Raw genomic sequence first — 72,089 nt, 5'->3', positions numbered from 1 at the left:
ACAGATTTTGATCACACAAAAATTCAACTTGGTCAAAATCACTTGAGGTTAGATCTTCTAGTGCACACACACCCCCAAAAATATTTAGGATGCTAGAGCGACATAGATCATATTTTTCAAAAGGGGCATCGCAACACTTCATAATAAGTGTATGAAAGGATTGAAAGTTATGCCTTTGGAGCTAGATTCTTCATCTGACGTCTTCATTATGGGCACGTTAGTATTTGTGCTTCGTGAACCCTTTATATTCTGCACTCGCCAGCATTCCCTTGACGATACATCTGGACATGCATTACTAACGCTTTCTGCATAAGATGTCTGTTTAGCATTCAGCTGAGGTTGGCCTATATCTTTTAAAGCTTCAGTCGGGTGTGAATGTGGTACAGCTTCAGTTATACGCTGTGGTAAATACGCCTCACCAGCTGTTTTTATTGCTATTATTCGATCTTCACACCCTTGATCTCGCGATGGCACAGGGATGTTATTCTTTGCTAAGTTCATTGTTGTTGATTGTACTTGCTTGACCAAATTAGAGTCAGTTGTTATTTCTTTTTGGGCCTCTATAGCACTGTTTATATTGTGTTCTATAGGTTCAGCTAGATCGTTCAACGGTGAGTGAATTACAGGTAAAGATTGAGAAATGTGATCTGAAGTAATCGCCGGGCCCATTTGTTTGGCCACTACTGAACTATCACCACCAGGAGCTTTAGTGTCTGATGCAGGCTTGCCTACTTTAGTAATGTCCGTCCCAATGAGCTGTTACATCTTGAGAGCTCATTGTATTGATCATTCTGTTCCTCACCACATCATTTGTTTTATGTGCAGCTGATCTTGCTTTTCTTGCTTGAGGTTTTTTCCGATTTTTATTACGTGCTTGCTGAGAGAAGACATCAAAATCTTCAACACTTGCCGTCAGGCATGCATTGTCAGAGTGCGAGTTTCAGCCTGACCACATTCTACTGGCCGTATTACCTTTGAGAACTTTGCTAAAACTGATGTCATAGCAGATGCTGAACACGTGTTTATCTTCCGCAAACATTATTCAATGATAGCCAGTCTCTCCAACGTATTCTTATTCGCCTTCAAATTCACTGAATCATGGAGCAAATTTCTAATCCATTCCGAAATGTGATCAATTTTTACAGCTTGTGCGGTTATTTTCATATCCAGTCCTTCAAAGAGCTTGAAGAGACTGGCTATGGTTGCATTTACAGCCCCAAGTGTAATCTCAATGAGTGCAAGATTTTCTGATGTGTTGCCAACCTTACCAATTGATAAACAGCGTTCTGGTGTAAGTTGTATGTAAGAATCATCTATAACCTGTCTGTTTGAATCCAATGAGCGTGCTGCATTATAATCAGTCATATCTGTACACCCCCAGAGATCTCTAAATCTCCAATACTGGCATGCAATGAGATATCAGCAGATGGTATCCTCTTTTCAATTTCTTCTACATCTTCTGCACAAGATATAACTTCTTCTTCTACTATAGATATAGTCCTTTTACACTGAATGCTTTTAATCGATGTCTGTGGTATTGGTAGAATTGTTTGATCAGAAACCCCCCCTTTGTGTGCTCCAGTTTTAGTGTTTATACCATTCCTGTCCTCACTGAGTTCTTTATTGGAACTAAATTGTGGGGATATCATGTACTCTGATGTTTGTTTGCCCGTCATGGCCTCTGTTTTTTTTTCTCACAAAACGTACATATGTCTCGATTTACTGACAGCGTCCGAATGACTGGTGTCAGCGTTATTGCTTCCCGAAACGTGCAATATGCATGCTTTGTTTTTTCAATGATCTTTTCGGGATACAGAATGGCAACCCTGAGTCGGTTGGCATATTAGTTTTTAAAGAATAAAGATGATAAGACATGATATAATAATATGCCTCTAGACACTCACTGGAATATCTGCCCCTACGAGAGCACGTTATATACAGCCAATACACTCACTATCTGCCAGAGACGTCTAAATAATCAAATACTGAACAATTAGCTTTCACTTCCGTTTGCCATTTCCTGCACTCATGATTAAACCATAAATGAACAGCAAGACCCACAAAATTGCAGTGTCGCTGCGGCGAAGCGACTAAGCGGTACTTGGCTAGGTGTGTGTGCGCTGGGGCGCGTGCACTCACAATAAATAGTCCCACCTCCAAAAGTGGGTGTATTGTTCACCCTATAGTTGCCAGTAAGCCTGGAAACAAACGAAATATGCCGTAAGTAATGCTGTTCAGCAGTGTATCTACTATCAATCCTCAGGATAAATCCAAATTCACCTTCTGGGAAACGTAGTGCATGCATATAAAATCCACGGAACTGGAATCAAGTTGTTCTTCTTTGAAGTAGCAGAGAGTATCGCGGCTAAGCAGTACTTGATGGTACTTAGCTAGGTGCGCGCACGCTCACAATAAATAGTCCCGTCTCCAAAAGGGGGCATATTGTTCACTCTATAGTTGCCAGTAAGCCTTCTGGGAAACGTAGTGCATGCATATAAAATCGACGGAACTGGAATCAAGTAGTCCTTCTTTGAAGTAGTAGAGACTGTCGCGGCTAAGCGGTACTTGACGGTACTTGGCTAGGTGCGCGAAGGGAAAATACAATTACATTCTTGCAGGCCATGAACAGTAAGGATGTGAAATTAACTATCGACTATCGTACTTGGCCTGACAACATTGCAGATAGTGCAAGAGTTAAGACATAGATAAGGAAGGGAGGGAGAGATTGGGAAGGAAATGGAAACAGACAGGCCACTACCGTACTAGGCCTGACAACATTTCTGGTACAGCCGGAGAAAAACAAAAGGTGAGGGAGAGGGGTGCAGAAAGGGAGGGGAGGAACAAAACAAGCGCCTATCGTACTAGGCCTGAGGACATTTCAGATAGGGCTGGAGGGGGTGGGGAGGAAAAAACCAAGTAAGGAAGTGGGGAGGAGACAGACGAGGTTGCTGTCATACTAGGTCCAGGATAGAGTAAGTGCATAGAAGAAAGTAAGGGGAGGAGGTGAGGAGATAGGAAAAGGGAGACAGGGAGTGAGGAGAGAGCAGAGAGTAAGCAGTCAAAATGAGTGGAGAAGCAGGAGGGGAGAGCAAATACAATTGCAGAAGTCAGTAGTAACACATAATGTTGGAAGCCAGGATACAAGATGAAGATTTGAACAGCATGATTCAGGGCCACCATGAGTACAAGATGCAAAGGAAGTCCAGCATGAGAGTTGAGAAAGGGTGACGCACAGTGAATCAATAAAGTCCATAAAAGTCAAATCCAGCATTGGCCACAAGATGGTGATACCCGAATGTATCAGGACGGACTCCTGCAGAAGTAGGCTGGAGGGGCCAGGGGGAGCAGGGTAGAAGAATCAAGCAAAACAGGCAACACCTGTGTGCGGGAAGGGTGGGGGGCACAAGGGAACATCACAAGGGGACATGAGGGAGTGGGGATGGACTGTGGGGACAGAGGGAGTAAACACATGTAGGTGCATGCTTACCTGCTGTCTGAGCAGGTTGTCGGGCACTGGGTCCGAACAGGTCCAAACAGGATTTGCCATTTTCTTTGTCTGCCCTTCGCTTCAGACACCCGTTGTGCACATGTTGTGCTTTGTAGGCCAAACCAAGAAAATTGCACGGAGGAGACGACCAGGCATGCAAGGGCACATGTTGGCGGTTCCCTTTCTGCAATTTACTACTATCGCAAAATTACCCTCACACTAGAAACAATGTGGATCATTTTATTAAAAGTGAAAATTGCATGCAGGGGTCAGCCCAGAGTAAGGCAGTAGAACTGTGTAGGGGCAGTAGAACTGTGACCCCGATGGGAGCAGTGGGGTGGCAGCATGGAGAAACACATGTGTCAGCAGGTTGTATGCCTGGGGCAGGAAAACATCTAAGAAGGTGGGGTGGGTGAAAGATTGTGGCCTGCCAACATTATAATAGGTTCATAACCAGGGGCAGAAGAGTAACAAGAATGCAATAGAACAGTGACCCCGTTCGGAGGTGCGTGGCAGCAGCATCGAGGAACACATGTGTTGGCAGGTTCCAGGCCTGGGGCAGGTAGACAGCCTTTGTTGAGGTTGAACTTCGAGAATACGGTTGCACCATTGAGGAGGTGGACTATGCCTGTTCTTCTCGGAGCCTGGTGTCGCTCTCGTTGTATTGCCATGTTAGGGCGGCGCATGCCTACGCACAAACAAAAGGAGCCCTCATCTGATTTCTTGGGTACTGGTACAATCGTTTTTTGTTGTTGTTGCTGCTTAATAAGGGGGATGCCCACACGGAATAGATGTCCAGTCTCAAACTTCACTTTATTCTAACTGCCTTCTTCCAATATCCCACGTCACTTCCACTCCCTTGGATCCCGCCCCCACCCTAACCCAACCTCGCCATAACGTTGTAGATAAACTGTGAAGTCCTAACATGACATTAACCAGGGGTAGAAGAGTAACAAGAATGCAGTAGAACAGTGACCCTGCATGGAGGAACACATGTGCTGGCAGGTTCCAGGCCTGGGGCAGGTAGACGGCCCAGGAGGTGGGGTGGGGTAAAGATTGTGGCCCGCCAACATTATTACAACCTCTTAACCAGGGGCAGAAGAGTAACAAGAATGCAGTAGAACCGTGACCCAGGTGGGAGTGGCGGTGCAGCAGCATCGAGGAACACATGTGCTGGCAGGTTACAGGCCTGGGGCAGGTAGAGGGCCCAGGAGGTGGGGTGGGGTAAAGATTGTGGCCCGCCAACATTATAACAACCTCTTAACCAGGGGCAGAAGAGTAACAAGAATCTAGTGGAACATTGACCCCGGTGGGAGCGGCGGGGCAGCAGCATCGAGGACCACATGTGTTGGCAGGTTCCAGGCCTGGGCCCGGTCGATGGCCCAGGAGGTGAGGCGGGTCAAAGATTGTAGCCCGCCAACATTATAATAGGTTCATAACCAGGGGAAGAAGAGTAACAAGAATGCAGTAGAACATTGACCCCGGTGGGTGCGGCGGGGCGGCAGCATCGAGGAACACATGTGTTTGTGCGTTGCAGGCAAATAGATGTCCTAAGAGGAGGGGTGTATAAAAGAAGGGGAACTCCCACATTGTTTTCAATTTTGTTCTCCTCAGTGAAAGCAGATTTCAGTTTCAAAGCTACTTCTATGAGAGCTTTGGGAGGTTTGCCGCCAGCAAATTATGGCAATTCTTCAAATAGTGTGGGAGAGGCCACCATTAAAATGTTTCTTTTATTGTCAACCTTCATGTGGCTTTTTATGATGGTGCATTACAGGATCCCACTTTCAGCTTAAAATAGTTCAGGGGTAAAGAAAACTATTGACACAATTATCTCTGTTTAAATGCTTTAAAAAATTCAAGGGTAGGATGGAAAGTCCTGGCTTTAATGAATTTGCTGAATACTTTCTTTATATCTCTCACTCTGTGCGGGCTCCGGGAGATGCTGATATGACAAATCAACTTGCGGGGCACTAGTGGTCCAGGGATGAATACCGGTTTCTAAACCATCAATCATCCCCACACCTCTAGTACACCAGAAGGGATTCAAACAGATTGGAAACACAAGCAAATTATAAACCTCCTTGTCCAATTTTGGTAACATGGACGGAATGGCAGGCTTATCTCCACGAGGTCATGGTTAGTTGGTTAGTTGCAACACAGTGAAAATACAATTATTACCCATTGATAAAAGGGGACTGTCCAGTCAAAGTTGCATTAAAAAATCTGCTTTATTATTCAACAGACAGTTCTAGCACGCTACAAAATACAACCCACCCTGTAAACGAATGCAGAGGACAGAGTGTTCCAATAAGGAAAATGGGTGCACTCTGGATACTGATAGGAGGGTAGTTGATAAAGTATTTAATCGCAATAGTTCAAGGATACGTGGTTTAAGCACAAAGGGAGCAATGGGTTGTAAAATGTCACAAGGGGCCTTTGGAGAAGGACTAGAGGGACAGAACCACAGCGTACCTTGTGCTGTAAAAGTTCTTGGTACTCAACAGTGTAGAGTCCGTTTCAGGACGCTGTGCAGCTTCTGTGACACAGTTGGAGACAGGAGACAGCTGCCGGTATCAGGCAGCAGGCAGTTCGGCAAGCGAGGCTGGACGGACGGCTGCAGGCTGGCCTACACGGCAGCTTAGGATCAGGAATTAATGTCTGAGTACTGGTTGGCGGGTCTGAAGCACTTGTCGAGGTGTTTCGGGCGGCGTGAGTGACTGTGGTTGACAACAGTCAGGGGTGCAGTCAGTCGTAGCTCAAGGGCTTGACTGGCTAAAAAATGTTCTTAAGGCGGATGCTGGTTGATGCTTGTCAGTGCACTCCCCCTACCTTCTTTGCTGGGCTTGTGTTGTCCTTTAAGGCGGACGGCCCAAAGCTGAGGAGAGTGTTGCAGGCAATGTCCTTGTCCTTGGTTTGGTCCATCGACTCTCTGGCAATTCCCACTTCGGAAGATAGCCTGCAGAGCCTAGCAGGGCATGCTGTGTGCTGGCTGGGTACCAGTTCTTGAGTTGCTGGAAGGGTCCTCTGGATTCAGTATCTCCCTCTGTTCCCTGAGAGATGTTTAGGGGAGGGATCTTGCTTCCCTCTTTGGAAATCCAGGCTTTCCTTCACCGGCCAAAGCTATAAGACAGACTGTACCTTCAGCCCAGGTCTAAATTATTTCTTCTTGTTACTGCTTGCAAAGTTTTAAGATGATCTGCCAAAAGACAGCTGAGGACAGTGTTTGCAGGCAACAGCCTTGCCCTTTGTGCAGAGACTCTCTGGCAATTCCAACCAAGGACGTTTGCTGGCAGCACCTATCAGGGCACGCTGGGTGCTGGGTGGTTGCCGGGTCTGGAGTTGCTGGATGGATCCTCTGAGTCTGGTATCTCTCTGTTACCTGGAAGAGGTTTAGGGGAGGGATCTTGCTTCCCTCTTGGAAATCCTGGCCTTCCATCAGACTGTACCTTCAGCCAGGGTCCAAATGAGTCCTTCTTCTTACTCCTTTCGAAGTTGACGAATGATCTCCTAAGCGCAGCCCTCTTTTAAAGTCAAATGGGCCCCAGTGATTGGTGTAGGCTAAGTCTACCTTAATGAAGCAATCCTGGGTCCCCACCAACAATCTTCTGTTATGCGTGAGGTCATAATCAGAGTGCTTTGCAACAGGAAAGGTAATGGGGTGAAAACATGTACTACTAAGTCACACCCATCTTCTGGTCTTTTGTGGAGCAAAGGGTCTCTCTGGTTAATTGAGCTCTCTGTGTTTGCCGAATAAAGGCAGGTCTTTCTCGAAGTTGCGGTGAGAACAGACTTTCTGTCTCCATCAAATCACATACTCCTACCCTGTGAATGGGGCCCCCTTGTGGGGGTTGCCTACTGTAAACACATATACCAGACATGAGAGCTCACTAAGAGGCGGGAGCTGACTTCAGGTTGACACAGATGCATATCAAAGGTGTTGGGGTTTCCTGTTTTTTGTTAGCCCTGTAACCAGGCCTCGGATGGCCCTTCTTAAATTAACTCTCATCAGCATGCGTCGCTGCCACCAACAGGGCCAACAAAGGTAAGGGTCAGATCCATGGAGCCTTTGTTGTTACATTAGGCTGGCCATGGCAGGAGGAAGGTCATGACATCTCCCTTTTGAGATGCCCTGATGTACTCCTGGGTGTCACTTTCCAACTAAATGTGACATGGAGGACTGTGCCTGTAGGTTGTGTCCACCCAGAGTATACAGGTCTATGTGTATGTCGTGTGGTGAGCATAGGAAAATGTGTGCAGATGAGCCCGACACATTTTCTCAGAGATGGATCTACCATAATTCAATTGCAGCTGATTATAACCCCAAAGCATAGCATTTTATTGAACAATACATGTGGACACCTTTGTGTCAGTAAGAAATAGAAAGGGGGTAGACACACAAATCCAAGAGCTAGGCCATTGTTTTGGCCATCAAGGTCCTGCCTGGGCTTTTGAGAAGGACGTCTATGGCCTTGAGGCAGCACAAAGTCCCCCTGAAATCTGGCCACACCCCCAGAGAAGCCAGAAAGCAATACTTGATGAGCACCAGCATGCCGTTTTGCTGAATACCAGCTCTGCAGCGGAAGCAGAGCCAGCTTTTGGTGCCCGAAGAGGCGGCTACTAGAGTGCCAGCGGGAGGCTGCCGGTCTCACTGGGCACAAGCGGGGCGGCTGCCCCACCTGCTTCCACATTGGCTTCGCCACTGTTCAGGAGGAGCCCAAGTGGGGCTATTAGCTTCAAAGAGCCCATCAATTAAAATGAGGAGGTGTGAAAAGTAGTGCAAATATTACACACACATTATATATAATGAATTCCTGCTTACTTTGAGCCAGTGGATCTTTTAAGGCAAAGGACCCCGTGGGAATGGCCGAGAGAGGGCCCTAGGTGGGTGGGTCAAAGGGTGGAGCTTAGTGGATGGAGAATGATCCTTGCCTGTGTGATATGATTCACAATATGGGAATACCGCCCAAAGGAATTACTGTTACTAGCACTTGGTCTGGTGGAATTACCAACGGATTACAAGTGGCGGTGGTGGAGCTAATCCTCAGCATTTTTGGCCGAATTATTGCCGGTGGCAATTCTGCTGATTATTTCCGGAGGATGGTGGGAGGATTTAACTCCAGCATGATTCTGGACATAAATCCCCACTCCAGGGCCAAACTCGTAGTATGGCGGTGCGGGAAAAGTGGTGGTAATTTTGATACTGCCAATTATTTCCTGCACCGCCATACATGTAATGAGCCTATAGTCTTCTTTAAATCACTATATATAGGTGCAGGGGGGAGGTAATAAACATTACCCCTGCTAGTGGCGCAGGGAGTATTAATTCTATTAAAGACGAGGAGGCGAGCATTATGCTTCAACTTCTTTTATTACTACTCCTCATCAGTTTCAACTACTATAACAAAACTCTGAAAAAAATGTCCACATGTGACTTTTCTTTCTTTGAACTACAACTCCCATAGTCGCTGTAGTCCATCTCCACACTTGCTCAGCTATGACCACATCCTGTCCCTGAGCTCCTCCTCCCTTTTCCGTGCTCTGAACTGCCACTTAAACTTCGCAACTCTGTCCCGCCAACAGCGCGAAGACTTCTTCCACTCAAAACTGGAGCGCAGATACTCCTCCGGCTGCCTGCTCGAACCTTGCCGACTAGCCTCCCTTCTCAATTATTCTTCTGCTCCTCTCCTAGGGAAAATACAAAGCAGAATATCAGGGTGGTGTCCATGCATTGTTATCATCTTAACGACACAATAACCAACAGTACATGCTTGGGAGTGAAATTAACGCTCCTAGTCTTCAATAGAATTAATACTCCCTGCACCGCTAGCAAGGGTAGTCTTTATTCTATGACAAGACTGGAGGCGAGCATTATGCCTGTTTAAAGCTTCCCCAACACTGATACTCCTGTCGTAAATTCTCTGGAAGCCATTCATCCAGAATGAGCTCCATACATTCCCAAATCAATACCTGCCGCTTGCATAATTTCTTTGACCCACCTAGCAATGGTGGCAGTTGTAACTGCGTGAAAAGGTTTTATACGCGCTATCAACAATTGGGTGGTACCTGCTGCTCTGTACTCTGCCGTCCTTCTCTCATATTCTTTAATGCACTTCGCTACACACCATTTAGTGTTACATGGAAAATAGGGATAATGGACTGTATTCGTCCCTGTCTGAGTCCTCTTCACTATTGAAAAGGTTACTCCTTCTGGACCAAAGGATCTTCTGTTAATTTCCAGCACCTTGACATCTGACACACGCTTGCATGACACTAAGCATAGCAGCATTGCCAACTTGCCCGACAGCTGCTTCAGGGATAGAGATCTATCTGTCGGCCAGCTCTCTAATAACCTCAGTACTACTGTTACATCCCATACTATGTTATACCTAGGCACCGGGGGAGCTTTATACCTCGCTCCTCTGATAAGCCTCACTACCGCTGGGTGTTCCCCTGCTGGAACTCCCTCAATTGGTAAATGTCCTGCTGATATCGCTGACCTGTACACCCCTATGGTGTGAAATGCTCTCCCATCTTGCAACAATTGAGCTAAGAAATTCAGTATAGCTACTACAGGGGCTGATACGGGATGAAGATTTCTCCCTCTACACCAGCTCGTCCATTTGGCTCAAGCTGCGTCGTAGCTCCTCCTAGTGAATGGAGCCCAGGATTCTGCGATAAGCTCTGTAGGCTGAAACGAAATGCCTGGCAGTGCCCAGCATCTCCTGACATCCTGCAAGCGACGAGCGGGAGCGTCCCTCTCACTCTCAGAGGATGACATGATCCAGCTGGGTCTGTGAGCAATCGGTCTTCTTCGGGGAGAACCCTCAGCAGATCAGTTACTAGCTCCATTAGCATTGGTAACCACACTTGTGATTTCCACAGTGGTGCTACTAAAATTAACTCTGCTCTCTCCCTCCGACACTTCGCTAGAACTCTGCTCAGAACCACAAAGAGGGGAAAAGCGTAGTGTGGGTCGCCTGCCCATTTCTGCAGGAATGCATCCGTCCCTTGAGCTTCCGGTTTCAGCCTCCAGCTGAAGTAGTCGCTCATTTCGGTATTCAGCCGGGACGCAAAGAGGTCCATGTGCACTGGACCCCATCTCGCATTCAGGCTCTGAAATACTGTTGGATCCAGTTTCCAGTCGCTGGAGTCGGTCAGGTACTGAGAGTTCCAGTCGGCTACTACATTCCATTCTCCAGGCAGCTATTCCGCTGTCACCGAAGTCCCTGATTGAAGGCAGAAGTGCCAAAAGTCTTTTGCTAGTTCCGCTAGCAATCTGGACCTCGTTGCTCCTAGGTGATTTATGTAGCGGACTGCCGAGATGTTGTCCATCTTCAGCAGGACGCATGACTTCACCTTCCCTCTCGTAAATGCTTTTATCGCAAATGACCCTGCCAGAAGTTCTAGGCAGTTTATGTGCAGTCAGAGTTCCTCTTCGCTTCACTTCCCTCCTGTTTCTAGCTCTCTGCATCTCGCTCCCCAGTCTGTGGCTGGCATCGGATTCTATTATCAGGTCTGGTCGGTCTCCGAATATGGCATGCCCATTCCAAACATCCATATTCATTAACCACGGTGTCCAGTCAAAGGATCGATTACAAAAGGCTTGAATGCGAAAGGTGAGAGTCAATAGGGTCAAAAACCAAAGGTTCAATTTTTTTTTAACTTATATATTTTTTTTTGTGTTTCCGTGTAGGTAAAAAAAGTGGTTTTTACCACAAAAAGGGGGTTATGGGAACCCCCCCAAAAAAAAATATAAAAAATAAATGAATTTTTTTCCGAACCTTTTGTTTTCGAGACTATTGACTCGAACCTTTTGTCATTCGACCCTTTGCAGTCGATCCTTTGACCTATAACCATTAACCACCATTCCAGTTCTGTGACGGACTCCTGGTCTAACGGCACTAGCTGATGATATTTCAACCCTTGCTGCAAGTGTTTTATTTTCAGCCTCTGTAGCGCTCGATAGTGCAAAGGCCCTGGAAATATGGCCTCTATGGAGGCTGCTAATAACCCCACAATCCTTGCTAGTACTCTGAGAGAGATCCTTTGTTTGCTTAAGCATATTCTGATCTCTCTTTTGATACCCCTTATCTTCCGAGCTGGCAGCTCTAACGTAGCTTTCATGATATTGAGGACAAATACCAGGAAATCTAGCTTCTGCGCTGGCGTGGTGTCTGACTTCTCCACGTTCATGAGAAAACCTAGGGACAACAACAGGTTCTGCACCCAACTTGTCTGGTAAGTCAGTGTGTCCCAGTCTTCCGCCAGGAGTAACAAGTCATCCAGGCATCTAATTAACCTGCTGCTCTTCTCCCAAATCGCTGCCGCTACTGGCTTCATCAATTTGGTGAACGCCCAGGGCGCTGATGCAAGCTCGAATGGCATCGTTTTGAATTGCCAGAGCTGCTTGTTCCAGCTAAAAGCTAGGAACGTCCTGAAATCCTCCTGCATTGCGACTGTCAGGTAGGTATCCTTCAAGCTCGGTCTCGTCAGCCAGTCTCCTTCTCTCAGGGAGTCTCTGAGCTGATGTATACTCTCCATCCTAAAGTGGTGGTAGTATACGATCCATCCGTTTAGCTCTTTCAGATTTATAACCGGGCGCACCTTCTCTTTCCTGTGCACTAAAAACATATTGCTCACAAACCTGGGGGACGCTGTGCACTTCTCTATGGCGTCTTTCTGCGCTAGTTGTGACAGTTCGTAATCCAGGCATTTCTGTTGCACTCGTGCTAAATACTGCTGGTGAGGCCGGCGTACCTGCACTGGCGGTTCTATGAACTCTATTCACAGGCCTCTCACGGTTTTCATTATCCAAGCATCGCTGGAAAGCGTGTGCCAATGTCCCCAAAACATACACTTTCTCACTCCCACGGGAGGATACTCTATCGCTCTCACCTGGTGTAAAACCTTGGCCGTGGCCTGATCCTTTTCCTCCACATCCTCTAAAGCCACATCCTCTGGCTGGGGAGAACATATCCTGTTGTTTACTTTCCCAGTATTGGGCCCTGGGATTAGGGGGTCTTCTTCCTCCTTGCTGTCGACCGGCTACACAACCCCTGAAGCGGCCGGTCCCGGCAAAATCTATGTTCAGGAATATCTTCCGAATGGAGGCTTGTGCCTTCTCCAAGGAAGTTTACGTGCCGACAAAGCAGCCCATTTCTTTCCCAAAGGTTTCTCCAAATAGGAGTCCCTGTACAGCCTCTCCTGCTTCATACAATTTTGAGCAGTAGTCCCCTTCTTCTCTCCGAGGTGATAGCGCAATTGGCGTTGCCTAGGAGGCAGACTGCTCTCTGTGCCCAGCCTGCTAATGCGTCAGGGTCAACTTCTTCCCCTGTATCCTTAGCTCTCTCCACTAGGTCCATGATCTTTGAGAGAAGGCCTGATAAGTCCAAGACTTTCTCTTGGCAGCTCCTCCACGACCTGTCAATCCAAAAAAAGGGTCTTTACTGATCTTGGACACAAATGTCAACATTTTCCGATCCAGTTTGGGAGTTTCTGCAACTTTCCCCGGGAGGTCGGCGCGGGCATTCCGCTTGCAGGCGTTGCCTTACCTCCTTGTCAAGGGCCTTCCGCAACCTCAACGTCATGTACTGTGCCACCCTGAGGGATGGCTGCCAGTCTGAGGATCTCAGATTCTGGAGACTGTCTGGGTCAAACATGACCTCCTGAACCTCTTTGAGGTGCTTCTCTTTGTGGGCTCTCTTCCCCAAGCTGGGTCTCGCCCATTCCTCCTCTGTTACCTCCTCGCCTTCTTGTGAGCATAGGCCCTTCTCTGCTGGCTTCTCCTCTGAGCCTGGGTCATCCTCTCCTTCATTATCTTCCCCTGGAGTGGGGGTCATGAGGTTTGGCACTGCCTGGCGCAGAAGTATGCTTTCTTGAGCTTAGCGAATACGTCTGCAATCTCTGGGGTCTTTTCTGTCACCCCGTCTACTGAGTCCTGGGGGTCGCAAGAGACTTTCCTCTGGTTACTCCCCTTTGCCCCTTAGTCCAAGGCTCTTGTGGGCTTGCGAACAGTCTCTTTGGTTCTTTCTCTTAGCTGGATCAGCATTGCTTCCAGGGTCTCCAGCCTCTCCTGCAGGCGTTTAACTCCCTGCGCCACTGCATCAACCAGCAAATTTCCCAGCACCTCCTTGATGCTAGTGGCGAGGTCTAGAGGCTGCTCCTCCTCACTCCACTCAAATTCTGACATCTCAAGGGGAGTGCAATGTGCCCCCAAACACCTGAAGCAGGTGTCTCTGCACGCCCACCGCCTAGTTTGATGCCTTTCTTTATTATATTGTTTTATATTTTATTCTTATTCTTATTGTTTTTTTTAATTATCCTTTTGCCTCTTTTATAGGCTGATCGTGGTCCATGTGCCACTTCCTGATGGCACATTTTCTGTTTACAGGCACTACGCCTGCTTGAAGAGAGACAAACCTGTCTCTTTCGCTTGAGGCGTTATTCCGCCTCTCAGCTGGTTCAGCTGCTGAAGCACGTGCTGATGAGCGGCGTGCGTTTGTGCTTTTTCTGCCTTATTACGAGCGAAATATAAATAATTAACGTTCACCACCATGCCCGGTGTGTGTCTTCTCCTGTAGTCACTTCCCAAATTCGCTGTGATTTTTGCTGCTGCTCCGCCTACCCAAGGTTGGGTGCCAGAGTGCTCTCGCAGTCACTTGCTGCTACGACTTTTACTCACGCTCCGGCCCGCCTACACGAGGGTGGGGGCCGGAGCGCTCCTACTGTGTTTCCTCCCTGGAGGAGAACAAAAAACCTGTCGGCCCGCGAGGCTGAGCTAAGCCCCTAGTGTGCCGGGTATGCAGCACGGGGCTGCTCACCTCAGGGTCGTACTTGCCTGTCAGCCCGCTCTGAGTGTGTGGGCTGCCGCGTTAAGCTGTAATTGTTTGATTCAAGTAATGCACCACGCTCCTACACTTCTAACATACTCAGAATTGTAAATCCATATACTAATATTGCAATTGCCACCATATATACAAATATCTCTGTACTTCCATGCAGTTATACCTACATAACGTTATTCTATCATCTATCACAACGCCCTCCCGCCCCCAACGCCTCTATTCGCTATTCAATTAAAGCCAAATACGGAGAGGTAATAAAATCTCAACTTGCTGAAGAGCAGTAAAACTAGAGGAGGAGGAGCTCAGTGACAGGATGTGGTCATAGCTGAGCAATTGTGGAGATGGACTACAGAGACTATGGGAGTTGTAGTTCAAAGAAAGAAAGTCCCATGTCGGCATTTATTTCAGAATTTTGTTTTACTTGTTGAAACTGCTGAAGAGTGGTAATTAAAGAAGTTGAAGCATAATGCTTGCCTCCAGTCTTGTCATAGAATTCTGTTTAATAAGATCATCCTCTGCTTCATGTAAAAACATACCTTGCTTAGTTCAAATGATAACTTCAGCAGATAAGGCGCAGTGAGATATAACAAATTGTCCAGGATCACACACTTTAGTTATATTGAATGTAAGACCAGTCCAGAGATTAGGCATTTGGCAACATCTTCCCAGGTCTACTTGGCACAAATGTGCTAATGTGTTAATGTTCGACTTAAAGAAAACTTTTGTTTACACAGATAATGTATATGCTACACACATCATAATAAAGAACTTGATAAATATATAAACCTTTATAGGAATAGTTGAAACAAAAATAATGTAATTGTAATTTTTTCCGCCCCTCACTCTATAATGATTAGAAGACTACAACTAACACAGTGCAAAGTTCGGGTATCAGTTACTCGTTTCATGGTAGTAACAGGCATCCTCTGAACAAGGCTGTTTTGGGCAACTAGTGGCAATGAGGTCTTAAGTGTGTACAGGAAAGGTGACCGGTTAACAATCCCTCGAACCCTCACTTCCTCACCCGCCTCCACAGTCACTACTCACTAACTAGGTTCTCTACCTCGCATTGAAATCGTGACACTAAGAGGGAGGCTGGTGAGGCCAAGATATAAAACTCACAGAGGGCTACCACAGCAAGATAGCTCAGTGGCTTGGACCCACCCATACACAGTGGTCAACCAGGTTTGAATCCTGTCAAGGGGCCCGAGAACGCAGTTTTGCAGAGACTGTGGGTCTGCAATCTCTCCGGTGCCGCACTCCGAGTACGCCTCTGCTTGGACCTCTGTTATCACCTGAGGTCTTCCACTCATGCAGGGCTTTGCCAGCTTTGGTTGACCATAGTTTTGGATTACCATGCCCATCAGCCCAAGACAGCGTAGTCAGTGGTGAGTCATCATGGGAGTCGAAGTCCAAACCATCCAGGCAGCCTCAGGTTGCAGATCCCTGCACTAATGTTTACATGTACTATGCAGAGTGGTGCCCAGTACTCTGTAGAACTTTTCACAGTCCTAAAAAACACTAGATGCCCGTGGTCAAAAAAGTGGTAAGATCGAGCTAGTCATTGCCAAAATGCATGGGATCAAAAATAACCTTTATGCCACCAAAATGTCACTGTGTGTGTAACCAAAAATGCAATGCACAAGGCGAAGATGGAGTTGTGTAGAATGCATTGCCCATCTACCTATCTGTGCTTATTGGGTTATTCATGTGCATGGTTTCTGCTTGGTACTGCCAAGCAGCGTGGGCAGGCACCGATTGCCCCTTCCCTTCTCCTACCTGCATGGATGCCCTTCTGTAGGCCTGTGGGGTCGGTGAGTTGAGGGGTCTTGGCAGTTGGGTTTGATTAACTATAGGCCCTCTGCTTCTCCTACCTGTCAAGGTTACGGAAGTGATATTTAAGCAGCATATATAATGGGTTGGGTCCATAGTCCAGGACTGGAAACTCTGCTCAAGGATGGGCTTGCGTCATTAGTGAGTTTTAGCAGAATGCCTGTCTCGCTGCCCAGCTGTTCCTGTGGCCAGCTGCCTATCTGTGATGGATTAAACACTATTACAGATGGGCAAGAGGCCCTGACGTTGCTGTAATTCGGTGCTGTGCATTTTCTCATCTATATATGAAATTCATGGCTCACATGCTGTGTAAACTGGGGGCGGGGGGTTCTGTCTGATCTTTTCTTCACAAAGAAGATGCAAAGCAGACCTAAGTTCAATGGCGGCATAGACTGTCGCTGTCGCCGACCGTTTTATCGCATGCCGCAAGAATTGGCAGAAGAAGCCAATGACCTGGGCAGGAGCACAAACTCCAAATCACCACGAAATTCCGCCAGGTATGTATAACACACCTCTCAGGTGGACACTGGCAGCAGGCATGGCTACCCACACACATCAGAATGCAGCAAAATGACAAAATGTGGTCATGCTGTTCATGTTTAGTTTAGTTTAGTTTATTATTTGTAATGCGCTGTAGACCCGAGGGTATTCAGGCGCAAGGCATAAGGATATTCAAAGCTTGGTTACAACATGAAAATACATTTGTGCGCAGGTGCCGATTGGTTACCTGTGGGCACAATAAAGTAACGATATATACAGGCAGGTACATTGAAGGCATGCATAGTTTTACAAAGCAGTTGGTGCGGTTGGTGCATGCAGTGTAGAGAGAGCTGCCGGGCAAGGTCAGCACGGTATGTGCCTAGATGTCGGCATCTTTGAGCCAACTAGTGATGTTCTGGCACAACTTGTGATAGGTTTGATCGATTCTTTGGGGGGATGGTAGCGAGTTCCATAGGAGGGCTGCCTTCACCTGGAAGCTGCTGCCTCTGATTTTGGCATGTTTGTATCTGGGGACCAAGGGGTAGTTGGTGTTGGCGAGTTTGGTGATTCTTGTGGTAGGCTTCAAGGTGAATCTGTCGGATAGGTAACGGGGTGCTGCATTGTTCAAGCATTTGTGGGTGAGGGAGGCAGTGTTTAGTTTTATTTTATCATGAGTGGAGAGCCAGTGGTTGGCTCTTCTGGTATTAGAGATATGTTCTCTCTTGGGGATTCCTAGGGCTGCTCTCATCGCATTCTTTTGTAGGAGTTGGATTTTTTTGATGGTTTGTTTATTGGCCCCTATGTATAGAGTGTTGCAGTAGTCCAGCCTGGATAAGATGAGGGCTCTGGCTAGGGTGATGCAACTGTCCTGTGACAGGAAAGCCTTGCCTGCTCTAATCAACTTGCATGTGCCGTGGCCGATTGTGCATATTCAAAATAGGTCAGTTCCCAGTCTAACCCCCGAATTTGCTTCAGTCCTGAGGACATGCTGGAACCTGTTCAATGATGCAAAAATAGAAAAAATGGAAAATCAAAAATCAAAATCAAAATCAAAAATCAGAAATAACAGGCAAAGTTCTTGTCTCTGCTCCCTCCCACGGCAGAAAATTAAGTGCTTTCACTCTGTCTCCTGGATCTGTCCCACGGCGGAAGATGAAGTGCTTTCACTCTGTCTCCTGGATCTGTCACACGGCGGAAGGTTTCACTGGAATCTCCCAAGAAGTCGATGGACATTAGTGTTCTTAATCTGAGCTATAATGGCACGCGAGAGCATGTTTAGCTGAGTACTCTTCACTGGATCTCCGAGAAATGTAAGTACGTCAACATTGGTTGGTCTTCCCACTAGCTCTGGAAAGTTCTCAATGAGGTGAAAGAAGACATAGTATGCGTATCTGCTGTCTTCTGGTGATAACGACATTCGTCATGTCTTGCTGGGTTCTGGATCACAGGCCTTTCTTTTGACGTGAACAGTTTCTGCACTTTCCTGCTGCATGAGTTGTGACCAGATAGTTCAGTTTGACCCACAGCTGGTTCAAATGTTCAGTGTTCGTTGGATCTCTGATGAATGTAAGCGTGTCAGTGGTTCTTCCGACAATGGCTGGGCACTCCTCTATGATGCGAAAGAAGAGCGTATTTGTGAGTTCATCTACTATTGCCTGTTGTGGAAGCATTTGTGTCCTTATCACTGTATTCTGGCAACACAGCAAAGGCTTCCGCGATGACAGTAGCAGTTGCCAGATTACTTTCTTGTTGGCAGGATCTTGAATAAAGTCAGTGACACCGGTGACTCTCCCTACAAGTGACGGATATGATATTACTACTAACTGGAAATAGGTGAGAACATCCCTTGTGAGATTTCTGCTGGGAGTCACCATACGTGCTGCAAAACAACATCTTGATCTTTGATGATATTGTGTTAAGCTCCTTCGGGCAAAAGTCCTCGATCACAGTCTATTTGGGTTTTGTTGTTCAACAATGCTTAAGTGTGGCTTGGTTCAAATGTTTGTGTCAACAACCATGTTGTGGCTTTAGATGCGCAATTGTCTTCTTCACCTTACAACTGAGATGCATAGAGTGTCTGTTATGTCCTTATCCCCTTTTTGCTTAGAGGAACTGTCCAGTTTAAGCCACAACTTGCAAACGGGTTCTTTGTCTTGGCTTGTCTGCTCATGCGTCCTTCTTCCTCGTCATGGATCTCGTCTGCACGTGCTGAGGTTCTTCCCCGTTGTCTGTAATTTCTTCGCTGTGGGGTGCAGCTTGAGGGCCTTCTCCGATATAGGGCTTAATGTCATTGTGAAAGATCCATGCTCTTCTGCTTGGCAGTTTGACAGCTAAAGGTGTGCAGTCCTCTACGATAAAAGGGCCGTTGAATCTTGGCTCGTCCCATCTTTTCCTCATGTGGTTTTTCACTAACACCATGTCTCCAGGAAAGATGAGAGGTACACATAGACCTTGAGCTGTGTCTGTCTCAGTGCCTCCTGCTGTGTCATGTGCTGTGCTGCACCCTTTTCGTCGTTGCTGTAGTTGGTCTTAAATAACAGTGAGACTGGATGTCATGCAGTTCAGATATTCCTGCAGTTCGGTTCCCAATAACTCTTTGGTTGGCTGGGCATCACATCTAGCTCTATCTTGTGGGGTGAGAGGGATATTCATTCTCCTTCCCGTGACTATCTCGTGTGGCGTAAAATGATGGTCGGAGCCTGGTTGGTTCCGAAGAGCATACAATGCCAGTGGAAGGCAGTGCAACCATCCCCTCTTTAGAGTAAGCTTCAACTTGGCTATCCTTTCCTTTAACAAGCCGTTGAGCCTCTCACAAACACCATTACCTTCCGGATGATACGCCGACGAGAACTTGTGCTTTATACCAAGCAACAAGCTGATGCTCAAAGACTGCGTTAACAAAATGAGCCCCTTTGTCTGACCTCATCACCTCACACACCCCCCATCTAGGGAACACTTCCCTCACCAGGAATTTGGCAGCACAAGTTGAGTCTGGGTGTGTACAGGGACCTGCTTCTATCCATCTAGAGAATGGACACACCACTACATTAAGTACCTGTACCCGTTACACACTTGGATCATGTCAACGCAGTTGATATGCAAGTGCTGAAAAGGGACATTTGGCTGGGGGAGGATTCCTCTTACTACTTTTAATGTGTGCCCAGCGGTGAATTGCTGGCAGATTATGCAGTTCCCCATAAAGAATGCAACATGCTCTGCTAAATTCGGTATGAACCAATCTTCCGCGAGCGTTGCAGCTAGATTCTCTTTCGACATATGTAATGGGTAATGTAATTGCTCCAATGGTATTTTCAGTAGGGCTACAGGCATCATTAGTTTAACAGTGCTGTCTTGCTGCCACAATCCGTCAGAGGGGTTTAAAGAACACCCTTGACATTTCCATAGGTTCTTTTCATCCTGAGGGGCCTCCCCTTGAACCTCCATCAGTTGTGTCTGCCCCATGTTACTATAGGCTTCGGGTGTGGTTCCTGCCACCATCATATGCTCATGGGTGCACGCCACTTCCACTTCCATGATCGTTTCACTCTTTGATGCCATACGCTTGGCTTCTGTGTCTGCTGCATGATTTCCTTGAGACACGAAATCTATCTCGTGAGTATGGGTGGCACATTTCACAACCACTATGCCCACTGGGAGCTGTAGTGCCTTAATCAGCCGGTCCAATAAGGCTGTGTGCTGCACTGGCATGCCATCTGCTCGGAGGTAGCCCCTCTTTTTCCAGCATGCTAGGCCTGCGTGCACTGTTGATGTCACATAGGCGGAGTCACTGTACACTGTTACTTCCTGGTCTGCATGATTCTCAATGGCGAGTATCAATGCCAATAACTCTGCAGCCTGTGCTGAGTAATGGGATGGTATTCGTGCACAGACGAGTACTCGAAATTCTCTGTTTGCTATGTGTTTCATCACAGCAACGCCTATGTATCTGTGTTCATCAAAGAATTCCTCATAGTTTGCACAGTCATGTATCAGTTCTCCTTCAGTGACTGGCTCAGCTATGAATGTAGCTGGGTTTACTGTTTTACATCGAACTATTTTGATCGATGGGTTAGATATAATCACCTCATAGGCAGACGCTCTCTGTGATGTCAGTGTGCCTTTCGGTTTCTCTAAGATGGCAAATAATGAGTGCTCGACATATAACGTCTTGGAGCATCCCATTACAATGGTTGTCGCTTTCTCTATGGCGAACACTGCGGCAGCTAAGCTTTGTTCGCATGGGAATTGGCCTCTCATTACTGGGTCCAGATTCCCACTGTAATATGCCAGGGGCTTGTACCCCAACAAGGTTTTCTGAGCGAGCACTGCTGTCATAACGCTGCCATAACATCATAACGTGTGTGAAAACAGGTAGAATTCATCTGTATAATTAGGAATCCCGAGAACTGGGGTGGTACAAATCTCTCTCTTGAGCTCTGTAAACCCCTTTTCCATTGCCTTAGTCCATTTAATTTTTTTCTTTGTCATCCAGGCCTTCTTTAGGGCCTGGAGCAAGGGCTTGGTATATGAGCTGTAATCGAAGACCCATCCCTTAACATAATTGCACAGGCCTAAAAAGCTTTGCATTTGCTTTACTGTGAGAGGCTTTGCTGTGTTGCTGATAGCTTCAGCCCTATCTGGGATTACCTTTTTACCCTCATGCAAAATTAACTGGCCTATGTACAGCAACTCCTGTTGACAATATTGTAGTTTTTCCGTGTCAACCTTATAACCTTTCTCAGCCAATATAGTCAGTAGCTGAACTGAATTGCGCCTGTATTGTTCTTCTGTCATGCTGCAGATTAGAATGTCATCCACATACTGCAAGACAACGCTTTCTACTGCAATATTGCTCAGGTCCATCTGGAGGACTCTGTTAAAGATGGACGGGGACTCACAGTACCCCTGTGGCAACCTTGTGCTTTTCAGACGCATTTGTCTGAATGTAAATGATGTCAGATCTTGTGAGTCACGGTGCGACGGGATTGAGACATATTTTGCCTCGATCAGTATATTACACAGGATCGTAGACGGGTTAGGGACTAGAGGGAACTCAGCTTCAACAATATCGTTTAATGCTCTTAAATCTTGGATTAAACGCCAAGACCCTCCTTTTGATTTCTTGACAGGATAAATCATCGTGTTACAGGGTGACTCTGACATCAATAGGATGCCCTGTTCCATCATGGCGGAAATTGTCTTTGCGATACCTTCATCCGCTTCTGTGGACATGGGATATTGTCATGCTCTTGGTAAAATTGCTCCTGGTTTCCGTTTAATTTTCACTTCTCCCACCCCCTTCAGGAGGCCTACGTCATACGGTCCTGTGGTCCATACTGAGACAGGCACCTGGGCCATGTCGTCATCAAAGTATTCTGGACGTATGAGTGCCAACATCATTCTCTGGGGTACTTCTCTTTTGATCATTTTTACCAAACATATGCGACTCACTTCCACCCTCGTCTCTTCTGAGTGAAGTTGTTCTTCAAACAGGTCATCATCGGTGACGTCGGTCACTCGATATCCTTCTTCAATGGCGATAATCGCGCACCTTTGTCTGCCTTCATCATTGTATCCTTTGACCAATGCTACTTTCCCTCGCACTGCTACAATTTGTATCGTCAAGGGAAATACTTGTCCCTCTTCTTCATGCATAGGTATTCTTGGTCTGAAAAGGAACTCATCTGGGGTTCTCATAGGTTTATCTGTGAGGCCTGCCAATCCCGCCATAATCACACGCATGCCATATGCGAAGACTTCTGGTTCTAATGGTATACTTCTCATGGCTATGCGTCGTGAGTATGCTCTTATCATTTTGCATACCGTTGAATAATGCATTCCTGGAGTGGAACATACTATGCCCTCCTCCGTGAATGAGATGGTCATATTCAACTTTGTCATTAAATCTTGACTCAAGACGTTTACAGGGGTCTGACGCGAATATAAAAAAGGTATATTCATTTCGCACTCTCCTACGGAGACTGGGAGTGCGTCTGTAAAGGGAACTCGACTGTGAGCTCCTGTAAAACTCTGAGTGTCTATGGCCTCTCGTATGCACGAGCGTGTTGCCCCCGTGTCAACTAGGAAGGAATATTCTTTACCCCCTATGACGACATTCACCCTTGGTTCCCTGTTAGGGTCTTGTGTCACTGATAGGATAGAGCACATCAGGGTTCCCAGTGAGCTGTCCTATTTCATATATAAATTCGGTCCACTGTACACTTGTGGATTTTCTCCATTCCCAGGGTTGCCTCCCCTTCTGGAGTTTGTGCCCCGAGACATTTGCGGTGGTGCCTCTTGGAATTGCCCTTGTGGCAAGTTCCCCATGCTCGGGAGTTGAACCCCCTGCTGTGCATCCTGCTGCATGCCTGGTGCTTGCTGCTGCACTGTGTGATTCCATGCACCGCCCTGTTGGGTGATTGCAGGTGCATTCCATGCACCTGCTCCCAATCCTTGGCTATTTTGCCACGCGCCTTGGCTTCTGCACACGCGCGCCAAGTGCCCCGTCATTCCACACAGCCAACACACCGGCGGTGGTCGGGCTATTGGTCCGTTTGACATATCTGGACTGCCCATCTGCACGTTTTGAAAGCCTCCTTGATTACTCTGGAAACCTCCTTGATTACTCTGCCATCCTCTTCCTCTAAATCCCCTTCCCCTTGGGTATTGTCCTATGAAACCCCGGTTATTCTGCTGTGGGATAGCCACCTGTTGTGTGTTCTGTTCAGCTGGGCTAGTTAGCATGGCTCCTTCGAGAGCATACTTGGATAATTTCTTTTGCACACGCTTTGCTTCCTCACCTTTACAAGTTGCCTCCTTTTTCCGATTCTTTTCTTGCAACAGTCTGCAATAATGTGCAATCGTCAACTGTATTTCGACCCAAGATTTAGCCTCAACTCCTACCAATTTCTTAAGCTGTTTTTGTACAGGCTCTGCTAACCCTTGGCATAAAATGTGGTAAAACACAGGTATAGATTTCGTCCAAGATTCATGTGTTTCGAGCACCCACGCATCTTGGAAATTCTGGATATAAATCAAGGGATCTTCTGACTCCATCATTTTGTGAGTCATTATAGCTCCCATATCGGAAGTGTCCGGGTAAAGCACTCATAGTGCCTTCCATACTGCTGCTCTACAATTGTTGAATGGTGCTCCGTCGTGAGCAGTGTTAGTTATGTTGACACCAGGGTACCCAGCCCGTGCCCATACATCGTCTGCTCTCTCACCGACTATGGCAATCAGGAGACCTTTAATGTCCCTTATAGCTAACGTGACACCCCCTCTAATTTTTTCTAACTTGTGTATCCACTTCCCAGCTCCCGATGTCAGCCTTGGAAGCTTATTCTTCAGGTTTTCTCGATCCATGTGTGGCCATGGAATATATTGTGGTCTTGCTCCCCCCTTTTCTAGCAGCGGAAATTGGAATGCGCAGACTCCCTTCTCTTTCCCCATAGCTCTCCTGTCTACCGCAGGGGCAACATTCCCGCATCGCCGTCTACCTGGCAATGTCCTCAATCTGTCCACATAGGCGGCGGCACCCCCCTCTGACCATGGGGTGTTCCTTCATGTCAGTCAGACTGTTCGGTTGACTCTGATGCCCTTGGTGCGGACTCGCTAGCATCTGACCATCATTCCCCTTTGTCCCTTGGGAGCCGCTTTTCGCTCTGTCTCCCTTCTTCATTTCCCTCGCACTCCATCTCCTCTCCGGAGTCGGACATTGATTGTTCCCAATTCATGCAACTCCTTGTGTCGTCATAATTTTTACTGATTTCCAGTCTGTCCAGGGACAGTCTCCTGCAAGTGCTCGTCTTCCCTTTCCCCTTGGGATACTCGTTCCAACCCCATTTCATCATATATTTTATCGATCGTTTCCCGATGCTTCTGGTGTCGAAGTCATCCTCAATATTAAAAATTCTTCAATGTCTTCCCATTCTACAACAGGATTGTTTTTTTTTAACTTCCCGCTCCAGATATTCGAGATCACGTGCCCTCTGTCTACGCTTACGTTCAATATCATCTTCAAATTCTTTGCGCTTCCTCGCCTCTTCGCTGCCCTTATCTTCTTCACTTCTCCTTTCATTTCTACCTTCATTTGCCTTCCTAACTTCCTCATCTTCCTGTCGTTTTATTCTTTTTTCACATACTCTTTGCTCTTCTTCCAACCTTTGCAGGTTCTGCATGTACTTGTCATAGGCTGCGCACTGCTTGCGACTTTCCTTGCTCTTTGCGATATAGCTGTTCTCACCTCAGCCTATCTTTCCACTTTATTCTTTCATCCCTTACTTCCTTTTCCTTCTCTTTCTCCCTTCTCTGTGCCTCATCAGACCTCTCTCTCGGTCTCATATCATCACTTCCTTTACCATCGAGTTTTAACAATATCTGTCCTCCCATCCATTCGTCTTTTGCAAATGCTATCTCATCAGTTCTGTCTTCACTTCCTTTCCATTTTGTTCCCTCTCTCTCTTTATCGAGAGGTGCACTTGTCTGTGCCTGATCCTTCTTTTCATCATCGCGTCTCTCCTTGTCCCTGAGGACTTAGGAGGTGATATTCTTTTCCTGATCCTTCCCTTTATTTTCGTCACTACTGTACGCAGGTGACTCATATGCTGGGTTGCTATACCCCGCGGCTGCCTTGAGCTCTCTTAATGGGTAGAGTCTCTCTGACTTACTTCCCTCAATTTTTTGCTCAGGCGGGGCTGGTGGCACGGTAGGCATCTCCCCCCTCCGTTCATGCATTTAATATCCAATCTGAAGGTGGCTCTTCCTCCTTCGCCTGTTCGAACATTTTCCAAAGTTCTAGAACACCGAGGCGTTTCTCTAGTTTCTTGCCTGTATACGTGGCATACAAATAAGTTGTCATATGTTGTAAGACGGCTTTAGATATGGACCCATTCGGTGGCCACGGCATAAACATCTTGTGGGCGGTGCCCTTAACCCACTCTGTAGTGTATTTCTTAAGCTTGAGTGCATCTTAAGGCAATTGTTTACACAAGTGAGCTAGCCGAGTAATATCTTCCATGCTCAAATCTGGTTTAGCAATACTTTCATGCAATTTCACTGCACCCAACAATATGAGCGAGCACCACACACCGCAAGCTCCAATCCAATCTTTTCCTGCCAAAAGTTTTATATCACCAATTTACTCAAAAACATCAATTCAGGTGCGATTCCCTCTCAACTATAGAATCGCGAAGAACCCCTAATCAATTTCAAAGAACACGGAAACAAATTTTCTTACATGTGGCTCATCAACAGAACATGTATGACGAACGTTAAACAGACTAGACAGACACCAGCTGGACACAGATATCTCTGCCTTCTAACCATTACCCCGACATGGAGTTTAAACGAATTTATGACATCTTTAATCATCATAGTAGCCTAGTTTTTCCCTATTATGTGGGACTATGAGTTCATGTTTCTTCTGACTGCTATATTAAAGGGCAGGAACAAAGCAAATCCTTTAGCTTGGGTGTCTTCCCCGGTATCCTCTCTCTTCTCAAGTGTCTGCCCTGGTATCCTCTGTTTTCTTTTGGGTGTCTATCCAGGTATCCTCTGTTTTCTCTCAGGTGTCCTCCCCGGTATACTCTCTGTTTTTATCTCGGGTGTCTATCCCGGTATACTCTGTTTTTATCTCGGGTGTCTATCCCGGTATACTCTGTTTTTATTCAATTATGCTAGAGTCATTATTCCCCTATATATATATATACAGTCTTCTCTATTTCTGACTATTTTGTTTTTCCACCTCCCTCCATTACCTTTACCTTACTTGTTCTAATGCCAATAAAACATTTGCCAAAGCATTGAATTTTTTTTGTTTCACTCACCGCTCGCATGGTTCCTCTCTGGATCCTCGGGATCACTGCCTCCGTTACCACCTTTTTTGGTCTTTCGTCTGCTCACTGCTCGTAGGAATGGAAGGGTTTCTGTTTTTAAAACGGGTGCCTTCAAACTCACTGCAGTTTTTTACGACAAGTTTGTACTATCATTGTCCACTGGAAGCTTCACAGCCTACTCGGTCAAAATGGTGAAGGACTTGTGATATTGCCGAAGACCTAGAGTTACTTCGTGTCGACGGTCAATAGGTGTCTTATCAATAATCGATACTCAATAGTTGATGGCCATAACCATCCTCTCCGCTACCAAGTGTACTGGAGGGCGGAGCGACCTCTGAACGGGCCCATGAAATTGAGAGCTCACCCTCCGGCACCTTAAAATGAGATAGCTGCACCTTGAGGAGGGTGGGTTGCAGGATTCTCTTACTCCAACACAAATCAATAAGGACAAATCAATGGTTTGGCAAAAGGAAGTCTGTTTAATGACAAGTACAAAAAAAGGGGAAACAAATGGAAATCATCAGAGCTGCGATTGCCTGTCTCGCTTCAACTTCCGAATTCTTCATGCAAACAGTAACTTTTATAGCAAATTCTCGTCATCATTGACGTGTAAAACTTAAAAGTTTATCATGCACTTCTATTGGTTCGGAAAGGTAACTTAAGTATAGGTACTATATCTGTATATGGTAACAGAGCGTGAGGATTGGATAACTCTTATCGGGTGGGCGTCTACGCCTTTGCCTCTATATTACTCGTGATAGACGTCACTACAAGTACGACGTCTCATTGGTTCTCGTAGCTATAGGACGCTACATTATTTGGTCCATTGTGATTGGGTAAGTTACACCCCTACACATAAATCTCCACTTTAATTACCAGCATGCAGAATGGACACCCAAATTCTGCGTGCCTCAAGATTCACCATGCCTCCTTTCTATCAATCAGTACTTTAGCGCTATGTGTCAATTAGTTGGCTGAGAATCGCCTCGGAACTGTAGCTTCTTATCAGGAAAAGTTATGGCATCCTCGGGTTCTGGGTGACATCAGACGTTGGTACCTCTTCGCGCTTGGCTGGTCACGTGTCTGTACACTGGGAAGCAGCTTCATTTTCTATCTATTTGCGTATTTGATTCTTTGTTCAGCCTCGCCACCTGCCTCAGCCTCCTTATCTCGACCTTCACTGGCTGGCTGCTATGCTCTTAAGTTTCGTTTCTTTGCAGTTGCCACTCTCCTCCCTTCCTGGAGTTGACCTCGAATTCCTAGCCGTGAGCTGCTTCTTGCTAAGTTTCGATTCCGCTCTTTCGTCCGCTCTTTCGTCCGACTTTGTGCTGGTACATGAATCCTGGCCTATTAGGCCCTACCATCCTGGGCTTAATTGTGCTTTCATAAAATGGGGTCGCACTTGTATAATGTGCTTCTTGAGGTAGAAATATAATTGTATATAGTTGGCGCTTGCCGCTCTATTCTTCTACTAAGAATTGCAAGCCATACTGTTTTCTTAGCTTCTTGCGTTACAAGCCTATTTACAGGAGATAGTTAGTTCCATATTTCATCTCACTTCATGGTTACGTTTATTTATCAACATTGTTTCTTCTTGCAAGTCCATTACATCATTACTTTTCACATTTCATCCTTATGTGTCATCTTTCGATTGTCGTTTATGTTCATCTGTACGACTGTTCGGGCCCTTGGGTCATCACCACTCACCTTCCATTAAGGCTCTTTGGGTCTCTTCAGGAACAGTTTGCAAATAGTCTCCATTTCGTGTTAACTGGTGGTACGGTTGTCTCAATGGGTGCCTTGCAGCCCACGGTTGTCTGGTTATTGGCGCTTCAATAGGTATACATGTCCTGATGGGTCTGATGGGTACTGGACAGAGCCGCACCGTGGCTCTCTGTTGGTTCATTTGCTCCTTATATGTCACATATCTTGGCGAGTATGCTTCTGGCATCTCAAAATGGGTGGCTGGAGTGGAGGCCACATTTGGGACCTCCTCTACACTCATATCACCCGGCAGGTGCTTCAGCCAAACAGGCTGCTCCAAACCTGGGCAGAATCTAACAATGCAAGTACGTTTCTGAGCAACCTGAGTACTCCGTGCATACGCCCTCTATCCAGCTGAATGCCACCTGTTCCCCTGCCACCATCCTCTCATGTCCTCCACTGCTGGCCGCTCCCAGCTCAAACCCCTCAACACCCGCAAACCCTTTCTCTTCACCATACCTTGACGGCCTCCCTCAGCAGCCGGAACCACACCTCTCCAGCTTCCTCATGCAGCCATGGAAATGGAAGATGGAATCCAAGCAGAGCCCCGCCTACCATTTCAATGACAACCCCACATTGCTTCACTTCTCACTTTGGTCGCAAAGAAGGAAGCAGGCTGTTTTTTATTGCTATTAGTAGCCCACCTGGTTTGCCGCAGTGGCTATTAGCGATAATCACCCATTCGGTGGGTTTATCGACCCAGTAATGGCACCAGGCCTGGTGTTAAGGCCCTCGCTTTGCTCTGCCCTATAACCTGGGCCCCTGGCTGTTACTGGTAGGTAAGCTCCACAGAACAAGTGATTATTTAAGCAATAAGCCCCGAGCAGGGGGGCGTTAACACTTTAGGTAATGCCCCGGGGCCCATAGCTACATGCCCGTTTGAAGTGAGGGCCTTAGCAAAGGCCCCAGGGCATTACCTGAAGTGGTAATGCCCCCTTGCTTGTGGCTTATTGCTAATAGTACCCCAGCCCGTAAGACTGGAAAAAAAAAGTTAAAAAATGTCTGCCAAGGAAGGGCAAACGTAGTCTGTTCTCCCTTTGCCATGCCAGCCATTGTAAATAGTAAAAAGAAAAGTAAACAAAGAAATGGCAGCCATTGAAAGGGGGAAGGGACTACACGTAGTCCCTTCTCCCTTACCATGACGGCCATTAAAAAAAGTAAACACAAAAAAGACCTGCTATGGAAATGGGAGAAGGGACGACATGTAGTCCCTTCTTCCATTCCATGGTGGTGTGTCGCAGATCGGGAGCGGTGGCGCTAGAGACAAACGTGTTTCCGGCACGTCCGCTTTCAAAGAGGAGCGACAAACAGGTAAGTGGAGGGAAGGGTGTGAAGGGAAATTTGTGGAGGGGCAAGAAGAGAGGGAAAGATGGCAGCCTCCAGCTGTGAGCAGCATCGGAGTGGGGGATTACCATGTGATAATTCCACTGTTCCAAGCCTCCCCATTGGCTGGGAGGCCACCACACATCCCTCGACGGGTACTAATGCTATATTGTACCAACTGATTTAGGAACTTATTAGAGATATAATGAAAAAGAAGGAGGGTGGTACTGGGGGAAATACCTGAATGTCTTTTTTGCCCCCAAAGAAGAGTGCACTATTTCACCATAGTTAAATTCACCAAGCTCACCCACCCAGGAATCCATCCATCCAGCAATCCATCCTCACATCTTAACAGTCATCCATCCATCCATCCATCCATCCATCCATCCATCCATCCATTCATTTGCCAAGCCATCCATCCATCTATTCGCAAATCTTCCAATCCATCCATTCCTCCCCTACATCCCTCCATCAACCTAATCCATCTTTGTAGATCTGTTGTCCACCTACTCACCTCTGCTCATATCCCTCCCTTCATCTTGCACAGCCCTACTTGCCTCCCTGCCTGAGTAAGTTGTTCCCTCCCCAGTCCTCTCGCTGCCTCACTCCATTTATCCCTTCCCCACTTGCCTCCCTGCCTGAGTAAGTCGTTCCCTCCCCGGTCCTCTTGCTTCCTAACCTCGTTTATCCCTTCCCCACTTGTTTTATTCACCTTGCTCACTCATCTCACTCTTAAACACTCCCTAGAGAGATGCAGTGGAGGAATAAGGCTGCAACAAGGTGGAACGGTGCTTTAGGAACACCATTCTATGAAGGACTGAGGCCTAGCTTGCCCAGCAGTCTCCAATATCTGCTCCCAAGCCAGGTTTTCCTCTGTCACCCATAATAAGCACTCAGGAGACTTGCAGTATTGCAGTAAGCAAGAGGGACCGAGTGATTAATTTACAAGCCTCACATCCATAGACAGACACTGTTCTTAGGGCGAGGATTGTGAAAAATTAAATGAACGAAGAGCCCTGTTTGCATGACTTGCTCAGACGGGTTTCTTCTGAGCAAGAAATCTGGAATCATTGTCACTTTACTGCCTCCTTTACATCTGCAGCTGCCCTATTGCCGTTGAAGAATCCATGTGCCGACTCAAAGGCAGGTTTACGTTTCTTGTTCATATATGGTTCCATCTGCGCCAGGATTCGATTTACTTTGTTGTGTTCACGTTACAAATCCTTCATATTCAAATTCAAATTACTCTTCCTTAGCACTCCTCCAGGGAATGCCTACTCTGTTTGTACATTTATTATCAGTCCTTTCTGATTGAAATTGGCATCCCTGTGTGGAAACATAAAAATTAACGTGAGGCCAGGAAGCCCAAATGGAAAACACACCAACACAGGTTGCAAAGGATCATATAAAACGTTTTATTTCAAAGTTCAAAGTTTATCAAAGTATCAAAGTCAATCGACATGCGAATAGCTATTCGGCTCTCTGACTCACATACGAACCTTCAACGATAAGGTTCGTACCGCAAGTGGGAGAGACCGAATATCTGGATGCTCTGTCTTTTATACGTTTCGTACTGCATTGGCCAGCCCTCTTGTAGATTAATCATTCCTGGAACTGTGGCTAGGGTTCGTAGCCAGGTCGAACATACGTTTTAGATCAGTTCCGCTGATACAGTTACAGATTTACAAGAGGTTGAACAGGGGACAGGGTCTTAGTTCATGACCCTAATAAATAGCTTGCGGACATATTGTTTATACATGTGTGCGGAGGTCACCATGGCCGAAGTCTTTACTCGCAATGTCATTCGGCCTCCATTTTGTGGTTCGGGGTGACTTCCACACTGCAAGAATACCTAAAATGGCGGCTAAATCCAAGATGGCGGCTTACACAATACATTGAGGTCAAGACCTTGCCGCGGAACCTATGTTCGCAGTGTACTTTTAGACAGCTTGGCGTAGGCCAACATACATTCAAACAATGCGATTGGGGTCACAATATTATACCGATTTCCACAGACCCTCCTTTTGGCCTATGCCAAGTGCTAAAACACAATTTCTCTAATACTTTTGAAAATACTTAAAAGCATTATCATTTATAGGTTCCGCATCATTGTCCGAAACATCAATAGCCATAAGGTCGTTCACAAGAACTTCCTGCAACATGAACTCTTTAGATGCTGTCTTCGGGGTGTATATTTTTCGCCCTATTGCACTCATTGCCTGAGCACAACATCCTCCCATCATTCCGCATATACTTGGGAGGCACTGAAAACAACAACAAAGGAATAACAAAGTCCCTAAAATACCTAAAATAACGGAAAGCACCTTCCACCCCCAAGATCGCAGAGAATCCCAGAACCAAGTACTGAGGCTCCAGTCTCCTACAGGGATATGGACTTCAGAACTGAGAGTGTGTAAATTCTGAATTGCTTTGAATATAGTTGGTGAAGAATCTGGTACGAAAACACAGCAAGCGGACCCCACTAATTTGCATACTCCACCCCGTTCAGCTAAAATGACATCTAATGCCATTCGATTTTGTAACGCTACCAATCTTATCGCCTTTTGCTCTAAGGTCATATTGTAGAGTATGTCTGTGGTCCGGTTGATCGTTTTCTCCAATACCCTCGCTAATCCCCTAATGTTTTCCGAATTTGCTATTTGTCCCCAGAAAGGGACTACTGATTTAGCTATATCCCCGAACACTTGTCCGGGGGTATCTCCATCGCTATCTCGCCGCGGGCGAGCCTTAGATACCTCTGAGGTACTAGCTATAAACACACCTGGTAATAATATCCCTAAGTAACAAGTTCCCTGCCAATCTTTAGGCAACCAGGGAAAAGCTAAACTACCACAAACAAAATAAACGGGTCCCCCTACATACAAAGGCCTATTTTCCCCAGTCAAGTTTACAGTATTTACACAAAGCTCAAAATCTCCCATTGGCCTAGTGCCATTTCGCTGTACACAGAAAGGGACAGAATCAGGATTGTGATTTATAGAATAAGAAGGAGGCATGGCATCCTTATTGCCTATCGGAGCCATCTTGAAAGATATTAGATTTTGAAAAGGAGAAGAAAGTTTATCAGACGGCCTAATAGAAGCGATGTTAGGTCTACTCCTATTTGCGAAAAGCGAGCATCCCAGGGGAGTCAATTCACGTCTCTCAAATTCGTTCAAATTAGTGCCATCGAAGTTCCCTGAGATGCTATCATTCCATCGGCCAAAGAAAAGTGCTCTAAGAGAAGCATAGCAGGAGGTTGTCAGAGGTAAGGGATGTATATACCATCCCAGTCCCTTGTTCCCATGTTGTGGCAAGTGCGTGCATACCCAACAATTGCTCTTATTAAATATTGCATGCGTAGCATTCATCACTATCATCAAAGTGTTATTATGATATTTCTGTCTATGCCGAGAGTCCCTGGGGGACAGAGTATGAAGGTGTACAGAGGGAGTCAAAACAGTTGGTACAATTTCGGTCGGTAACAAAGGCTTCAAAGGATAAATGTCTTCAAAGTACCATAGTCCCACGGCAGCAGTTGCAAAACTAACAATTATAAAAACAAAGACACAACAGTACGTTTTCAGGGCCCAGGAGCATTGTCCATTGTTCGAATTGGTCACCTCTTTGTTAGAAAGTTCGATATGAGGAGCAGTGGCGAAAGCGGCAGGCATCGTGCTTGTCCTGATTGTCGGCCCCAAATGTTCGTTTGCTGGCGGCACTTCGGCCGAGCGACTTCTTAGTCCTTCCCAACCCTAGCCAACAGAACCCTCCTTTTCTCCTTTGTTCGCAAAAGAAAAAGATATCAGTATTTCAATCACTTCTTCCCTTCCGATGCACGACGGTCGTGCAACAACTTTTCCCGTGATCGGAGATTGTACCTGATGGTACCCAAGTTTGCTGAATCCAAAAGCAGAGTATCGTCGCTCCCTGAGGGGAGCGTCGCGTCAGTGGCGACGGAAGTCGCAGAGCTCAAAACAGGATTTCCCGGAAGTGATTGATCAAAAGAGTGTGGAGACAAGATGGACGATTCCCCGAGCTCCTCGGGCTCAGAGGACTTCTCCGATGCACTCACAGCGCTGATTGCTACTCCGAGATCAGAGATCGTAGCATCAGCGAGGGGTTCTGTTTCTTCTGTAGCGTGTGGCGTCGGGTGAGGAATCTTCTTCAGATGCGTTGCATGTATCCAATGTTTCTTGCCCGCCACTCGGACTGCCGTTCGGGTGACCAATAGGACCTGGTAGGGTCCACGCCAGCGAGGCGCGAGACAGGAAGACCTTTCGTAGGCCTTGACCAAGACCCAGCTGCCCGGCAATATATCGTGTCCTGGGCCCGTAAACCGTACAGGTAAGGCAGCATTCACCTGGTGGTAAATGAAATACAGATTTTTAGTCAATTGGTTACAGTAGTCTACGAATAATACATTTTCCACATCCCTCAAGGCTTTAGGTTTAGGGAGACCCCAAATATTGGCGGGTCTTCCCATCACTATTTCAAATGGAGAGAGCCCAGTTCTAGTCTGGGGTGTGGTGCGCATTGCTAACAAAACAATAGGTAAGGCATCTGGCCATTTCAATTTAGTATCAGCACATGTTTTTGCAAGTTTGTTCTTTAGAATACCATTGTGTCTTTCTACCAACCCCGCACTTTGAGGGTGCCTAGCTGAATGAAAACGTTTCTCTATTCCCAAGGCAACACATATTTGCAACATTACGGCTGCGATGAAGTGGGGCCCATTGTCCGACCAGATTATCCTCGGGAGCCCAAAACGAGGAAAATATTCTTTGACCAAGATCTTTGCGGTCGTCATGGCGGTGGCATCTTTGACGGGGAAAGCCTCGACCCATTTGCTAAAAGCACAAATAATAATGAGAACATATTTCAAGTTGTTACAACGCTCCATTTCAATAAAATCAAGGTGAATGGTTTCGAAGGGAACAGAGGGAGGTCCGAAACTTCCCCTTGGAGCCACTGTCCCTTTACCCACATTATGCTGCAAGCAGATTATACAATTCTGGACATATCTTTTTGCTATTTCCAAAATCTTATCATTCACCCAAACCTGCTGCAGTATTTTCACAATCTGTTGAGCACACACGTGTGTTGGGCCGTGTGCCATCGTAACCATTGCAATCACATAAGAATCTGGAAGCAACCATTTCCCGTTAGATGCGTCCACCCAACACCCTTCGTCATCCAATTTCCCCATGCCTTCAGCCCACTTCCTAGATTCATCAACAGTGGCATCAGTCTGAATATCCCGTACAGACCCAATACCTTCATCTATTACACAACCATCTCTCACTTCCCTCGTGATATACATGTCTGTGCTAAGGTCTGTGGCTGTTTGTCTAGCTATTGAATCTGCAAAAGCATTTCCTTTGCCCACATCGTCTATGACCTTTCGATGAGCTGCACATTTCATAATCGCTAGCTGTTTGGGGAGTGAGAGTGCCGAGAGTAACTGTACTATTAGGGGACCATGCTGAATCTTGGTCCCATGTGAAGTCAGGAACCCTCTTTCCGACCACAATTTTCCGAAGTTGTGAGCCACCCCAAAGGCGTACTGACTATCCGTATAAATATTAACTCTAAGCCCTTGGGAGAGTTCACAAGCACGGGTCAATGCTATAATCTCTGCGGCCTGCGCAGAGTTATGCGGAATCCTTTTAGTCTCTATGACCTTATTCAAGGTCGTAACCGCATAGGCAGCTGTGGATGTGCCGTTCGGAAGTTTAAAGCAGGAGCCATCACAAAACAGCTCCCCTTCCGCATTTTCCAAAGAAATATCTGAGAGATCTATTCTGCCCTTCGTTTCTTGTTCGGTGGCATATAGGCAGTCATGTGATCCATCATCACCGCAAGCAATAGTTTGCGGGAGAGGCAAAAGTTCAGCCGGATTAAGAACACAACACCTTTTAATTTGGATATGAGGAGCAAATAGAACTAATTCATACCTGGTCAACCGGGCAGAAGTAAGGTGTTGCGTTTGAGTTTTGTTCAGTAGAATATCGACAGAGTGAGGTACCATCAAAATCAAATCGTGGCCTAGAACCATCCCCTCACTCTGTTTGACAGACGCAGCAGCAGCAGCAACAGCGCGCAGACATCGCGGCAAAGCGCATGCAACAGGATCGAGGGCGGAGGAATAATAGCCGCACGGCCTATTCTTCCCTCCATGTTCCTGTGTTAACACAGACAAAGCACATCCATTACACTCATGCACAAACAAAACAAAGGCCTTATCGTAATTTGGTGTACCCAGAACCGGTGCTGAACACAGCGCGGCTTTGAGAAGCTCAAATGATCGTTGTTGTTCCGATTCCCATGGCAGTGGCAGAGAAATGCCCTTCTTCGTCAAAGCCAACATCGGTTTTACCACTAGGGCAAAGTTAGGGATCCACATTCTACAGTAGGACGCCATCCCTATCAGGGCTCTGACTTCCTTCTGCGTTTTTGGGACAGACATGCCAGAAATGTGTTTGATTCGTTCAGGTGTCAATCTTCTCCCCTCCTTTGACAGGAGGTAGCCTAAATAGGCAACCTCCTGGCAACAATATTGAAATTTTTTAAGAGAAGCTTTGTGACCATTTTCAGCCAAATGAACAAGCAACAATATAGTGCCTTCTTTACAAGCTTCCTCAGAGTCTGCGGCCAGGAGCAAATCATCTACATATTGAAGCAGCGTACAAGTAGGTGGCAATTCAAGGGTGTCGAGCTGCTCTTTTAAAGCCCTACTATAGATACTAGGACTTTCAGTATACCCTTGAGGCGCCCTTGTGAATGTAAACGAGCGTCCCCCCAAGGTGAACGCGAACAAATACCTGCTCTCTTCATGTATCGGGATACTAAAGAAGGCGTTTTTCAAATCTACGACACTAAAGTGCGTAGCCGTAGCAGGGATCATTGTTAAAATCGTCGTTACATCAGGCACGATTGGAAATTGTGGGGCCACTACCCGGTTAATAGCACGAAGATCTATTATAAACCGGTAAGGAATTGCATTGTCGCCTTTCTTATATACCGGTAAGATCGGGCTGTTACATAAACTACCTGTAATCTCTTCGATCACTCCACGATGCACAAAATCGGAGACAATGCATTTCAGAGCGCGCTCGCCTTCGATCGAAATTTTATATTGCGGAATGCGCGGTAGCTTGACCCCATGTTTTAATACTATTCTTACAGGGTCAATGTGTAAAATCCCGACATCATTGTCGTCTATTGCCCACAAACATTCTGGGACAATGTCAAATTCAGAAGGTAGAGGTCGGGTCAAATATTGGGAGTTAAAGGGTTGCTGAGGTGAAACTGTCAATCTTATTCCATCAGGGGAACAATAAATCACTGCATTCAGTTTCTTCAACAAATTCAACCCCAGCAAATTTTCTCCACAGTTTGAAGTAAGAAGAAAAGGGCACTGGTCAGTAAAAGGACCCAAAGAGACAGACACCGGCACAGAGACCGGACAAACAGTTGGTATGCCAGAAAACCCTATAGAAACATTTGATTGCCCTGACAGGGGAATGTTTGGAACCCGAGAATGGTCAATGGAGCACTTCTGTGCTCCAGTGTCGATCAAGAATTGGTGTTTCCTATTCCCTACCAACAGTTCAACATAGGGGCCCTTCTGAATAACAGGAATAGGTCGTGGTTCCAAACGCTGCTTCGGGCAATCCTAGTAAGGCAGAACTTCGTCAAAGGGAAGTTCCTCAGAAAGATAGACGGCAGAAGGGTGATCAAATATATTTCTCGAGTCCATACTCGGAGTCTGATTTTCCTGTGAGAAAGGTTGCTGGGGATTTCGTAGAAGCTGACCCCTATCAGGGCCCCCTGCTCCAGGGCGGCCCCGTGGTCGCCTACCCATACCTCCAAATGTGCCTCCTGACCTCTGACTGAGGGCAGGGCATTGTGCTCGCCAGTGACCTTCCTGGCGGCAATAAGCACACTGATTAAAGTTTGGAGGAGTATTTCCTCTTGGAATGTACTGACCTCTAGTTTGCGTCGTACCTCCTCTGGGGTTTCTAACTATTTGTTGCAATAATACCTTAGTTTTCAGGTCACCCCTTCTTTTTTCGATTTTCTCTTTTTCGTTATTAACCCGATTCTCATAATACTGAGCCATGTGCAGAACCTCTGACTGAGATTTTGCCTGCCAAGCGCTCTCCGAGGACATAATCTGTGACTGGATGTCAGGCAACAATCCACGCACGAATTTGTCCACAAACAACCTCTTCCCCGACTCGGTACCCAAATCCTGTCCACTAAAGTCGGAGAATACTTGTTCAAACCTATTAAAGAACTCGGTGGTACCTTCGGTTTTCCCTTGGACACAGGCAGTAAGCTTGTCCCAAATAATCCTTTTTTCTGGAATTATAGTTTTTAATTTGGCAACTATTCTATCGGGTAAAGTGAGTATTACCTGGGGTGGTTTCTCACCAGCTGGTCGTTCCCCATCTAGTCTGGTTAGATTTACCCATGTATCCCCTAATCCCGGCACATCATCTACTGTCCGTATCTGTTTCCATACATCGACAGGCAAAAGTACTGGAAACAATAAATCCATGTCACTTAAGGTGAACACAGAAGACTGCAAAACGGATTCGATTTCCTTATAAAACCCTGTCGGGTTCTTCCTAATATCTGGTACCGATTGTCTGATCGTGTTCACTTCCTGTCGAGAGAACGGGACGTGAACAAACTGTGATACATAGTGTGCTGGGATATCCACCGCGGGAGTACCAGCCGCCGCGTTGGCGGGGATTTCTACTTTCGGGACAAAGGTCGGAGGGACTTCTCTCATAGGCAACTGAGATACCGGGACCTCCGACCGCTTACTTAGTAATAAGGCCAAATCGAGCGCTAGGGCAGCTGTAGAGGTGTCGGGCGAAAAAGCTCTTTTACAAATACCAATTAATTCTATGGGGCAACCAACCTTCTTTCTTATACATTCTTCCTGCAAGTGCTGTACCATCACTTGAATTACTTTCCTTTGCATTTCTACCGTATATTGACTGTAGGTATCGTATACCTCATCTGGCGGTATCGATGAATCCGAGATCCATCTGACCGCATCTCTAGTGCAAATTCGTACTTCCTCGGGTGCTGATCTTCGGCACGAAAGGAACCGTTTCTGCATATATATTCTATCGTCCTCATCATCCTCATTTCGCAATCTTTCAAAATCCTGTCTAAATTCGAATAGTCTATCGACATGCCCATGTACCTTCTGTTCGGTATCCCTCGAGAGTGCTAGATCGTTCAGATCTCTCACTCTTTGTGGGAGATCCGAAGTCTGCAATCTACCCCACATTACACCTAAGTGAATCCCCAGCCCTTCAATAAAAACGTTTTTCTCAGGAAAATCGTGCAAATTAGACAATGTTAAAAATGCATCGTTTTGATCACCCTTTTCCATGCAATGTTTAGCCCAAGCAAATAGTTCCTGTTTCCTGCCCGCAGGAACAGTACTACGAGTCACAATTTTCGACCTTGCACCAAGGTCTAATTCAGTAGATACGGGACTCCCCGAAATCGGAAGGATAGGGGGGCCTAACTGAGGTACAGAGGAAAGAGGTAGTGTAGCAGACGGAATAGACAAAGAAACGACGGCCAAAGAACTGGGAACAGCAGGCTGCGCAGGAGGAGGCTGCGCAGGAGGAGTGAGAGTAGCAACGGGGACAACAACAGGAACGGGCAAAGCGCCCGCACCAGGAGCATATGGAGGTGGCGCTGAAGAGTCAGGCCTCCGTTCATTTAATATCTTTTCAATAAACTCCTCAGAAACATGAAAATCTTTAGAAGGATAAATTTTCTGGACTCCGAGCGAGAAAGCTCTATCCATTCTCTGGGTTTCATCTAATCGTTTTTCTTTGTCATATAACAATGCTTTTTCGGCATTCGTTTTATGACGTCGTGCATGCTTATCCCTACTCTTAAGCTGCTGTAATGCTTCCTTTTTCCAATTTTGTAACACATCGAAGGCCGCTGGCCTAGCCTTCTTTTTAAGCAGAATCGACTCTAAGTATTCAATACAGGGGATCTCAAAACTACCATTGATTGGCCACTGAAATTCGGAAGCATTTCTGGTCTGTCTGTGCCAAATATCATTAAATACAATACTTCCAATGCCATACTTACAGTACATAGTACACGCCGGCGACCCCTCCTGTGGTGCCGGACGGCTAAATTCAAAGGATTGTCGATCGCTGCGGAATAAAGCCCTAAAGCAGCTAGACAATTTCCCAGGCATTTCTCAAAGACTTGGTGTTACCTGGTTCAATAATTGTGTCTGCAGATACAATACTTCAAATTCAAATGTCAGGGTTAAATTAAGAGCCGGGTCACGACTACACCTGACCAAATTCAAATGTCAGGGTTAAATTAAGAGCCTTACGACTGCACCTGACCAAACCTAAGGAGGACCGTACGGTTTTCAAAGGACTTCAAAGGACTTCAACTAACGAAGTTTACCTGCGTTTAGTGGTTTTCGGCAAATCTGCCCACCTCAAATTTGGACCCTCGTCAAGATGCCGTGCCAGACCGCACGACTATCGCCCAAGGATCGGATCGTGCAGCGCTGCCGAGGTATCGCGTCTCGATCGGTCGGGCCCGCAGAATCACACCGTCCGATCCCGATTCGATAGTCTGCGTCAACCTTCAATGATCCGGCATCAATCTTGAGGGTCCCTATTCGGGCGCCAACTGTGGAAACATAAAAATTAACGTGAGGCCAGGAAGCCCAAATGGAAAACACACCAACACAGGTTGCAAAGGATCATATAAAACGTTTTATTTCAAAGTTCAAAGTTTATCAAAGTATCAAAGTCAATCGACATGCGAATAGCTATTCGGCTCTCTGACTCACATACGAACCTTCAACGATAAGGTTCGTACCGCAAGTGGGAGAGACCGAATATCTGGATGCTCTGTCTTTTATACGTTTCGTACTGCATTGGCCAGCCCTCTTGTAGATTAATCATTCCTGGAACTGTGGCTAGGGTTCGTAGCCAGGTCGAACATACGTTTTAGATCAGTTCCGCTGATACAGTTACAGATTTACAAGAGGTTGAACAGGGGACAGGGTCTTAGTTCATGACCCTAATAAATAGCTTGCGGACATATTGTTTATACATGTGTGCGGAGGTCACCATGGCCGAAGTCTTTACTCGCAATGTCATTCGGCCTCCATTTTGTGGTTCGGGGTGACTTCCACACTGCAAGAATACCTAAAATGGCGGCTAAATCCAAGATGGCGGCTTACACAATACATTGAGGTCAAGACCTTGCCGCGGAACCTATGTTCGCAGTGTACTTTTAGACAGCTTGGCGTAGGCCAACATACATTCAAACAATGCGATTGGGGTCACAATATTATACCGATTTCCACACCTGTTCTTCACATAAATCCAAAATACAAATACTACCACACACATATTTGATATATACAATTCTGTGATGATGTAATTCGTATGTCACCAAAATGCTCTTTGTTTGATGCATTTTGCCAAGACTGAATCACTCCTGCCAATGACCCCAACTGTACTTTGTTTGGTTCCTTGTGGATATTAGGCACCATTGGACCCCGGTGGGGCTGTGGAGTATGAAAGGGAGGGGATTGCCAGAGTACCTTTTGTCAATATCGGTCACTGGATACAGAAGTATCAACCTATTAACACATGATCTACCACTCCCTTTGCACCTACCACCTCCCCTGAGAGTCATGCTAAGTGTGTGCTTTCTGCCCACACAGTTCTCCTCCTCTGCCTACCCTGTGCTGAGCTTAGAGACAGACCCCTGGGAGACCTCACAACAGTGGTCCTCCCATACTGATAATACTGCAATTCTGCTCCATTGGGTGACTTCACAATGAAGGCACATCCCCAATACCATGAGCCTGCTATTTCCCACCCAACAGATAAGATGGAGCAAGGTTGCATCCTTACCTGTCCTGGATATTGCCATCTACTACTTATCCAAATCTCAACATGTTCCTGGGGCTGGCAGAAAGCATGGGCTACCAGTGAGACTGCAGAGGGCCTTCCACTCCTGGAGGGCCTCAAAGCGCCCACTGGCTGATGATGCTGTGACCTGGATACTTCTCCCCCTGCGCCTGGCATTGGGATTAGGGCATCACAAAAAACGTCTTAACATGTGCTTGTACAATTAAGTGGACATTTTATCAGTGGTGAATGGTAACAGGTCTACCTAGTTTAGTGTTAATGTTTGGGTGATAGCAGCTACTGTGGACGTTTTTTAGCTGAAAGTTGTCACACACCTCCAGATGACTACTGGAATCGGTGTGTTCTACCAAGAGAATTACACCTCGTGTCCCTTTTTTAAGCTTTCAAGTGTATTTTAATGGTGTTTGTCTGCTCTTTAGGAACTTCCCATGTATTTATATTGCATACAATCATAATCTTTTTTTGCTTTGTATATCTCTATATTGAGCGCCTGGAGACAGCCCCTGGTGTGGTAATGGTGTGCGGTATAAGTCAACATAACATAACATATAAGCATATATATATATATATATATATATATATATATATATATATATATATATATATATATATATATATATATATATATTTGCCAAGCAGGGAAAAAGAATTTCCAGTTCTCCCAAGGAAGGATAGCACTCGCAGCAATACAAAAAACGCTGGTATCAATCACTTCCTCGAATCAAAACCAATGCAGTGTAGGGTTGAATTCATTATCCAGTTTTATTAGGCATCTGGCAGATTTAAAAGTGCACGGTACAACGCGTTTCGCCGCCTACTCGCAGCTTGTTTACGTACAAGTGAAAGCCACAACCAGCTGTGTTAATATAGATTTACAAACAATTAACCAGTCTCTATGGTTCTTTGTGCCATTAGTCCTTTGTCACTTTCTAGTACTAGCTATATATATGGAAAGGAGAGTAAAAGCACGGCGGCCATTTTGTAAGTGGCAAATTTGCCTTGTATAGTGGATGTGTTATAGCCTAAACCATGTTAGCAGGATGTTTATTTCTGGCAAGTATAACCCGAGTGGGTCAACTCTTTTGTGAATCTGCCAGGGTTACAACCAATATCCCTTACAAAAATACATATTGATCAAAAATGTATTAATTCTAAATAGAAAACATATAATCCTTAAATTCTTAATTTTTCATTTTTACTTTTACTTTTACTTGCATAGTGCACATGCCTGAAGATTCGAATAACAGGCTATAATTCGATATAAATGTTTGCAGCTGATTAAATATAAGCAGAATAGTAAAGTGCTAAGTGCTCAAAAGTGTCATGTGCTAAAGTGCATCTATTGCTATATGAAGAAACAAGGATAAAGTGCCAATGCATAAAGTGCCTAATATGGCTCAAACCAATTTCTGCTATTAAGTCTGCAAACATAAATATTAAAAATAAACCACTCAGTACAAAAGCAATAAAACCAATAAAAATATGTGCACCATTATAGTACAATAGGATTTAGAACAATTATGCAATGTAGGGGAAATAGCTATGTTTAAAAGTTAACCTCTCAATTCAACCTTTTGACTGGACAACCATAGATTTAGAGACTGGCAATAAGAATCATCTAGGTGAATAAAATTTAACAATGTAACACAACACAAATTTAAAAAGATATTTTTGTTGACGAACAGACTTCATATGGAGAACTTAGCACTTGTCAATACATCAAAAGGTAAGCTATATCGATTCTGTGGCTCTAGGTTCCCAAATAGGTATATAACTCTTCATCTAGATTGTGTCCTTTGGGTTTTTTGGATTCAAAGTCTAAAATATATTTGGTTTATTTTTTCCACAGATCAAGTTCTCTATTGCCTCCCCATGGATTGGCTTTTATATGATGTAGGCCATGGAAACTTAAACAGTCCAGTTTGCCCTGATGAACATCTTTAAAATGGGCAGCCATTGGATAGGAGGGGTCTGAGTTTTTTATGGCTCGCATGTGTTGTAAAATTCTCAGCTTCAATTTGCCGATAGTGCTTCCAATGTACCAAATATATATATATATATTCACTAACAAAAAACATTATTAAAGGGACGTTATGATTAAGTTGCACTAGCAAAAACCTATGAAATTCAATGGAAAAACATTCTTACAGGGACTTTTTGGTTACAGGTCAAACTGAAACACCCCACAAATTCGCCAGCTATGTTAAACTAAGCAACCATAACTTGTGCCAGCATTGTGCTCTGCTAAGACTAACACTCATGACATCAAAGATAACATCACAAATGTCATTGATGACATCACTGATGACATCACATATCTGGCTCCCTCTTTTTTTGTTCACTGACATATGCAGGGCAGGTGTTTTTTTTCACATAGAGTCAAGAAGTAAACATTGAAAAGGTAGCATGCTTCTGTTGATAAGACGCCGTCCCACCCACCACATTCATTGGGATAGCTATATACTGGACTTGGTGGTATACATGAGAAAAGCACCTTCACAGTAGCAAAAATGCTCTTCACTTCTTTCATCATCTTTTTGAGTTGACGGTATACACTTGATCAAGCTATGGAACCCAAAAGCAATGCTCCGTAGTGCACTACCACAGCGTGTACAGTACCTAAAGTGGTCCCTCATCGACATTCTGCAAGCAAATGGTCAAAAGTATGGACCGGGACACTGCACCACAAAGTCTCCACTGCATCCGAATTCAAATTGCCTTTAAGGCCTCTTTCCAAAGCATACTGAAGCAGATCTAGTACAAAGCGATCAACCACTATGAAAACTGTGCATCTCGCCTTCTCTGCCAGCCTCACTACACAGAGTGATGAAACAAAACATGGCCGCCCGTCCTGTGATGTACACTCTAACCACCTGATTGGACAAGTGCAACAATCGCATTTCCATTTGCCAGCATGATCAAAAGCGCAGAATGTAGCACATGTGCCTCGCAAAGTATTGTGAGGGCCGCGCCCCAGTAAATCATGAACAGTCCTTCTTCGCTTTCCACTATCCACTTGCAACCATGCCCTTATTAGGTATTGCTAAGTACTCACACATGCATCCACCAATGCCCTCCAAGACTTCAGCGTCTTACAATGTCAGTTCTCCACAAGACTTCATATGTAGCGTTACAAAATCAGCCTGCACGCGTGCTGTTACTGGAAAGCACGTCCAGTGGAACGTTCAGGTAAACATTGCATGAGTTATACCTGCACATTCATCCACATAAGCATGCATCACCACAAAAGAAAGGTATGCATTTATTTTTGCAGTATGTTCACAATCCTGTTAAAAGTGCCTCTGTGCATGATATCTGCCTCTAAGCGTCCACTACGTGCTTAAAAGGCATATTGATGTTCCTCCCAACTCCTACCATGAGGTGGCAATGTGCTGGTATGTGCTTGCAACGTTTTCATTTACCCATATCATATACTATATTAGCGAAACAGGAACTCTGTTCTTTCCTTCCGACAATGCTACGAAAAATTGTTCCCCACTAACCCACCTACTACACAGCTCGTAAAAAGAAGGCACTACAGCCACCACTAAGTGTATCTTAGCAACCTACAGTCACTTTCCAAAAGGTCAGTGTTTGTACGGCTGCCGCGCTTTGTACACTGCACTGTTGCCACAGGCTCTTTTTAAATTTGCCAGCTTCCACTCTGCGCCTCAGCAACTCATCCATAAGAGGAGTGCACAGCTTGTCCTTGGCCTAAATGGCAGTGATCGTATCTCTGCTGGACCAAAAATGTCTACAATAGCTCACAGTGGCTGCAAACAATAAAATAAAAGCCCTGTGCATTATGCAGAAGGCCTTCTAGTCCCTGGGACCTAAATACCTTGCACTCTCACTAAATATCTGTTTGCTCCAGCTCTTCCCTCATCCGCCTCCTACTCCCTCCGGGTCAGTTGCTTCTACATGCAACCAGATAGTGGTAGATGTGTTTCCTCTGCCGGGGCCTCCCTGTGAAACACGCGCTCTGTCTCCCGGGGCCTTGAGGAGAAGCATCGTAGGGTCTGAAAGCACCTTTCCATGTGCTTCTTCTTTTTCCCCTCCTCTACCCTACTCACTTCCTGGCTAAAACGTATTGTGCACTGGTTTCCTACCCACTCTATAAACTGTGCCCCAGGCCACCTCCCTCCCTACAGTTCCACCCCTCCACTGTCTTTCCACCAACCCCCGCACTTGGGGACTGTTTTCTAGAACCCTAACAGTCCAGACACCAGTTGATGTCTACACTTAACCTTGCACTTGCCAGCACTGGCCGTAGTTGCATGTATTTCTATTTTTTATTGTTCCCATGTACTGCACTTGGCCCTCCCCCTTCCAATTTTGTTGCGCACTCTCAATGTCAGCTGGCCTAGAGGAATCAATATCTCTATGTGGCCTCCGTTCCACCTCCCTTTCCTCGGCGCGCCTTCACACACTTGTATGTAGGCGCAATACAAATGACACAAAATACCATAGCACATCATATCACATGATGCACACACTGCATTCATCACAACATGATGCCTGCCACGTACCTTGTACACTTGATATGGTCTTCCCACTGTAATGAATGTACTAGAAATGTCAGAAAAGTGATCCCACAAAAGCAGCATGGAATGTATATTTGTAATGTTAAGCAAGATCGTGCAGTGCATGCATACAAACAGGATGCTTGCCCCTTACCTTGCACATTTTCACCATAGCCTCCTACATTTATCGGTACAAACATACCTTCTGTCACCGTTTTTGTGTACACACCACAACCAGCAACCACATTTCCCAATGGCTTAGCCTCCACAGGGCCAGTGCCATATCTGTCATCCTAAAAAGAGCCAGATGTGCTACGTCTAATCCTCAAAGTCGTGTGGAATCGACGGCATTACCGCACAAGAAACTGGAGGGGGTTGAGGAGGTTTTGGGGGGGGGGATGTGAAACAGAGGTGGGGATTGTGTCTTTAGGATTGTCTCTAAAAACACTACACATATACATTTATTTATTTTTTTGTTGTGTTTTTGTTATGTACGTGCATTCATAAAAAATGTTTTCCTTGTTTTTCTCTCTTGTGCTCAATGTCTGTTTGCTTCTGCTCCTGACATTTTTCTCGACTGAAGATGAACTCTTATCTTACATTTCTACAGAATTCTCTGCAACGCTTCGTGAAGAGTGGAAAACACAATAGCATTGGCAATGGAGGTAAAAAATATGCCATTTCCTTGAAACCACTGGAAATCTTGCTGGTTATTAATGCTTTCATATTCAGGGCAGAACATCCCAGCACTGCGCATAAAGTCGAACATGCTTATCCAACATCTCCCGACCTCTGGCTGTGGACAAATTATACCGGCATTTTCCCATTGTGCTCTTGGTGTCATCGATGAGAAAATCACCTCTGCAGTAGGAAATATCTGCATCACAGCTGTCATCAAATTCTTTAAGTAAGCGAGCAAACGTGAGCATGACATGTGCCCCAAATGTAGTTCTCCAAAATGCACGACCATATCTAAAGTACCAGCAGAGACCACACATTTGCAAAGGAGATCCATGCACCCGAAACCCCACACATACACTGTGCCCCAAAAAGCCTGCTCTCCTGCCAACTGAAAGTCAGTATCGAAGCCTCTTTCCACAGCATAACTGTGCAGATCATGCACAAAGGTATCATGACTATAAGCACTCGCCATCTGTCCATCTCTGCCAACCTCACTGCATCTACCTTTGGGTAAATATGTCACCGCCCCTTCCAGTGAACCACACACTTGAATCCTCATTGGAGAATCCCTACAGTTCCATTTGTGAAGGATCCATGCTCAGAAGGCCATGATGTGGCACGTGCGCTTTCCCAGCTACCGCTAGGGCCACGCCCCAGTAAAGCAGACACAATACTTCTTCCCTTTGCACTTGAATTTTACAACACTCCCTTAGTGACACCTATTGGTGACTATAACATTTCAGAAATGCCTGCATCAATCACATACTGAACCTGGGCCTTGCACACTATCATTTCTGTACACAACTCCATATTTCCCCTTTAACACTCTGAGAACACGTTCCCTTTGCTTCCAAAGCCCCTCCACCAGAAACATTTCCTACATGATGCCATATTTCAGCATCCACAATGATCCTGCAGCGCACCCAGCACCCCTTTCTCCATGCACACAACAGTCCACCCTTGCCCACACCCAGAACAACACTATGAATCCATGCATGTGACCATGTGGGCAGCTTACATTATACACAAACATAACATACGTAGCAGCACTTCAACCCAACTCCCTCACACCATAGAAGCAGCCATCCACTTAAATAGGTTTCAATTAGCAGCATCCACAAACATACCAGAGCCGCCATCACCCCTACCCACTGCCATTCACAAAGTATTGTGTCACTGCTAACCTAACCACAACCTTTTCACAACATTGGCCCTACTTCAACAAATCAGCACACAGCATAGTAACCAAGCACATTTAAGGTGCACTTCTACCATATCCTCTTCCATACTGACAGTATGCAAACCCAGCACACAGTGCCCACACTGCATGACCTTTCACAGCACCATCGCCAAGTACACAGCAAAAACCTTACCATGTTGTAACAGTGTTCTCTGCTGCAAAAGAAAACATGCACACATGGCACCTCACTTCTCCTGCTCTATTGCGTCTGAAATGTGTTCCACACCACTTCTTTACAGCTCACCACCCTCTAACTGCTGCAGAATCCAAAATGCATTATTGCCGCGTGTGTCCTAAAGTCCTAGCCTCTTGAGTGCATGGCCTACGGCCTACGGCCTTTGGACATGCACCCAACAGTCTAGGCCTTCAACACTCTCACTGCTACATAATGGCGCCATCCATTTCACCATGTCACCAACTACGACTATCCACATACACTGCACTACCACCAGCACTCCTACCCAAACAGCGCACCACCATGGAAATATGCAGCACCAAATTGCACCAGTTACCATAATGTAGAAAGAAAACCCTCTCTCCTGCACCCCTCTGCACTTTCATTCACATACTATGGCCGTCCCCACTTCCATTCCCAAACTATTGTGTCACTGCCAAACTACCCACATTCGGTTCGCAACACTGGCCTACTGCAACCAATGTGCACACGCCGCACTATGCAAGCACCACCCTGTACCGGATGCAAACCCACACTTGCATTACTACAGTGGGTATGCTAAAGCCCTATGCTGTTCAGTGCATCTCCTTATGTTCTATGGCCTTTGCCCACGCACCCAATAGTCTAATCCTTCCACAGAGCCAACAGAACTTTGTGCACCGATGCATGCCACGATGTGCCCAACTACCGCATTCCATCCTCATAGCACAGCCACCCACGCTCCCATCCAACCTATATCATGTGCAATTCATTCTCCTTCTAAAATTGATCTACCACCACTCACCATGGAAAGAGGCCACTGCAAACAGGGCGTGGCAGAAGCTATCGGGCCGTTACAACACCTGCCTCCAATCACCACACAATGTACTTGTCTGTCTAGCTACCCGCGACTTGACGCAGTATGTGTGAAAACTAAAGGTACTCCTGTCTTCTTCCACCTACCTACATATCACATGAACCACGTCTCACTCCCCCACCCGTTGACTCCCTTCTTGCCACCAACACAGGGCGTACTGTACATTTTCCAGACCCTTCTACCACCGCACTGTCATCCGATACACCAGCGTTTCCCAAAAACTTTGACGCACACCACGCTTCCCTCCAGCCAACCACTGGCCGCGTCCAGCATTCGCCGACATCACAGCATACCGCAGGCCAATGACACTTCGGTCAGCGGAGCGAACAGGGAAATAGGTCCGTGGAGCGGACCAAGATATCACACATTTTTTGGGACGTACATTTCACGTACATTTCAGTAATTTACGACAAAAATACTGGTCGGATTTCCACCTAACAAAAAAGCACGCTTTTTGATGCAAGTCCAGCCGTTCAGGTTGTAGCCGTACCCAATGTTTTTCCCCATTCAGTCTATGGTAAAAAAAATATTTTTGGCACCCGCCAATAACTTTGCCCCCACTGCACGAAACCTCACCCAACTTGGAAAAATAATTCAAAGCTGTCCAATTACTTTTATTGCAAAATTTGGTGAGGATTCGTGAAGGGGGAGCGAAGTTATAAGCTGCCGAAAAAGTGCTCTTCCTATGAGTTTAGCAACTTAACCATAACTACACGTCCGCTACCGCAGGCCGTGTAATATATTAAGCTATGTAAAAAGTAGCACTGCCCTCTTAGACAAAAACAATTTCCTCGAGAAAAAGGTTTGCATTTCAGCTAATTTGCATACCCATAATGCCTTGCTGTTGTGGCTCAGAACTGGCGGTGAACTTCCAGTGATGGCTACTAGGTGGAGTTGCGGAATGTGTGACTTGGCTCAAATGGACTTTCAGCACAAACTCTGGTTTATGGAACTGTGCAAAGTGCATTTTTGCAGTGTAAAGTCAGTGCAAAGTTCATTTTGTACTGCCAAAATGACTTTGCACTGCAAAAAAACACTTTTCCCAGTTCCATGAATCAGGGTTTGTGTCAACGATGCAAAGTCACTTTTCAGCAGTGCAAAGTCACTTTGATCCGTGCAAGAAATTCCATGAACCGGGGCCGTAGTCTTTGTTGTACTCTGCTCTGCTTTGTCCCGGAGGGCCAAATGTTGGCGCCATCCGTTACAATCAATGCCATGCCCCTTGATTCTGCCCATCAGCGACCTGGTCTGACGCCCACTCCTCCATGGATTAGTGATATCGTACCTGGATGTGATCATGTAAATCATGATTACTCATTGCACAGGGGGGTCTCACATAACCCTGGATTAGATGAAGGATGTGCACCCTGTGGCTCTCCAGATGTTTTGGACTACGACAGCCATGATACCTCACCATTGACTATGCTGTCTAGGGCTGCTGGGATTTGTAGTCCAAACTATCTGGCCAGCCAAAGGCTGCAGAGCCATTGTATAGATCAGACACCTCTTTAACGAGTCCTGACACCTGTATTATTGTTAATTTCTTGCTCTGACGTCTACCTAGAATTCATCATGTTAAGTTCTTTCCCAACCTCAGTGTAAAGCGCCCTGACACTCCCCTGCGGGGCCTGGTCCGCGTTCTAGAAAGCCTTGTACATAAATACATTTTAATACCTGTCCCTTTATCCGTGAGCAGCCCCCCGCTCTGCCATCGAGGGCCCCCGTTTTCTCGCATGATGGAAGATTGTTTGGAATGAGCACAAAAAGTGATTTAAAACAGGGGAAAGGCCGAGGAATCATAAAGCAGGTCCATAGGGGGCCCCGGGGAGCTCCTCTGACTCAGTACCGTCGTGTCAGCAGCGCAGGGCCGCCTGCCTGCCTGCTCGACGCGGCTCACGCTGCGCGGCTGGATGGCACATTTAGAAATAACTTTTGAGCGCCGTCTTCTTATTTCGCTGGCGGGTCCCTCGCTTGTTGGGTAATTGGGATTAATGACACCCATTCTTCGGCTTTTATGGTGCTTCTTGCTAATAACCCCAGCTGGTCTCCAGCCCCACGCGGCGCTGTTTCTTGGAGTCTCTTTCAAAGTCTGTCAGCTCGAGATGAATTTTGAAACAAATTGTTTTTAATTTCAAAGTTAATGAAACACGGGTGCTACCTGGAATGCCAAATGCTGAATGAATGTAACTTTTTTTGCCTAATGCATCCGATTTGTGTTTCCTTATCTGCATCCATTTAGCATATTACCCCAAATCTCTTTCTTTTTCCAAAATATATGTATTTCTGAGAATGTCCGTGGTTCCCATCCTTTCTTTTCCGGGCAAAGTGCAAGATGTAGCATCCGCCATCATCTCACACCTGGGCTGTCTTAACAACATTTTGCTGGGAGCCCCCCTGAGCTGGTGCAAAACACCACAGAATGCAGACCATGAACAGGGCTTCTTTCAAGGCTATCTCCCAGGGTTTGTGCTCCCTGAACTGGTTGCCAGTTAATACCAGAATAGAGCAAATCTATGGGCCTTATTACGGGTTTGGTGGTAGCCATGCCACTATTGGTGGCATGGCTGCCTCCAAAACCAGGCCCGGGTTCCCTGAATGGGGAATTACCAGGCCATTCGGAGTTCAGAGAGCCTGGTACTTCCTCCCTCAGGGAACCCGGCCCCGGACCTTCCCCATTCCCATTTGAGCCCCCATAGGGCTCAATGGGATTGGGAGAGGGAGCTAACAACGGGCCGATTATGACCGGTTTTACCAGGCGTCCGTCCCGGGTCCCGCAAGGGGACCTTGTAATCAGGCGGAATGGGAATAACGGGTCCGCACCCATTAGCGGAACCCGTTAACCCATTCCGCCTGACTCGTAATGAGACCTTATGTGTACACACATCACCTGAGAGGGGAGACATTATGTGGATATAACTAAACATGTTGTCCTGATAAAGGCCGTTTTCTAACAAAACTGGAAGATGCCGAAACACATTGTGTCAATGAGCTTCATATATGTTTGATGACATTAGGCCATCAAGAGACTGCAACCCACATAAGTGAATACCCACCTCTGTGATGGTATTGAAGACGGAGCAAAGTGTTTTGAAGATAGCACATTGACCATCTGTCTTGAAATATGTGCAAACTTTGTGGGGGATTTCCTCCTGGTTTTCTTTCTGATAAAAAATAAATGTTGCCCAGTTTTGTTCACTTACTAACCCTACCACACTTTTAAAAGAATTCTGTGATTTTTCATAATATTTATTGTGTAATTGTGATGTTTGTTGGATACACATTCATGCTGTGAGATAATTTCATAATTTCCTGTTTGCTATCATCCCATATGCCTCTTGATCGTACTGAGTGATGAATGCTTCATCCGATTGGTACCATAGCCCTACTGCTTTTGTATAGTGATGAGAGTAGCGGATTGAAGAAATGATGATCAAAGGCACGTGTGTGGACTGATCTTTACTAAGAGTGAGAGCCAGTGAACAAAACAACCTGGCGACGAGGCGAAACAGGGCTCCCAAGCCAATCCGCTCAAAGCTTTACGTTGCAGACGCTACCACGGGGCAGACCCTTTCGTGATAGTGCTCACCTCCTCCTGGAGGTCCCAGACACTGACGCACCATGCTGCAGCCCCTCCATTGAGGTGTGCTTGCTGAACATGACCAGATTCTCATACATCCAATCTCACCTGCTTCAAGTCAGGCACCAGCTCCCCCATCAAGTGCCCCCCCCATAACCTGGTCATCAATGATATAGATTACACTCCTTCTACCCTGAGGCCCTTCATGTCTGCTGTCAACAAGACCCCTGTGCCCAGGAAGCCATACGCGCGGCGTCCCGTTGAATGAAGGAAAATCCTTTTTTTTGGCATCCTGGTTTACCGCTTTGGTAGCCCGGGGTGTTGATGGCCCTAAGCCCCATTCCAATTTTCGCTCGGTCCATTAACCCCCAGCTCAAGCCCTTGGAACAGGGACTTAACATCACATTATTTACCTGTTAGCTGTTTAAATTCAGAATAACATAACCAACCCATTATGTATGTGATGTAAATAGGATAAGTAATGTATAACCAATTATTACTAGTTACTAGTTTAACCAATTCACACAAAAAGAAAAAGTAGAGAATTTGAGGAGAGGGGACCTCCAGCCTTTGGGGTCCCTCGAGTGCAAAAATAACACAGTTGAGTGTTACAAGTTATAAAGGGCCTGGGTCAGGGAGGACCACGTGTGCTACAGCTGAATGAGCGAGGAAGGGGACTGAGGGTCTTTGCAGGCTAGATGGCCCTAGTTTTGCTTGTAGAGGGGTGTATTTCAATCCCAAACTAGAATTCAAGCACTAAAGTATTTTAGGCGGATGTTGCGTTGCCCAGGGTACCTGTATTTCAAATTAGACATTCCCTTTTCCACTGTGTTCCTCTCTACTCACTGCAACATCTGGACCCAGGTTCGGACCTGGGTATAAAATTATCTCGGGCACCAATGAAAAAGTGGCCCACAGTTGCAAAGGTCAATTCATTCTTTTTGTGACAGACTGGTACCCAAGGGGGAGTTTTTTGATAAAGTGTGATGCACATTGTGCAATTTAAAGACTATTTGTTCAACAACTATGGTCAAAACTACTAGCCGCATAGTGAAGTGACTTATCAAACTGGCCCACAATGGCCCAAAAAGTGGCACACTTTGACTAAATAAATTTGCTCACACTAGCATTTTACATTTTCTTCGGGCATTGCCCTATTGCCCTATAGGCCAGTCCGAGCCTGCCTGGATTGTTTGTTTTGTGGAGAGGTAATACCCTCCTAACAACATTTGCTGCCAACGAGACAGTATTTGCTAACTAAGGCCAAGCGTTGGTACGTTCCCTAGCCACCACTCTGGTAGGTTTCCCAATCCAATGTAATTGAAGGTTGGAATGATTGATGCAGCTGGCTTGAGTTTATAACATCTGAATAGAGGGAAATTGGACAGGAGACCTATATCAAGGCTCGGATGCTGTACAAGAACATTCAAGGTAACCAAGGGAACAGGGATCAATAGAACCAGTAGGTTTTGAGTTTTTTTGGAAGATGTCCAAGGACCCTGCTGTGCTGTGACCTTTAACTCTCACTCTGTCCTGATCCTTCTCTGTCTTTCTTCTGCCTTTGACATGGTCAATCATGCCATCCTCATAAAGTGTCTGCGTGGTACCCTAGGCATCACGGACCAGGTACTGGCGTGGGCGATCTCATTTCCTCTCAAACCGTCCCTCCCCAGTGCAATTGGGCCCTTGCCTATCCTCCACCTCACTCTCTTCCTGCGGCGTCCTCCAGGGCTTTTTCCTATCGCTGTGGCTCCTCAACATCTAGCTTGCCCCCCTGGCCCACTTGATCTCCACCTTCTCTCCTCACTTCCAGTGTTATGCTGATGACAATCAGCTCTCCTTTAAGCTTCCATCCTCTACCTCCTCTTCACCCTACTTCATACCTGACTGCCTGACTGCTATTCAGGCGTGGTGCTCTGCTAACGATCACTGCCTTAATGCCAGTAAGATTGAGATCCTTCTCATTGAGATTCCTGCTCCCTGTTTTCCCCCCACTCTCTGGCCACTCTCCTTGGGTCCCCTCTCCTCACCCTGAAAAAGCTTGGGGTCATCTTTGACTCCTCTTCTTCACTCCACACATTACGGACATTGCTAAGAAGTACAACATTCAGCTGCACCTCCTCAGAGGTTTTCTTCCTTTCCTCTCCTTCCCACAGAAGCTCAATGTCTCCAGAGCTCTGGTTCTCTCTAGGTTGGACTACTGCAACTGCCTCTTTTTAAATCTGCCTGCGTCTACTCTCTGCCCTCTGCAACTCATCCAGAACAGGAATACAAGGCTTGTCCTTGGCCTCAAGCCCAGGGACCATATTTCTCCAGCTCTAAAATCTCTCCACTGGCTCCCGGTGACCACATGGATTAAATTCAAGAACCTCTGCATCATCCACAAGGCTGTCTGTGGCCTGGGACCTCTCTACATCCAGCTTTCCCTACCTAAATACTTCCCTGCTAGAGTTCTTCAGTCCCCTTGCCCCAACTCTCTGCAGGTCAAATGTTTCTCTGAGTAGAGAGTGGGAGATTGATTCCTTTCCTCGGCAGGAGCCTCCCTCTGAAATGGCCTCCCCCACTTACATTTGAGCCGGATCTTCCTAAGATCTGGAATCTTCTCAAGACTTTCCTTTTCTCCTCCTCCTTCATTCTCCCCCTCCCTTGCTCATGTCTCACAACAGCTGCGACTGGAGCCTGGTCCCTTAGGAGCCTTACTGGTGCCAGGCTCTCCTTGACCAGTCCCCCTCAGCATCCCTACCAGCACTTGCCCCCGGGCACCCTTCCCGGAATAGTTTGAATCTGGCCCCCCCTTCCTCCACACTGGCCCTTCGTGGTTCCCCCAGCACTGCTCAGCCCCCTCCTGGGCCCCCACTCATGCACTTTCCCCCCTCCCTCCCCTGCCACACCCCGTCTTCCACCCTCCCCTGCACCTTTGTCTTCACTTGCACAGTAAGAATGTCACAAGGCCTAGTACGGCCGATACTGTTGATTTTTTTTCCTATGTACGCCCTCCCCCCTTTTTTTACCTTGTGGCACTTGGAAACAATTGTCTATAGGCACCATACAAATGCACAATAAATAAATACAAATAAGGCAGACTGCATCCTGATTCAAGAGGTTGCCCTTTTTTTCCGCAATTAAAAAAAGCTGGGTGGAGGCGCTGAAAGCGAAAAGTGGGCAAACCCCAACATGGCATATTAACATATTTCAGGTTCCGTTACATGGAGGGAGAACTTGTTACGTTGCCCCAAAATCATATTGTGATATATAATCACAGCTCATCGTCACCATTGGCAATCCTATGAAATGGCCGACGTGCCACACGTTTCAGAAAGAATACAAAAGAGGCACTTTTTCATCTCTTGCACCTATAGAATTTGATCCATATGGGATATTCTGCTCAGTTCTTTATTGGTTGTTTGAAAGCATCCGTCTGACCCAAGCACTGCTCACTAAACGCAAAAATGTTTACACACAGTCTCCAGAACTGAGGGGGCCGCACACATTACACTCCAGGCACTCTTACAGGCCTGCCACCATTGCCAGGGAGATACCTGGGGAATAGCCCAAAAGCCACCTAACCACCTGCATCTAGTGATCAGGCTGCCCCCCAGGGGCTATATTCATGATTTGCACCCAACTAATGCAGATCACGGCTCAGTCTCCAGACCCGAGCTGGCCGGACACCTCACACTACAGTCACTGTTACAGGCCTGCCACCATTACCAGGGAGATACCTGGGGAATAGCCCAAAAGCCACCTAACCACCTGCATCTAGTGATCAGGCTGCCCCCCAGGGGCTATATTCATGATTTGCACCCAACTAATGCAGATCACGGCTCAGTCTCCAGACCCGAGCGGGCCGGACACCTCACACTACAGTCACTGTTACAGGCCTGCCACCATTACCATGGAGATACCTGGGGACTAGCCCAAAAGCCACCTAGCCACCTGCATCTAGTGATCAGGCTGCTCCCCAGGGGCTATATTCATGATCTGCACCCAACTAATGCAGATCACGGCTCAGTCTCCAGACCCGAGCGGGCCGGACACCTCACACTACAGTCACTGTTACAGGCCTGCCACCATTAACAGGGAGATACCTGGGGAATAGCCCAAAAGCCACCTAGCCACCTGCATCTAGTGATCAGGCTGCTCCCCAGGGGCTATATTCATGATCTGCACCCAACTAATGCAGATTACGGCTTCAGTCTCCAGACCCGAGCGGGCCGGACACCTTACACTACAGTCACTGTTACAGGCCTGCCACCATTACCAGGGAGATCCCTGGGGAATAGCCCAAATGCCACTGCATCTAGGGTCCGGCTGCTCCCCTGGGGCTGTATTCAGGGTCTGCACCCCAGGAAAGCAAGCAGGTCAGGGATTCTGTCTCCAGATATAAGGTGGACGGACACCTTACACTAGAGGCACTCTTACAGACCTGTCCCCCTTACCAGGGAGATACCTGGGGAATAGCCCAAATGCCACTGCATCTAGGGGTCCACCTGCTCCCCAGGGCTATATTCAGGGTCTGCACCCCATGAATGCGGATCAGGGATTCTGTCTCCAGATATAAGGGGGACGGACACCTTAAGCTAGAGGCACTCTTACAGACCGGTCCCCCTTACCAGGGAGATACCTGGGGAATAGCCCAAATGCCACTGCATCTAGGGGTCCACCTGCTCCCCAGGGCTGTATTCAGGGTCTGCACCCCATGAATGCGGATCAGGGATTCTGTCTCCAGATATAAGGGGGACGGACACCTTAAGCTAGAGGCACTCTTACAGACCGGTCCCCCTTACCAGGGAGATACCTGGGGAATAGCCCAAATGCCACTGCATCTAGGGGTCCACCTGCTCCCCAGGGCTGTATTATTGATCGGCACCCAAATAATGCAGATGAGGGATTCCGTCTCCAGACTTGAGGGGGCCGGACACCTTACACTACAGACACTCTTACAGGCCTGCCACCATTACCAGGGAGATACCTGGGGAATTTCCACAATTCTGCTGCACATATGGGTCTGGCTACTCTTGAGGGGCTGTATTTGCCCATTTATTTGCTCATATGCACCCAACGAATGCAGATCAGGGATTGGCTGGAGGCCTCATGGGCGTATTTTAGGGCCTCCCCCCAACTTTCGTAGCACACCATTTTGTCCCCCTCATTTGGCAGGGGCCTCTTTCCTTTAGTTGTCATTCCCCCACCCCCCAAGCATTTTCAGCAAAGTTACGCCACTGGCAGGCATGCAATGGTCCTATGGAGGGAGCCCTAGAAAGGCTAAAAGGAATGCAAGGAGGACTAGTTGGACCCCAAGAGGTCTATGAATAATGATGCCCAAGGGCCTCTGTCACCACTCACAAGGCATCACATGCTCTTCTAACAAAGGGCCAACATCAATGTGTGGCTCCCGCCCCACCAGGGGAGTTGCTAGGTCTGGAAAAGACCCGGGGCTACGCTGATGTCGGAACTGTTGGGACTGGGGGCTAGCTAGTCTTTTGGCTGTAGCTCCTGAGATTCTATCAGGGGCTACAACCAAATGATAAGGGGCTATAGCCCCCTTAGCCCCCCCCCTAGCAACGCCCCTGCGCCCCACCAACGAGTAGATTGGTGGACGCCTGGAATTTACCATGCATGCCATGCAACCTGGAAACCGGCGTCCAATCCCGGCTTCCGCCCCCGACTAAGAACGGTCTGATCCACAGCAAATCATTGCATGCGCTTGAGCTTCGAAATGTAACACAGGTGTAATGTAAATATGATATGAAATCTACACATGGTATTATCCTGATTGGCTGCTATTGCATGGCCTCCACTATCAGACTGTGGTGTAAGTCATTTGTAATTGTTTATTTATAATGCACTTAATAACCAGAGGTTTCTAAGGGTGGACTCAGGGATTGGACATGTGATGCTCAATGTCATCTTGCTTCCAAGGCGAGCACATTGCCCCCGAGTTATCCTCCCGATCTGTCCGCAGCCAAACTCTACACTGTTTTACATATAACTTGTGTTTGAGAATGCTCCTGCTAGAGTAAATGGTCATGGCCACTGCCAGACGGGCACCTGTGACCTCTGAACCCGCCCTGTGCCACTGCAGAGCAAGTGCTGCAGATCAGGAGACTGATGCAGCAGGGGTCAAAGGTGTACACTATGCTTTTGGCATGGAGTTTATGAAAGGGGAGTCTGATTGGCAGATCACCATTTCAGAGATGGAGTTGCCGGAATCATTGTATTACTTATTAAACATAAAGTAAGCCAGAGAATCTGCACCTTTGACAAATGTCAATTCATCTCAGTCTTGTACAGCTGCTGTTACATGACCTCAAACCCCAGACCCTGGCATACCTAGCTTGGTCCATGCAGTTATCTCACCCATGTTACCAATAGGAGTGGCATCACTCACCTGGGATCATAACTGGGAGGTGCACACACGCTCATTTATTTGCACAGTGCACCCTGCACACATGATTGCTTCTTGCCGCTGGAGCAGAGCAAGCAATCTGGTTACAATCATGTAGAGCAAAAAGCATGTTATGTTCGGGGAAGCCTTGTCTTGTTAAGACACATGATTATTTGATATACGCAGCGCATTGAGGCACTCAAGGCGCTATACAAGCACACAAGTAGCGCTTATCCATTCTCTAAGCAGCACACGGGGTGCAGCGCTGGAGTGAGAATACATGCATGTCAGAAGTATGCCTTCACCTCCGACTGCTGAAGTCCTCCCATGCATGCATCTAGCGGTACACATGGAGGGGTGTTCTCTATAGAGTAGGCCTAGGCGGGCAGCAACCGGGTGCTGTACAGTAGAGGTAGGGGAGCATAGAATGCAAGGGGGATAAGGACAGGAGCAAGAGAGCTCAACAGGCCATTCTCTACTCAACATATCGACCTTCGAATGATGAACAGCGAAGTCACGTGAAGTGCAGGCTGGTCACATGGCAGAGGGGAGTGCACAACATGCAAGCAATCAGCCAGCTTTCCCTCAGATCTCATCCTCTGCCCTCTGCTGATGTTTCTGGCTGCCATTGCCCCCATGTGGTGTCAGCTCCCCCGAGTCCTGGACACCAGGCACTGTAAATATGGGGCAGGTTGCACCCCACTTGGCGACGGAAGCAGAGATGGTTCTAAGGTGGGGGGTGAGGGAGGAGCCCTTTAAACAACTGACAGCACAGACAGCACAAGTGAAGCCTTCCCACACACAGAGAACAGGTACAGGTACAGCATGGACAGTGAAGGCTTCCCCCACACACAAAAACAGGTACAACTCAGGCAGTGTAGGCTTCCCTCATATACAGAACATGTACAGCTCAGGCAGTGAAGGCTTTCCTCACACAGAACAGGTACAGCTCAACAAGTGATGGCGTCCCCCACACACAGAAGAGACAGGTACAGCTCAGGAAGTGAAGACTTCCCTCATACACAGAACTTGTACAACTCAGGCAGTGAAGGCGTCCCCACACACAGGACAGACAGGTAAAGCTCAGGAAGTGAAGACCTCCATCACACACAAGAAACGGGTACAGCTCTGGCAGTGAAAGCTTCACACACACAAAAGAAACAGGTACAGCTCAGGCAGTGAAGGCTTCCCTCACACACAAGAAACAGGTACAGGTAAAGCACAGGCAGTGAAGGCTTCTCTCGCACACAGAACGAGTGCAGCACATGCAGCGAAGTCTTCCCTCACACACAGAAACGGTACAGCTCAGGCATCGATGGCGTCCCCTACACGCAGAACAGACAGTTACAGCTCAGGCAGTGAAGACTTCCCTCACACACAAAACCGGTAGATCTCCAGAAGTAGACTTCCCTCACACACAGAACCGGTACAGCACAGGCAGTGAAAGCTTCACCCACACACAAGAAACAGGTACAGGTAAAGCACAGGCAGTGACTGCTTCCATCACACACAGAACGGGTACAGCTCTGGCAGTGAAAGCTTCACACACACAAAAGAAACAGGTACAGCACATGCAGCAAAGGCTTCCCTCACACACAGAGAAGGTACAGCAGAGGCAGTGATGGCTTCCCTCACACAGAGAACAGGTACAGCTCAGGTAGTGAAGGCTTCCCTCACACACAGAACAGGTACAGCTCAGGTAGTGAAGGCTTCCCTCACACACAGAACAGGTACAGCTCAGGTAGTGAAGGCTTCCCTCACACACAGAACAGGTACAGCTCAGGTAGTGAAGGCTTCCCTCACACACAGAACAGGTACAGCGCAGGTAGTGAAGGCTTCCCTCACACACAGAACAGGTACAGCTCAGGCAGTGAAGACTTCCCTCACACACAGAACCGGTAGATCTCCAGACGTAAAGACTTCCCTCACACACAGAACCGGTACAGCACAGGCAGTGAAAGCTTCACCCACACACAAGAAACAGGTACAGGTAAAGCACAGGCAGTGACTGCTTCCCTCACACACAGAACAGGTACAGCTCAGGCAGTGAAGGCTTCCCCCACACATAGAACAGGTAGATCTCCAGAAGTAAAGGCTTCCGCCACACACAGAACAGGTGTAATACATGCAGTAAAGGTTTCTCTCTCGCACAGAACGGGTACAGCACAGGCAGTGAAGGCTTCCCTCACACAGTACAGCTCAGGAAGTGAAGACTTCCATCACACACAAGAAACGGGTACAGCTCTGGCAGTGAAAGCTTCACACACAAAAAAGAAACAGGTACAGCACATGCAGCGAAGGCTTCCCTCACACACAGAGAAGGTACAGCAGAGGCAGTGATGGCTTCCCTCACACAGAGAACAGGTACAGCTCAGGTAGTGAAGGCTTCCCTCACACACAGAACAGGTACAGCTCAGGTAGTGAAGGCTTCCCTCACACACAGAACAGGTACAGCTCAGGTAGTGAAGGCTTCCCTCACACACAGAACAGGTAAACACAGGTATCAGCAGCACCATCTTCTGACATACAAACATCACAGGCACAACTGCAAGCTTCCAGTGCACAAAAATCTCTCTCTCTCTCTTCTCTCTCTCTCTCTCTCTCTCTCTCTCTCTCGCTCTCTCTCTCTCTCTCTGTCATATGTGCAAACCAAACACATATACAAACACACGTAGGCACACATGCACACCCCCTGGTACAGCATGGACACCAGCAACACATTTAACAGGTATGGCACAGTACTGCAATCTTCCCGTACCATCCCATTCATTAACCTGTGCTTTTCTGTTGCATATTATGTTTACGCCCATTCCTTCCCAGGACTCTCTGCTGCTCCAATCAAGCCAATCATTCCCTAACTCCTTGGGTCAGGGACCTTAGGAGATCCTTCCTTCCTGCCCAATTTTCCTATTACTCGATGGGCAATGGGAATGGCTCGATGAAAGCTCCCAATCCTCTATTTTCCTATCAGTCTCATTGTCTATGACCCTACGAATACTCCTGACCCTCCATGTGCCTATTAGTTCCATTGCCCAGGACCCGATGCCAGCTCCTCTCTTTCCCATTCTCCTCTGAGCCCCCAGGTGGCAGGGTCCTTGGACCCCTCTTGTCCACCCCTGGGTGGCAGTGCCTGCATTGTCACCTTGTGGAGTCACACCTCCTTTCTCCATTACTCCCCTCTCTGCGACAGCGACTGCCGCTCAGTGTCTGCTCCTGACCTCCCGGAAGGAGTTCAACTGTCATTAAAAATCTCATTTCTTTTTTTAAAGCTTTTTCATTGTTGCTGAACTCAGTCCCTGTCCTTGGTTCCTTTCCCAATGAAGTTGTTATTGACTGAATGCTTTTGTGTCTGTGCTGGAAACCTTTGACTCCCATCTGTCTGCTAAGGCCACCTCGAGCAGTAAACACCAGGTGCTGCAGTAACAAAGCCCAGGGAATGTCTGTTGCAGCACACTCAGGCTCCAGCAGGGGCAGTGCAGGGCTTTGCTCCACATCGCTATTGAAGGGTGCTGCTCCAGGGCGCGCCGGCCGCGCGCGCAGCAAGCGGCACTGGAGGTTGACCTTCCCTGATGCTCTGCGCTCAAGGATTGGCTCAGGTTCTTTCTTGGGAATCGAAGCAAACAGTGAGAATGAGATCAGCAAACTCTTACATTGACATTTGCCTTAAAACAACTCACTGGGCCCGATTCCCAACGGTTGGAACTGGAGCAATTCAGAGATTTCCATGAGCATCTCTGATCTGCACCTGTTGCCTTATGCTGTATTTCCAAAACCTAAAACTGGATCAAATCTGTAGATTCCTGGAGCATCTCTGATCTGTGCCAGCAGCCTCACACCTGATCCACAAAGACTAAAACTGAAGCAAATCTAGAGAATCTAGAGATTCCTGGAGCAACTCTGATTTGTGCCTGGTACCTTACACCTGATTCACAAAGCCTAAAACTGGAGCAAATCTGGAGATTCCTGGAGCATCTCTGATTTTCACCTGCTGCCTTATACAATATACCAAAAGCCTAAAACTGGAGCAAATTTGGAGCTTCCTGGAGCATCTCTGATCTGAGCCTGCTGCCTTTTGCCATATACCCAAAGCCTAAAAATTGGTGCAAATCTGGAGATTCCTGGAGCATCGCTGATCTGCACCTGCTACCTTATGCCTTATACCCAAAGCCTAAAACTGGAGCAAACCTGGAGATTCCTGGAGCATCTCTGATCTGCCCCTTTTGCCTTATGCCATTTACCCAAAGCCTAAAACTGGAAGAAATCTGGAGATTTCCGGAGCATCTCTGATTTGCACCTGCTACCTTACACCTGATTCTCAAAGCCTAAAACTGGAGCAAATCTGGAGATTCCTGGTGCATCTCTGATCTGCACCTGCTGCCTGATGCCATACATCCAAAGCCTAAAACTGGAGCAAATGTGGGGATTTCTGGAGCATCTCTGATCTGCACCTGCTGCCTTATGCCATTTACCCAAAGTCTAAAACTGGAGCAAATCTGGAGATTCCTGGAGCATCTCTGATCTGTGCCTGATACCTTATGCCATATACCTAAATCCTAAAACTGGTGCAAATCTGGAGATTCCTGGACTATCGCTGATCTGCACCTGCTATCTTATGCCATACAGCCAAAACCTAAAACTGGAGCAAATCTGGAGATTCCTGGAGCAACTCTGATCTGCACCTGCCGGCTTACACCTGATTCACAAAGCCTAAAGCTGGAGCAAATCTGAACATTCCTGGAACTTCTCTGGCCTGCACCTGCTACCTTATACCTGATTCTCAATATCTAAAACTGGAGCAAATCCGGAGATTTCTGGAGCATCTGTGATTTGTACTTGATACCTTACACTTGATTCCCAAAGCCTAAAACTGGAGCAAATCTGGAGATTCCTGGAGCATCTCTGATCGGCATCTGCTACCTTAGACCAAATTACCCAAAGTCTAAAACTGGAGCAAATCTGGAGATTCCTGGAGCATATCCGATGTGTACTTGCTACCTTACACTTGATTCCCAAAGCCTAAAATTTGAGAAAATCTGGAGATTCCTGGAGCATCTCTGATCTGCTCCTGCGCCTTATGCCATATACCCAAAGCCTAAAACTGGAGCAAATCTGGAGATTCATGGAACATCTCTGATCTGCACATGCTCCTTATGCCATATACCCATGCCTAAAACTGGAGCAAATCTGGAGATTCCTGGAGCATCTCTGATCTGCACCTGCTGCCTTATGCCATTTACCCAAAGTCTAACACTGGAGCAAATCTGGAGATTCGTGGAGCATCTCTGATCTGTGCCAGATACCTTACTTATGCCATATACCTAAATCCAAAAACTGGTACAAATCTTGAGATTCCTGGAGCATCACTGATCTGCACCTGCTACATTATGCCTTATACCCAAAGTCTAAAACTGGAGCAAATCTGAAGATTCCTGCAGCTACTCTGATCTGCGCCTGCCGGCTTACACCTGATTCACAAAGCCTAAAGCTTGAGCAAATCTGGAGATTCCTGGAGCATCTCTGATCAGCCCCTGCTGCCTTATACCATATACCCAACGCCTAAAGCTGAATCGTTTCTGGAGATTCCTGGAGCATCTCTGATCGGCATCTACTACCTTAGACCAAATACTCAAAGTCTAAAACTGGAGCAAATCTGGAGATTCCTGAAGCATCTCTAATCTGTGCCCGATACCTTATGCCATATACCCAAAGCCTAAAACTGGTGCAAATCTTGAGATTCCTGGAGCATTGCTGATCTGCACCTGCTACCTTATGCCTTATACCCAAAGCCTAAAACTGGAGCAAATATGGAGATTCTTGGAGCAACTCTGATCTGTGCCTGCTACCTTATACCTAATTCTCAAAGACTAAAACTGGAAGAAATCTGGAGATACCTAGAGCATCTCTGATTTGCACCTGCTACCTTACATCTGATTCTAAAAGCCTAAAACTAGAGCAAATCTGGAGATTCCTGGAGCATCTCTGATCTGCACCTGCTATCTTATGCCATATACCCAAAGCCTAAAACTGGAGCAAATGTGAAGATTCCTGGAACTTCTCCGGCCTGCACTTGCTACCTTATACCTGATTCCCAAAGCCTAAAACTGGAGCAAATCTGGAGATTCCTGGAGCATCTCTGATCTGCATCTGCTATCTTAGACCAAATACCCAAAGTCTAAAAATGGAGCAAATCTGGAAATTCCTGGAGCATCTCTGATCTGTGCCTCATACCTTATGTCATATACCCACAGCCTAAAACTGGATTAAATCTAGAGATTCCTGGAGCATATCTGATCTGCACCTGAGGCATAACTTCTGATTCACAAAGCCCAAAACTGGAGAAAATCTGGAGATTCCTGGAGCATCTCTGATCTGTGCTTGCTACCTTATGCCATATAAACAAAGTCTAAAACAGAAACAAATCTGGAGATTTCTGGAGCATCTCTGATCTGCATCTGCTACCCTATGCCATATACCCAAAGCCTAAAACTGGAGCAAATCTGGAGATTCCTGGAGCATATCTGATCTGCACCTGCAGCATAACATTTGATTCACAAAGCCCAAAACTGGAGAAAATCTGGCGATTCCTGGAGCTTCTCTGATCTGTCCTTGCTGCCTTATGCCATATAAACAAAGTCTAAAACAGAAGCAAATCTGGAGATTGCTGGAACATCTCGGATTTGTACCTGCTACCTTATGCCATATACCCAAAGCCTTAAACTGGAGCAAATCTGCAGATTCCTGGAGAATCACTGATCTGCGCCTGCTACCTTGTGCCATATATCCAAAGCCTAAAACTGGAGCCAATCTGGAGATTCCTGGAACATCACTGATCTGCGCCTGCTGCCTTATGCCATATACCCAAAGCCTAAAACTGGAGCAAATCTGGAGATACCTGGAGCATCTCTGATTTGCACCAGGCTGCCTTATGCCATTTACCCAAAGTCTAAAACTGGAGCAAATCTGGAGATTCCTGGAACATCTCTGATCTGTGCCCGATATCTTATGCCATATACCTAAATCCTAAAATTGGTGCACATCTGGAGATTCCTGGAGCATCGCGGATCTGCACCTGCTATCTTATGCCATATACCCAAAGCCTAAAACTGGAGCAAATCTGAAAATTCCTGGAGCTTCTCTGACCTGCACCTGCTACCTTACACTTGATTCCCAAAGCCTAAAACTGGAGCAAATCTGGAGATTCCTGGACCCTCTCTGATCTGCACCTGCTGCCTTATGCCATATACCAAAAGCCAAAAACTAGAGCAAATCTGGAGATTCCTGGAGCATCTGTGATTTGTACTTGCTACCTTACACTTGATTCCCAAAGCCTAAAACTGGAGCAAATCTGGAGATTCCTGGAGCATCTCTGATCGGCATCTGCTACCTTAGACCAAATTACCCAAAGTCTAAAACTGGAGCAAATCTGGAGATTCCTGGAGCATATCCGATGTGTACTTGCTACCTTACACTTGATTCCCAAAGCCTAAAATTGGAGAAAATCTGGAGATTCCTGGAGCATCTCTGATCTGCTCCTGCGCCTTATGCCATATACCCAAAGCCTAAAACTGGAGCAAATCTGGAGATTCCTGGAACATCTCTGATCTGCACCTGCTCCTTATGCCATATACCCATGCCTAAAACTGGAGCAAATCTGGAGATTCCTGGAGCATCTCTGATCTGCACCTGCTGCCTTATGCCATTTACCCAAAGTCTAACACTGGAGCAAATCTGGAGATTCGTGGAGCATCTCTGATCTGTGCCAGATACCTTACTTATGCCATATACCTAAATCCAAAAACTGGTGCAAATCTTGAGATTCCTGGAGCATCACTGATCTGCACCCGCTACATTATGCCTTATACCCAAAGCCTAAAACTGGAGCAAATCTGAAGATTCCTGCAGCAACTCTGATCTGCGCCTGCCGGCTTACACCTGATTCACAAAGCCTAAAGCTTGAGCAAATCTGGAGATTCCTGGAGCATCTCTGATCTGCCCCTGCTGCCTTATACCATATACCCAACGCCTAAAGCTGGATCGATTCTGGAGATTCCTGGAGCATCTCTGATCGGCATCTACTACCTTAGACCAAATAGTCAAAGTCTAAAACTGGAGCAAATCTGGAGATTCCTGAAGCATCTCTAATCTGTGCCCGATACCTTATGCCATATACCCAAAGCCTAAAAGTGGTGCAAATCTGGAGATTCCTGGAGCATTGCTGATCTGCACATGCTACCTTATGCCTTATACCCAAAGCCTAAAACTGGAGCAAATATGGAGATTCCTGGAGCATCTCTGATCTGTGCCTGATACCTCATGCCTTATACCTAAAGCCTAAAACTGGAGCAAATCTGAAGATTCTTGGAGCAACTCTGATCTGTGCCTGCCACCGTACAACTGATTCACAAAGCCTAAAACTAGAACAAATCTGAAGATTCATGGGGCTTCTCTGACCTGCACCTGCTACCTTATACCTAATTCTCAAAGACTAAAACTGGAAGAAATCTGGAGATACCTAGAGCATCTCTGATTTGCACCTGCTACCTTACATCTGATTCTAAAAGCCTAAAACTAGAACAAATCTGGAGATTCCTGGAGCATCTCTGATCTGCACCTGCTGCCTGATGCCATGTACCCAAAGCCTAAAACTGGAGCAAATCTGGAGATTCCTGGAGCATCTCTGATCTGTGCCTGATACCTTATGCCATATACCTAAATCCTAAAACTGGTGCAAATCTGGAGATTCCTGGAGCATCGCTGATCTGCACCTGCTATCTTATGCCATATACCCAAAGCCTAAAACTGGAGCAAATATGAAGATTCCTGGAACTTCTCCGGCCTGTACCTGCTACCTTATACCTGATTCTCAAAATCTAAAACTGGAGCAAATCTGGAGATTTCTGGTGCATCTGTGATTTGTACTTGCTACCTTACACTTGATTCCCAAAGCCTAAAACTGGAGCAAATCTGGAGATTCCTGGAGCATCTCTGATCTGCATCTGCTATCTTAGACCAAATACCCAAAGTCTAAAAATGGAGCAAATCTGGAAATTCCTGGAGCATCTCTGATCTGTGCCTCATACCTTATGTCATATACCCACAGCCTAATACTGGATTAAATCTAGAGATTCCTGGAGCATATATGATCTGCACCTGAGGCATAACTTCTGATTCACAAAGCCCAAAACTGGAGAAAATCTGGAGATTCCTGGAGCATCTCTGATCTGTGCTTGCTACCTTATGCCATATAAACAAAGTCTAAAACAGAAACAAATCTGGAGATTTCTGGAGCATCTCTGATCTGCATCTGCTACCCTATGCCATATACCCAAAGCATAAAAGTGGAGCAAATCTGGAGATTCCTGGAGCATATCTGAATTGCACCTGCGGCATAACATTTGATTCACAAAGCCCAAAACTGGAGAAAATCTGGCGATTCCTGGAGCTTCTCTGATCTGTCCTTGCTGCCTTATGCCATATAAACAAAGTCTAAAACAGAAGCAAATCTGGAGATTGCTGGAACATCTCGGATTTGCACCTGCTACCTAATGCCATATACCCAAAGCCTTAAACTGGAGCAAATCTGCAGATTCCTAGAGAATCACTGATCTGCGCCTGCTACCTTATGCCATATATCCAAAGCCTAAAACTGGAGCCAATTTGGAGATTCCTGGAACATCACTGATCTGCGCCTGCTGACTTATGCCATATACCAAAAGCCTAAAACTGGAGCAAATCTGGAGATACCTGGAGCATCTCTGATTTGCACCAGGCTGCCTTATGCCATTTACCCAAAGTCTAAAACTGGAGCAAATCTGGAAATTCCTGGAACATCTCTGATCTGTGCCCGATACCTTATGCCATATACCTAAATCCTAAAATTGGTGCACATCTGGAGATTCCTGGAGCATCGCTGATCTGCACCTGCTATCTTATGCCATATACCCAAAGCCTAAAACTGGAGCAAATCTGAAAATTCCTGGCGCTTCTCTGACCTGCACCTGCTACCTTACACTTGATTCCCAAAGCCTAAAACTGGAGCAAATCTGGAGATTCCTGGACCATCTCTGATCTGCACCTGCTGCCTTATGCCACATACCAAAAGCCAAAAACTAGAGCAAATCTGGAGATTCCTGAAGCATCTCTGATTTGCATCTGCTACCTTAGACCAAATACCCAAAGTCTAAAACTGGAGCAAATCTGGAAATTCCTTGAGCATCTCTGATCTGTGCCTCATACATTATGCCATATACCCAAAGTCTAAAACTGGTGCAAATCTGGTGATTCCTGGAGCATCGCTGATTTGCATCTGCTACCCTATGCCATATCCCCAAAGCCTAAAACTGGAGCAAATCTGGAGATTCCTGGAGCATATATGATCTGCACCTGCGGCATAACATCTGATCCACAAAGCCCAAAACTGAATCACATCTGGAGAGTCCTGGAGCATATCTGATCTGCACCTGCGGCATAGCATCTGATTCCCAAAGCCCAAAACTGGAGAAAATGTGGAGATTCCTGGAGCATCTCTGATCTGTGCTTGCTACCTTATGGCATATAAACAAAGTCTAAAACGGAAGCAAATCTGGAGATTCCTGGAACTTCTCGGATTTGCACCTGCTACCTTATGCCATATACCCAAAGCCTTAAACTGGAGCAAATCTGCAGATTTCTGGAGAATCACTGATCTGCGCCTGCTACCTTATGCCATATATCCAAAGCCTAAAACTGGAGCCAATCTGGAGATTCCTGGAACCTCTCTGATCTGCACAAGCTGCTTTATACCTGATTCACAAAGCCTAAAACTGGAGCAAATCTGGAGATTCCTGTAACATCTCAGATCTGCACATGTAACATTATGCCATTTACCCAAAGCTTTAATCTGGAGCAAATCTAAAGATTCCTGGACCATCTCTGATCTGCGCTTGCTACCTTATGCAATATACCTGAAGCCTAAAACTGATGCAAATCTGGAGATTTCTGGAGCATCTCTGATCTCTGCCCGCTTCCTTATGCCATATACCCAAAGCCTAAATCTGAAGCAAATCTGGAAATTCCTGGAGCATCGCTGATCTGCACCTGCTACCTTTTACCTGATTCACAAAGCCTTAAACTAGAGCAAATCTGGAGATTCCTGGAGCATCTCTGATCTGCACCTGCTGCCTTATGCTGTATTTCCAAATCCTAAAACTGGAGCAAATCTGGAGATTCCTGGAACATCTCTGATCTGTGCCCGATACCTTATGCCATATACCTAAATCCTAAAATTGGTGCAAATCTGGAGATTTCTGGAGCATCTCTGATCTCTGCCCGCTTCCTTATGCCATATACCCAAAGCCTAAAACTGAAGCAAATCAGGAAATTCCTGGCGCATCGCTGATCTGCACCTGCTACCTTTTACCTGATTCACAAAGCCTTAAACTAGAGCAAATCTGGAGATTCCTGGAGCATCTCTGATCTGCACCTACTGACTTATGCTGTATTTCCAAATCCTAAAACTGGAGCAAATCTGGAGATTCCTGGAACATCTCTGATCTGTGCCCGATACCTTATGCCATATACCTAAATCCTAAAATTGGTGCACATCTGGAGATTCCTGGAGCATCGCTGATCTGCACCTGCTATCTTATGCCATATACTCAAAGCCTAAAACTGGAGCAAATATGAAAATTCCTGGAGCTTCTCTGACCTGCACCTGCTACCTTACACTTGATTCCCAAAGCCTAAAACTGGAGCAAATCTGGAGATTCCTGGACCATCTCTGATCTGCACCTGCTGCCTTATGCCATATACCGAAAGCCAAAAACTAGAGCAAATCTGGAGATTCCTGAAGCATCTCTGATTTGCATCTGCTACCTTAGACCAAATACCCAAAGTCTAAAACTGGAGCAAATCTGGAAATTCCTGGAGCATCTCTGATCTGTGCCTCATACATTATGCCATATACCCAAAGCCTAAAACTGGTGCAAATCTGGTGATTCCTGGAGCATCGCTGATTTGCATCTGCTACCCTATGCCATATACTCAAAGCCTAAAACTGGATCAAATCTGGAGATTCCTGGAGCATATATGATCTGCACCTGCGGCATAACATCTGATCCACAAAGCCCAAAACTGAATCACATCTGGAGAGTCCTGGAGCATATCTGATCTGCACCTGCGGCATAGCATCTGATTCCCAAAGCCCAAAACTGGAGAAAATTTGGAGATTCCTGGAGCATCTCTGATCTGTGCTTGCTACCTTATGGCATATAAACAAAGTCTAAAACGGAAGCAAATCTGGAGATTCCTGGAACTTCTCGGATTTGCACCTGCTACCTTATGCCATATACCCAAAGCCTTAAACTGGAGCAAATCTGCAGATTCCTGGAGCATCTCTGATCTGTGCTTGCTACCTTATGGCATATAAACAAAGTCTAAAACGGAAGCAAATCTGGAGATTCCTGGAACTTCTCGGATTTGCACCTGCTACCATATGCCATATATCCAAAGCCTAAAACTGAAGCAAATCTGGAAATTCCTGGAGCATCGCTGATCTGCACCTGCTACCTTTTACCTGATTCACAAAGCCTTAAACTAGAGCAAATCTGGAGATTCCTGGAGCATCTCTGATCTGCACCTGCTGACTTATGCTGTATTTCCAAATCCTAAAACTGGAGCAAATCTGGAGATTCCTGGAACATCTCTGATCTGTGCCCGATACCTTATGCCATATACCTAAATCCTAAAATTGGTGCACATCTGGAGATTCCTGGAGCATCGCTGATCTGCACCTGCTATCTTATGCCATATACCCAAAGCCTAAAACTGGAGCAAATCTGAAAATTCCTGGAGCTTCTCTGACCTGCACCTGCTACCTTACACTTGATTCCCAAAGCCTAAAACTGGAGCAAATCTGGAGATTCCTGGACCATCTCTGATCTGCACCTGCTGCCTTATGCCATATACCGAAAGCCAAAAACTAGAGCAAATCTGGAGATTCCTGAAGCATCTCTGATTTGCATCTGCTACCTTAGACCAAATACCCAAAGTCTAAAACTGGAGCAAATCTGGAGATTCCTGGAGCATCTCTGATCTGTGCCTCATACATCATGCCATATACCCAAAGCCTAAAACTGGTGC

This window comes from Ambystoma mexicanum, chromosome 11 (assembly GCF_040938575.1).
Source record: "Ambystoma mexicanum isolate Mex_15411 chromosome 11, UKY_AmexF1_1, whole genome shotgun sequence".
NCBI classification, from domain to species: domain Eukaryota; kingdom Metazoa; phylum Chordata; class Amphibia; order Caudata; family Ambystomatidae; genus Ambystoma; species Ambystoma mexicanum.
Note: the sequence above shows the minus strand (reverse complement) of the source record.